Source organism: Sinohyriopsis cumingii, chromosome 3 (genome assembly GCF_028554795.1).
Source record: "Sinohyriopsis cumingii isolate HCF-2022 chromosome 3, ASM2855479v2, whole genome shotgun sequence".
In the NCBI taxonomy this organism is placed as follows: Eukaryota; Metazoa; Mollusca; class Bivalvia; order Unionida; family Unionidae; genus Sinohyriopsis; species Sinohyriopsis cumingii.
In genome coordinates, this window is record NC_142963.1 from 114,759,277 (window position 1) to 114,828,071 (window position 68,795).

Here is a 68,795-nt window from a genome sequence, read left to right on the forward strand (position 1 = left end):
TTTAAAGATAGTGGTTTTAGTGGGTTCAGCCAGATTAGTTGTGGTTTCACTGTGTTTGGAGTTCGAAGTCACTCGTGGTTTCCTCTGAGTGCTATGGTGTCTCTCTACTTTGATCTTTATTGGGCCTATAGTTTCAATTTGGATGAATTTTTCCACCTATTGAATTGTGCTGCATTGGACAATGAGGTAGTTTCGCGTTGGTCTTATCAGTTTGAATTGTCCAGTGTGAATTTTGGCCAGTGCTGTCATAATACTATTGGTACTTAGACTAGTAATTTTGTTGCACCTGCTGCTTATGTATATGGTGTGTTCGATGTAATGATAACTGTACATTTTGTTTTGGGGGTTATGTTGTTGTTTTATTTCCTGTTTTGAGTTAACCTTACTTGTGGGTTTTTTTGGGTTGTTTTGGGGTTTTAGCGGGCCCTTGCCATTACCTAGGTATGTGTTTGGGTTGTTTGGGGTCTTTGGGTTGCCATATTAGTGATGCTGCTGGGTCGTTTTGTAGTGTCTAATTCATTGGATTTGTTCCCATAGGTTGGTGGTTCCCTTGCTGTTTTTATCCCAGATGGTCCAGGAGTTTGACATGAGTGTCTAGTTTCTTTCCTAATGTTTTGATTTATTGTTGTTTGCTTGATTTCCTGTTGTTGATTTGTTTGTATGCTTCTAGAATTGGTTATTTCATTTTTGGTGAATTTTGGGGTGCTGTTTATGGTTATGTGGTCTAATTGTGGGAAGTTTAAGGTATGTAGGTTACTGTCTGTGAAGTGGCAAATTTTATGTCGATCTAACAAGAATACATTAGCTGAGACCAGACAACCATTAATTAGATTTATGGAGACAAGCGCGTATCATATCGCCATACTACCGTGTACGGTAATGTCCTTTAGAGGGAGAATTCTGTTCCTAATTAAACATTTGTTTATACAGCAGCCAGGCGGACAAATTTAGGACGAGGAAAACTTCATTTTCATGGTAAAGTTGTCACAATTGAGAGAATGCAGAAACTCTGTTACTCAAACTACCAGGGTCAAGTTGACCCTGACTTTGGCGCCTCTGGAAAAAGGGCGGCAGAGATATTTGATTCTGATTGGTACGTTAAATGAGAGGGCGTGTTCCAACACAAAATTTCATAGGTTTTAATATCGCCCGCATCGAATTTTAATCAGTCTAAGCTTTTCCTACAAGAGGAGATCCAAAGGTTATGACTCCGGAAATTTGCAAGAAATTTCCGTAAAACTGTTGTCCAAAAAGGGGACGATTGTCGAAAGGAACCGACGAACTAATCTACCGATTAGGGGGAGGAAAAAACGTTGACGGCAAAGGTAGTGTGACAATTCCATGTAATTTGTTGATGCCATATATAATGCTTTGCTGAAGTTATTTATTTGTATCTGCATGAATCTTTTTTTTCTACATTCGTGTAATAATTTGCTTTATGAAGTATAACTGTGTTGAGTTTATGCATAGGAAGTTGTACATTAATCTTCTTTAGATAAGTTTGACGAATTGTTTGAATTTGTCGTCTTGTTTGCATAAGAATGATGTTCTAAGAATTTAATGCATTACATTAGTTAATATGATTTCAAGAATCCGTGTGAATTCGCCGAATTTAGAAGATTTCACGTATGATTAAGAATAAGTGTGTATTGACGGAAATGATCTAGTAATTGATGGACGTGATGTATCCTATTTATTCGCTGTGTATGTGGTAATGTGTAAGGTCAAGGCGTAACGAATTAGCCATTTGACTAACTAGGGTCATTATAGGACATGTGGAGTCGATTGATAGCCTTAGCGTCTGTTTAGCACTGATAGTGAAATCTGATAACGAGGGAGAATAATGAAGAATTAACCGTTTCATAAATAACGGGAAATTTAGGTTGTCTCTATTTATATTTATTTAAAAGGGAGAAAATAGCTCCAGAGACGTATGAACGAATGAGTGATGTTATTCTGAGACCTATACGGAGAAGCATAGAGAAGAGGGCAGTGAGACATATAATCCTGTGACGCAACCCTGCGACGTGTTAATCTCTGAAGAAGTATTTTGAGAGTGTCCTGAGACGGGTGGTAGAAAGTATCATCCCGAGATCCAAGGGGTCTGAACAGCGACAGAGGAAGCAAAAACAGACAGAGGACGAGCAGGTTATGAAATCATACAAGACGTTGACTTCGATTGTTCACTCGATCTTATGATGAACTAAATCTATCAGTAACAGATTGACTATCTTATTTAGATCTATTTGCGTTTTCTTTGTATTTCGGTGAAAGTTAAATTTCTAAAAGCAGAGTACACTCCTGATGTAATGAATTTTCACAGTGTTTGTATGTAATTGATTAAATTGTTTGTTTATATGTACGGGGGCTCGTGTTGGTTTGTTCTATATACCTGCTCAGATCTCTATCTATTCCACCTATAAGTTTCACCACTTATATTTCTATTTACTCGAACCGGGCAATAACATCGAAGGCGGTCAACCCCTAGATAACGAAAACAAAATACGGAGGGACATTCACTCCCCCCGTGTAACACTGTCAAATTCATGTTAGGTTTGGAATAGTGGTGTCTATATCTTCATTTGTGTTTGGTTTTTCCTCTTCCTTGAAGAGGATTGGCGATAGTATTGGCATTGTATTTATATTGTTCCCTGGAGTGTAGTTTTGTATTTCTAGTAGTTTCTGATGGTGGGGTGGGGGTGTGTTACTTATGTCTGCTGGTTTGTGGTTTGTTTGGTCTGTGTTTGAGACCAGAATTTGGGGTCCCAGTGTGATGTTGGTTGAATTCGAGTTTGCTGTGGTTGGTACTACTTGCGTTAATCTTGCTTGTTTTACATGCTTTATTGGTGCTGTTTGGAGTTGTGATACATCCAATATTTTTACTGATTTATTGATAGGGTTGTTTGGTGGTTTGTGTGTTTGCGTGTTTGGATTGAATAGAGCCATTTGTTTGGACCTAGTTTGCATTTTTCTACTTAATTTGCGTATAGCATTGAATGATGACTTATCTTTTGTTTTTGTCCTAACCCAGTCTGCTCCTCAGCTAGAAGTCTCTCCTTTGTTTTCTGTTACGTGTTCCTATCGTTCCTTTGTTTGATAGTTCCTTTGTTCTGTTCAATTCCTTTGTTCACGGCTTGGCGGTTTGCTAATCGTTTCCTCTTCTTGGTATTATTTCTTTTCTCTTGTTTTCCTGTTCCTTTATTCTATTTTTAATTGGTGATGGTGGTGGCCACACTCAGTAGAACTTTTAAAATTATACACCAAGCCGGTTTTACACAGTGAAACACATTAACTTTGCGTCCGTGTCTAGCGAACACTGGTATATGACACAGCATAAACTGTATCTGCACGTGCATAGCGAGTTCCCATCTTCTAATAACGTAGAGCCGTAGCTGCAGTTGTGTTATGATTTGGCACATAAAATGTGTTTGCTATTCGTTCTACTAATAATTTCTCGTAAAAAAAACCTGGCCTGTGATCTTGGCTACTCAGTTGGAAACTGGGTGCATGTTAAAATATATAATTTGGTGCATTCGATAATAGTTCTAAAAGGTACTCCAAAGTAGTTGTATATGATCAGTGCTTTGCTATACTTTCCCAGTCTGTGCGTTATCTTTGTTTTCTTGATTAGTCTGGAGTAAGTAGATCCTCGATTCCTTCATGCAAACTTACACTCATGGTTACTCATCCGCTACAAAAAATATCAGCTTTAGTGAGGTTTGTCAAGCTACTGTTAATTTGTTTAATGCTATTTAATTCCAGCATATTTTTTGTTTGTATTTTGTTTGCATTATTTTAAAACTCAGCTTACAAGCAATAGTCATCGGTGACCGCTCCGGTGGCCTAGTGGTTAGAACGTCCGCCTCGGATGCGGGATGTCGTGGGTTCGATCCCCGGCTGAGTCATACCAAAGACTTACAAAAATGGTACTAACAGCTACATCGCTTGGCGCTCAGCATTAAGAGGTTAGTGTTAGGACTGGTCGGCCTGGTGTCAGGATAATGTGACTGGGTGGGACATCATGCTACATGTCTGGGGCATGATGCCCCACTGCTAGACATCACTATAAACTGCCACACTGCAGACATCGTAGCGATATGACTGAAAAATTGTTAAAGCTATACGTTCAAAATCCAAATCACACACACACACACACACACACACAATAGTTATCGGCACACATGGAGTGAAGACCTATTCGTTCACACCTTATATATTCATTAATTAGTCTAGTCAAACTGCGAACAACAAGCGAACAACAAAGATCCTTTTATTTGTTGCATCATGCGTCCGCAGATCAGGGCATATGTTATTTGTTCTGCTGATTACTCCTATCAAAACTGCAGTTTGCAGTTGGACTCGTCTTATCAGCGAGCATATACGGTTGTCTGTTAGGCTGAAATAGTACACAACTAATAAACCTTGTTACATCGTTAGGATTTTGCCGAGTTAGCATAATCGTGACGTAGAAAAAACATCCGTATAACTGCTTTGCATTTGAAATTTCGTGCGCATGTTATTTTTTAAAAACAATCTGCACTAAGTAACAGATATCCTACTTAACAAATGTAAAACTGTTGGCAAGATCTTTATTATTTTTCTTTTTATTTCTTTTAGCAATTAGCGTGAACAAAAGTCTATCAACTAACTAAAAACAGATTGCTTAAGTGGAGAAATAAGTGGAGATATGCAACTTTTTCTTATACAACAGGTCTTGTATCCTCCGAAAGTTTCTGATGTAGCAATCTCGTTAACCTTCTAAAGTTTTTGATACTCGAGCTCAAGCCCAAAGATTAATTGGTTGGACCTTTTGTAACTTTGATTTGAATAAAGTTAAAATTTTATAAGTTTCAGGACCTTCTTATTTTTTATTTTTGTACTTGATTGCTTACTTTAAATTACGTAGCTATACTCCAAGAATCATATCTGATTTGGGAACTTGAAAATTCAGTTTTCGTACTCAGCAAGTTACGGGTTCTTATCATTAGAACACATGAGAGAGAGAGAGAGAGAGAGAGAGAAGTAGTAAATGGGGGCACCCTAGCGTCAAGGGGAATTAGCATTACAAGACCCCTTGGGCAACTCTAGCGTCAAGGGAAAATTAACATGGAGAAAAATCGTGGGTCAGATTAGCGTCAAGGGAAATTAACATGGAGAAAAATCGTGGGTCACTCTAGCGACAAGGGGAATTTAACATGGAACTATAGTGTGGGTCTGTCTAGCGACAAGTTGAAATTAACATGGGAATAGAGTTTGGGTCTGTCTAGGGACAAGGGGAATTGAACATATGGAAATTGAACATGGTGGGTCTGTATAGCGTCAAGGGGAATTGAACATGGTGGGATTGTCTAGGGACAATGATGGTAGAGGGTCAATCACAACAGAGACAGAAACATACATACACTAGTACAAGCGTGAGATTTATATATAAAGCATTACCAAGACCTGAAATCTTGCTGGGGTGTTCAAAAATTTGCATAATTGTAATGATGCTATAAATAGCTATAATCAAGGAAATGCTCAACGACAAAATGGATGTGACTAAAAGTAACGCTAAAAGACGAAATTGTCCCAGAATTTAAAGGAAAATAAACATATCCCCGAAAATTAAGTTACAATGGTTTAGACTAAAATGGATAAAATTAGTAACTACTTACAATATCAACTTCTGTGACGATCGTGAATAAATACCTATGTATCTATAATCAGCTGAAATTCCTATGAAATCCCACTATCTATTTATAACTCCAACTTGTGGGTTTTTTCCTTTGGAAAATCCCACTATCTTTTTATAGCCTCAGCTTGAGTGACGTTCCTGTTTATGAATTCTAGTATATATGTATAGCTACAAAATGTGGAAATCCCCAAGTCGATATTTATAGTCTCAAAATTTCCACCGTCAGTGACGCCACTGTACTGAACACTAGGGGATAAATGTCAACAGTGTTGCAAGTGGCTGACCTGAATACACGCTACTGCAGGTAGGTAGGTAGAGTGTATCTGATAGGGATAAAGTGAGTTTTTATAGGGACATACAGAGACCAATACACACACACACACACAACGAACGCGCGCAGACATACGCACACACACACACACACACACACACACACACACACACACACACACACACACAGAGGGAAGAGGAAAAAACAAACCCCAAATATACTATCAATACAGAAGGGAGATAACACAAATCCCAAATAAACTATCAACACAAACGTACGCGAACGCATACAAACCCCAAATATACTATTCACACAACGTCGCTAACGCATACAAACCCCAAATATGCTATCCACACTCGGGAGGAAGAAGAAAAAACAACCAAATATACGATCTACACAACGTACGCGAACACACACACACACACACACACACACAGAGGGAAGAGGAAAAAACAAACCCCAAATATACTATCAACACAGAAGGGAGATAATACAAACCCCAAAAAAACTATCCACACAAACGTACGCGAACGCATACAAACCACAAATATACTATCAACACAGAAGGGAGATAATACAAACCCCAAATAAACTATCCACACAAACGTACGCGAACGCATACAAACCCCAAATATACTATCAACACAGAAGGGAGATAATACAAACCCCAAACAAACTATCCACACAAACGTACGCGAACGCATACAAACCCCAAATATGCTATCCACACTCGGGAGGAAGAAGAAAAAAACAACCAAATATACGATCTACACAACGTACGCGAACAAACACACACACACACATACACACACACACAGAGGGAAGAGTCAAAAACAAACCCCAAATATACTATCAACACAGAAGGGAGATAATACAAACCCCAAATAAACTATCCACACAAACGTACGCGAACGCATACAAACCCCAAATATACTATTCACACAACGTCGCTAACGCATACAAACCCCAAATATGCTATCCACACTCGGGAGGAAGAAGAAAAAAAACAACCAAATATACGATCTATACAACGTACGCGAACAAACACACACACACACATACACACACATAGAGGGAAGAGGCAAAAACAAACCCCAAATATACTATCAACACAGAAGGGAGATAATACAAACCCCAAATAAACTATCCACACAAACGTACGCGAACGCATACAAACCACAAATATACTATCAACACAGAGTGAAGAAGAAAAAGTTTTTTGAAAACACCTAAGCCCTCACCTGCAATGACCAACTCTGCCAAACACCTACACCCCACCCCCACTCCCAACACTACAAAACCCATTTAACCCGTTATTTTATGGCATCAGTGTGTGATTTAGGAAACATCAAGACACAAAATGATGGATGACTATTGTTTACCGACTTGCATGCCTAAAGAGCGTGCGTGAAGGAAAACATCCTTCCATTTCAATTCTAACTAAAACATGATCCAGAGGGATAGAGAGAGGTGAAAGAGCACAATTTCATAAAGTGTGAGTAAAAACAAAACACGCCATCCTTATTATACAATGTCAAGACCAAGAGACACTTACGTTTTCTTTCTGGTCTATTCTCTTTTAGAAGGTAGTGTGAAATTTCACATCAGGGCCAACGCATCGGCTCACATTGTCAATTTTTCCATTTCCATGTCTTTACTGGCACAAGTTCTTCATCATCTTCAATTTCTTCTTCTTCTGAATCCCTCTTCTCTGTTTCGTCTTGTTTTTGTTTCTTCTCTTTTCTCGTAGGGCACTCTGAATTCCAGTGTCCTTTCTCCTGACAACGATATTAGGTATCTTGACTTTTGTCTCTCTTTCTTAGACGAAGCAGGTATTCTGGAGACAAATACCCATTTGCCTTTGCAGATATAGCAAACTTCATTAGCACTTACACACTTTCGTATGACTCTCATCAAATCAACGATCAAAAGAGTAAGTTTTGTTGCCACTTTCGCATGTGAATTATGCTTTCGTATGACTTTTAGCAAATATTTGACCAGCAGGTCGATCTGTGCTGACTCTTCCATCTTCTTGATCGTTTGAGAGCGGAATGAATACTCTGACGCTAAGACACTCTCCTTATATACAGGGACCTGCTGCGTATGAAACCTAGTCAAATGTAATTTTGCAATAAGATGAAACGATTTCATTGAGGAAGTAAAAAGCAATGATGTACCGTATCGCCTCACACAAAACCTGAAGTGTTAGTTCAAATCCGTGTCAGCGATTTCGAAGACGACATAACTGAGCTTTAATCAATGCTCTCCAATTATGCCACAAAACCACGAGTCCTGATTCACGCCAAAAGAAATTTCGTTCGGTCCATAAAAAATAGTATCATATCTGAGAAACGCAAAAAGGAACTTCCAGAAAACTGAGAAAGACGGCTTACACCTACAACGTAAATGTATGAGTTCAAGTAGTGCGTAAAACTTAGTCAAATTAAATTTTTATAGTCAAGACGAAACGATCTCTTTTCGAACAAGAAAGCAGACACCAAGCGACAATGGCGATCCGTGTCACACAACACTTTTCAAAATGTATATTATCAGAGGTTTGTTCTAGCGATCTGCACGGTTAAATTAAATGTTGATGTATTTTGCAATAAGACGGACACAATTTCCATGGGATCGCCCATGGTACGAATGTTCGTGCATTAGTTTAATTTTTAAAAATATTTTTTTTTATATAAATCGCCTATAGGATAGACCCAGTAAAGCATGGCCATTCTCGTCACTGTCTGAATAGCTACTCAAGTCAATTCGAAGCGAACGCGGTAAGAAAATAAGTATAGCCAATGAAATGGCGTACAACGGGTGATGCATTGTTTTGTTCTAGGACTGTGTGGCATAATAATCCCTATGTTCTTGCGTTGTTACCATTACAGTGCAGACAGACTGAAATGTGAACTTACAAGCCCTCTTTGTGTGTGTTGTACCATTTCCTCTTACCACATCAAAATACTGAGCGTCACAGTATTGGTTCGCGTTTTCAAACTGACCATTTTTTTTATATCTCACTTAAACATTTCGACATAAACACTCACACTCACATCGGTAGAGTCAGAACAGACGTGTTACAGTATTGAGGGGCATGTTATCTTTTCGTTTTCAAACTAATAAATTTGGGGCTTGTATGAAGTAAAGAACCGAAAGTACAGTGAAACTCAAGGATGATGACCCAATCTGTCTGTCTATTGATGCGTGTATTTACTTAAGAAGAAATATGACCTCTAAAACACAAAGAGATACGGCAAGCATGATTAGATCAAACACAACGATGTTTTCCTTCACGCCCGTGTAATTTAGAGTTTCAATCGTCTTTGAAGACAAACTTGGTCTCCTTTTGTAGGGCTTGAAATAATAAAAGAAACTGAAAAAATCTTAAGCACTTTGCTATAGATAATTTCATCAACAGACTAAACAACATAAATACCGTTACAACAATAGAAACCCTTAAATCTTCTATCAAAAAGAAATGCATGAAAAAAATTAAAGATTAACGATAACTAACCAATGAAACCGAATTTAACAAAGGCAATGACATGTGAAGAAATGCCTCTCACTTTGGAAAGGTAGGCGAATGTACTCTGTCATGCACCATCAACTTGAAAAAAATTATAAACAGAGAGAAACCTGAATTCAAAATTCAGTTGTTTCTTTTTCTTCAAAATTGTTTCGTTTCTTTTTTCTTTTTTTTTGTGGAACAAATCTAAGCACTAATATAGAGTGGAAAAGGGAAAATGCACATACAAGCTTTGATATTTCTGAAAAAATGAGGGGATATTCCTAACGTTCATAACCACCTATATATGCTTGGACTTGTCTGTGACTTATCCACAAAACAAGATGTACATATTTCTGGTCAAGCTGCAAGTGTGTGCGTGTTTTTGAAAATGGTAAAAATGGGATATACAATTTTCTCGTGACACTTATAAAGTGAAGAGTCTGTGCAAGTGTCAAAAGCCAAAGTCATATAAGTTTTGTATTTTGTACGGCTTGTAAAGATTTCCACTTTAGAAAATGTGAAGTATCACAAGTTATTATCACAAACAGAAGTGGAACATAGGGGCTTGCAAGAAAGAAAATAACCCAGACAGTTGGTGTCATCAAGAGTGCTAGAGACGGTACCCGAACTTGCTTGCTTGCTTACTTGAATTAAAGTGATTTTCGCTCTAATGGAGCATGTATCACTGGTTTAATAACGCACCGCGTGATTTTTAATTACTCCTGGGGAAGGAAAGAGAGCCTCATCCCCCCAGGCTTTTATGTACTCACAGACTACTTTTAAATTTAGCCAATCAGGTGTAGGACTAACTAGTCCTTAACAACCTGACTGAAAGGCTTTAAACATGAGTGGGAATTGTCTCACCACACACTCATTTTTCTGTCCGAGCGTGGTAAAGGAGGAAAAAGGTGGCAATCGCTTCAAGTTCCCCAAAAATTTTTTAGGGCTACCCCATACTCTCGAAAAGAAATAACATTCCATTGCCTATGATATGTTAGTCAGTTAGAAGAAAAAATACAGAAGTGAGTCTATCAGCACATGATTTCTTTATCTTGGTTAGAAAGTGTGACTCTAAGTTGTTCGTTTCCGTCGCTTATCAAAATTTTGAAAATAGTAATGTTCTGTAAAAAGTGAGTGAGTGTTTCTTTTAGGTCTGTGCGTTTTTTTTTTTTTTTTTTTTGTTGGTGATAATATGGATAATGTAAGTTCGGGTACAACGAAATTTAAAGAATTAGGCCCAGAACTCGGTGTGGAGGGAAGAAATATACGCAACAGCAGCGGGAGCAAGAAATGCAGACCTAGCCAGTTAGCACTGAGGCATTCTGCGTTTGACAATGCCTTTGATGTCGTACACGTCGTCTTTTTTGGTGACACGACTTGATTTGAAATAAGTACGGGCTAGCGTTTTGGTGAGTACTTAACATCCATGGCTGTCTTGCTGAGCACCTTTTTCCTCCTTTACCACGCTCGGACAGAAAAATGAGTGTGTGGTGAGACAATTCCCACTCATGTTTAAAGCCTTTCAGTCAGGTTGTTAAGGACTAGTTAGTCCTACACCTGATTGGCTAAATTTAAAAGTAGTCTGTGAGTACATAAAAGCCTGGGGGGATGAGGCTCTCTTTCCTTCCCCAGGAGTAATTAAAAATCACGCGGTGCGTTATTAAACCAGTGATACATGCTCCATTAGAGCGAAAATCACTTTAATTCAAGTAAGCAAGCAAGCAAGTTCGGGTACCGTCTCTAGCACTCTTGATGACACCAACTGTCTGGGTTATTTTCTTTCTTGCAAGCCCCTATGTTCCACTTCTGTTTGTGATAATAACTTGTGATACTTCACATTTTCTAAAGTGGAAATCTTTACAAGCCGTACAAAATACAAAACTTATATGACTTTGGCTTTTGACACTTGCACAGACTCTTCACTTTATAAGTGTCACGAGAAAATTGTATATCCCATTTTTACCATTTTCAAAAACACGCACACACTTGCAGCTTGACCAGAAATATGTACATCTTGTTTTGTGGATAAGTCACAGACAAGTCCAAGCATATATAGGTGGTTATGAACGTTAGGAATATCCCCTCATTTTTTCAGAAATATCAAAGCTTGTATGTGCATTTTCCCTTTTCCACTCTATATTAGTGCTTAGATTTGTTCCAAAAAAAAAAAGAAAAAAGAAACGAAACAATTTTGAAGAAAAAGAAACAACTGAATTTTGAATTCAGGTTTCTCTCTGTTTATAATTTTTTTCAAGTTGATGGTGCATGACAGAGTACATTCGCCTACCTTTCCAAAGTGAGAGGCATTTCTTCACATGTCATTGCCTTTGTTAAATTCGGTTTCATTGGTTAGTTATCGTTAATCTTTAATTTTTTTCATGCATTTCTTTTTGATAGAAGATTTAAGGGTTTCTATTGTTGTAACGGTATTTATGTTGTTTAGTCTGTTGATGAAATTATCTATAGCAAAGTGCTTAAGATTTTTTCAGTTTCTTTTATTATTTCAAGCCCTACAAAAGGAGACCAAGTTTGTCTTCAAAGACGATTGAAACTCTAAATTACACGGGCGTGAAGGAAAACATCGTTGTGTTTGATCTAATCATGCTTGCCGTATCTCTTTGTGTTTTAGAGGTCATATTTCTTCTTAAGTAAATACACGCATCAATAGACAGACAGATTGGGTCATCATCCTTGAGTTTCACTGTACTTTCGGTTCTTTACTTCATACAAGCCCCAAATTTATTAGTTTGAAAACGAAAAGATAACATGCCCCTCAATACTGTAACACGTCTGTTCTGACTCTACCGATGTGAGTGTGAGTGTTTATGTCGAAATGTTTAAGTGAGATATAAAAAAAATGGTCAGTTTGAAAACGCGAACCAATACTGTGACGCTCAGTATTTTGATGTGGTAAGAGGAAATGGTACAACACACACAAAGAGGGCTTGTAAGTTCACATTTCAGTCTGTCTGCACTGTAATGGTAACAACGCAAGAACATAGGGATTATTATGCCACACAGTCCTAGAACAAAACAATGCATCACCCGTTGTACGCCATTTCATTGGCTATACTTATTTTCTTACCGCGTTCGCTTCGAATTGACTTGAGTAGCTATTCAGACAGTGACGAGAATGGCCATGCTTTACTGGGTCTATCCTATAGGCGATTTATATAAAAAAAAATATTTTTAAAAATTAAACTAATGCACGAACATTCGTACCATGGGCGATCCCATGGAAATTGTGTCCGTCTTATTGCAAAATACATCAACATTTAATTTAACCGTGCAGATCGCTAGAACAAACCTCTGATAATATACATTTTGAAAAGTGTTGTGTGACACGGATCGCCATTGTCGCTTGGTGTCTGCTTTCTTGTTCGAAAAGAGATCGTTTCGTCTTGACTATAAAAATTTAATTTGACTAAGTTTTACGCACTACTTGAACTCATACATTTACGTTGTAGGTGTAAGCCGTCTTTCTCAGTTTTCTGGAAGTTCCTTTTTGCGTTTCTCAGATATGATACTATTTTTTATGGACCGAACGAAATTTCTTTTGGCGTGAATCAGGACTCGTGGTTTTGTGGCATAATTGGAGAGCATTGATTAAAGCTCAGTTATGTCGTCTTCGAAATCGCTGACACGGATTTGAACTAACACTTCAGGTTTTGTGTGAGGCGATACGGTACATCATTGCTTTTTACTTCCTCAATGAAATCGTTTCATCTTATTGCAAAATTACATTTGACTAGGTTTCATACGCAGCAGGTCCCTGTATATAAGGAGAGTGTCTTAGCGTCAGAGTATTCATTCCGCTCTCAAACGATCAAGAAGATGGAAGAGTCAGCACAGATCGACCTGCTGGTCAAATATTTGCTAAAAGTCATACGAAAGCATAATTCACATGCGAAAGTGGCAACAAAACTTACTCTTTTGATCGTTGATTTGATGAGAGTCATACGAAAGTGTGTAAGTGCTAATGAAGTTTGCTATATCTGCAAAGGTAAATGGGTATTTGTCTCCAGAATACCTGCTTCGTCTAAGAAAGAGAGACAAAAGTCAAGATACCTAATATCGTTGTCAGGAGAAAGGACACTGGAATTCAGAGTGCCCTACGAGAAAAGAGAAGAAACAAAAACAAGACGAAACAGAGAAGAGGGATTCAGAAGAAGAAGAAATTGAAGATGATGAAGAACTTGTGCCAGTAAAGACATGGAAATGGAAAAATTGACAATGTGAGCCGATGCGTTGGCCCTGATGTGAAATTTCACACTACCTTCTAAAAGAGAATAGACCAGAAAGAAAACGTAAGTGTCTCTTGGTCTTGACATTGTATAATAAGGATGGCGTGTTTTGTTTTTACTCACACTTTATGAAATTGTGCTCTTTCACCTCTCTCTATCCCTCTGGATCATGTTTTAGTTAGAATTGAAATGGAAGGATGTTTTCCTTCACGCACGCTCTTTAGGCATGCAAGTCGGTAAACAATAGTCATCCATCATTTTGTGTCTTGATGTTTCCTAAATCACACACTGATGCCATAAAATAACGGGTTAAATGGGTTTTGTAGTGTTGGGAGTGGGGGTGGGGTGTAGGTGTTTGGCAGAGTTGGTCATTGCAGGTGAGGGCTTAGGTGTTTTCAAAAAACTTTTTCTTCTTCACTCTGTGTTGATAGTATATTTGTGGTTTGTATGCGTTCGCGTACGTTTGTGTGGATAGTTTATTTGGGGTTTGTATTATCTCCCTTCTGTGTTGATAGTATATTTGGGGTTTGTTTTTTCCTCTTCCCTCTGTGTGTGAGTGTGTGTGTGTGTGTGTGTGTGTGTGTGTGTGTGTGTTCGCGTACGTTGTGTAGATCGTATATTTGGTTGTTTTTTCTTCTTCCTCCCGAGTGTGGATAGCATATTTGGGGTTTGTATGCGTTAGCGACGTTGTGTGAATAGTATATTTGGGGTTTGTATGCGTTCGCGTACGTTTGTGTGGATAGTTTATTTGGGGTTTGTATTATCTCCCTTCTGTGTTGATAGTATATTTGGGGTTTGTTTTTGACTCTTCCCTCTGTGTGTGTGTATGTGTGTGTGTGTGTGTGTGTTTGTTCGCGTACGTTGTGTAGATCGTATATTTGGTCGCTTTTTCTTCTTCCTCCCGAGTGTGGATAGCATATTTGGGGTTTGTATGCGTTCGCGTACGTTTGTGTGGATAGTTTATTTGGGGTTTGTATTATCTCTCTTCTGTGTTGATAGTATATTTGTGGTTTGTATGCGTTCGCGTACGTTTGTGTGGATAGTTTATTTGGGGTTTGTATTATCTCCCTTCTGTGTTGATAGTATATTTGGGGTTTGTTTTTTCCTCTTCACTCTGTGTGTGAGTGTGTGTGTGTGTGTGTGTGTGTGTGTGTGTGTGTGTGTGTGTGTGTGTGTGTTCGCGTACGTTGTGTAGATCGTATATTTGTTTTTTTTTTCTTCTTCCTCCCGAGTGTGGATAGCATATTTGGGGTTTGTATGCGTTAGCGACGTTGTGTGAATAGTATATTTGGGGTTTGTATGCGTTCGCGTACGTTTGTGTTGATAGTTTATTTGGGATTTGTGTTATCTCCCTTCTGTATTGATAGTATATTTGGGGTTTGTTTTTTCCTCTTCCCTCTGTGTGTGTATGTGTGTGTGTGTGCGTATGTCTGCGCGCGTACGTTGTGTGTGTGTGTGTGTGTGTATTGGTCTCTGTTTGTCCCTATAAAAACTCACTTTATCCCTATCAGATACACTCTACCTACCTACCTGCAGTAGCGTGTATTCAGGTCAGCCACTTGCAACACTGTTGACATTTATCCCCTAGTGTTCAGTACAGTGACGTCACTGACGGTGGAAATTTTGAGACTATAAATATCGACTTGGGGATTTCCACATTTTGTAGCTATACATATATACTAGAATTCATAAACAGGAACGTCACTCAAGCTGAGGCTATAAAAAGATAGTGGGATTTTCCAAAGGAAAAAAACCCACAAGTTGGAGCTATAAATAGATAGTGGGATTTCATAGGAATTTCAGCTGATTATAGATACATAGGTATTTATTCACGATCGTCACAGAAGTTGATATTGTAAGTAGTTACTAATTTTATCCATTTTAGTCTAAACCATTGTAACTTAATTTTCGGGGATATGTTTATTTTCCTTTAAATTCTGGGACAATTTCGTCATTTTAGCGTTACTTTTAGTCACATCCATTTTGTCGTTGAGCATTTCCTTGATTATAGCTATTTATAGCATCATTACAATTATGCAAATGTTTGAACACCCCAGCAAGATTTCAGGTCTTGGTAATGCTTTATATATAAATCTCACGCTGGTACTAGTGTATGTATGTTTCTGTCTCTGTTGTGTTTGACCCTCTACCATCATTGTCCCTAGACAATCCCACCATGTTCAATTCCCCTTGACGCTATACAGACCCACCATGTTCAATTTCCATATGTTCAATTCCCCTTGTCCCTAGACAGACCCAAACTCTATTCCCATGTTAATTTCAACTTGTCGCTAGACAGACCCACACTATAGTTCCATGTTAAATTCCCCTTGTCGCTAGAGTGACCCACGATTTTTCTCCATGTTAATTTCCCTTGACGCTAATCTGACCCACGATTTTTCTCCATGTTAATTTTCCCTTGACGCTAGAGTTGCCCAAGGGGTCTTGTAATGCTAATTCCCTTTGACGCTAGGGTGCCCCCATTTACTACTGAGAGAGATTAATATTAGATGAACTTTCTGGCAAAATAAAAAGGTGAAGAATTAATTATGTTGGCACCAGGAGAGTGGCGTTTTCTTCTGCAAGCAACCAATGTACTGTTTATTTTTATTAAAAAAACTTTTACTTACGCCATTCACCACTCATCTTACAAATGATTCACATTCAAACATCAATAATGCAAAGTACTTATTTGGCAGCGTCGTTGCATCCATGATGTTTGCGTTCTCATTCAATATAGCTTTATCTTTAATCGCGAATTCCAGCTGCAGTTCTGTTTTATATTGACAGCGATACCCTTTCTATTTATCTCTCATTGTTTACTACTTTGTTTATAGTTGATTTGTTGGGACTATCTGCCTGATTTTAAGGTATACTTTGTTATAAATTATATCCCGATGTGACCACTTTCCAAATCAGCCGTGTGAAAAGGTGGGAGAAAATAAAACAGATGTTATTTTTTTCTCAGGGAAAAACTCGAGAGGATACTTTACCAAAATAACTCCTTTAATTGCCAGTAAATCATTACAACACGTCAACAAGTGGATAATAACGACATGCTTATCACACTTTCATCTTCCACTATTACATACGGCAAAATTTTATACTGTACTTGACCTACATAGAAAACAGGTACATGCCAATACAGTTTTATGCTTCTGTAACTCTATTATTTTAAAATTACATGAGAGCAAAAACAAACAATATTGATTTTCCAATAGTAAAAAAAACTTGCAAGGAAACATGTTTTATTTTTTTCTATGTATTCGTACATTTTTTTCATTTTCTGATTACAATGATGTACAAATTGTAGTATTATGATTCACGAATTGTCAATTAGTTCCTGACGGTAGAGTCCACATTTAACTTACGGGAGTACCAATTCAAAATTCCACGTTTAACTTATGGGAGTACCAATTCAAACAGGGAGCACGCATTAGCTTTCCAAATAGCTTAAAGACATTTCGATATTTTATTCATTGATTGGTTAGGAAAGAAAGAAACTTTGTATGGAAAATGTAAAAATAGTAGGTCAGGCAATCTGTGTATGGTAAGACTAATTCTTGGAATTGTTGAACAGTGGCGGCATTTTGCTTTATTAAGACCACTTCTTACTGTCAAGAGCAAGAGATTGTTGCCTATTTGCATGCTATAATTATCATAGGTATATTTGTATGGTGTACAGAAAGGGCAAAAACTGTCGGTACCGTTGCATCGGTATCGAATTTGCATCAACAAAAATTTAGCGTTGCAACGATCATTGGATGTCGTAGCAATGCTAAGTGATACGGTTTCTACGGCAGATTTCTTGTACTTGTTTCATTTGACAGACTTAGTTAAATAAGACGGCTTGACACATTAATACAATTGCAAGTTCTATTTTGATGTTTGTTGAATATGTATGCATGTCTAGTTGAAGTAAAACCTGTATGTATCATGCATTGTGGTTAATGTTAACAAAATATTTCTTTAATGCAAAATCCTATAAAGTTGGCTACGCTAAGAACCATCCTGTAAAAGACCCCTTTTTTTGTTAAAACAAACATTTTGAATGCAACCCAGACTGACATCAAATAGATTCTTAAGTATGCCTGCCTACATAGAAACCCTATTGATATGTAATAAAAATACACATCGTTAATTAATTTCTGCCCAGGTCTGGGATACATATTTTCTTAGCCAAGCTGCTGTAAATGAAATCCCGCATAACCGTCTACACCGACATGATTTTAGCACAATTAAATAAAGGTGGGTGTAGTACACTCCCCGCTTTGTCGAGGAGCAACTTTAGAAGTTTGTCTAAACGCTACGAGTCAAAGAGTTAACATTTCCTTCCTTGCCCCAAAGGCAAACCGTTCATGATGCTTGTTGAAAAGCTGTTGACTTCGAGCACAAGTTACTATGTAAAAATAAAAATAGTTTGTTCGTTGCTATCACCTAGACAGGTTAACTTTCGACTACAGTGTCCACAGTATCGACCGATATATGTTAGTGACCATAACCTTTTTAACCCTCAAGCTAAACTTGCCGTCCTTGCCCCGAGAACGAAACCATCTCAATACACATTATTAATGTTAACATTTTTTCACCTTCTGTTGGTCACTGTGACCATGCCCTGTAAGCTCTCAACTCCAAAATTTATTGCTTACAGCCTTGCTGGCAGCCAGTCTTCCGTAAAACTTGGCACGGATAAGTGGTTTATAATTAAGTCATTTCACAGAATCTATTTATATGTTCTGTGTCACAGTAACCTTGATGTAGGATTTTCTGACCCCCAAACTACTGGGTTTATGTTATGCCTTGAATGACAGCCATCCATAAAGTTTGGTCACGAGCCAAGACGTAGAAAAAAGAAAGATATTTTGATGAAAACGACCGATTGATGGACAGTACCCAGACTGATTAAATTCAGATATCCACTGTCCTACCATAATCGCTAATTTTATCAGCCAATCAGATAAAGTCTTTTATCTTCGCGTTTGGAGACTGAGTAGTGTGAATGAAGAGCAAGAATGTGTACCGAACGATTTGATTCACTTTCATATTTTTGAAAGCTTTATTTCCATTTGCTTAATTCAAAGGTCACCAAAAATATGAGCCTTAAGCGGTCGTTGTCAGATCTTCACGTAGGACAGCTGAGATTTGATTATAATCAGATTGAGGCAGTACCATAACTATGCTAATATCCGCCTCACGGTATGCATATGAAAGAAACATTTTTCAGATATCACTTATGGTCAGATTTATTATTACATGCATGAAACGAATTTGGAGAAAAGTGGTAGCGTGTCTAATAAAATAACAAAAGGGGTCCAAAAAGGATCGTTATTTGTTTTAATATAGAAATTTAAATGTATGAATCTGTTGCACTCAGGGAATTTTAATGACAAAATGGTGTGTGCTCAATTTCAGCATGGTTGCCAAATAATTTTACCCAATGTCAAATATTATTATCAAATTTTGTAACAGGTACATTATTTAATTGTGTAGTGAATATCAAATAAAAATGATCTAGATTGTTTCTTTGTTCAATTTATTATTATTATTCACTCGCGTTTTTCATAACCATTCCAATTTCATCAATAGCTCTCTTTGTTTCTTTTTCTCACTCCGAGCACGTGCATACTTTTACACACCACGAACACGCGTGTTTAAGGAGAAATTAACCTTTCAGATTATCATGTATAACTTCTTGCACCATGGTTCATGAAAATGGAAGTCCCTCAAATCAGTGTCTATTCTTAAATTTCACCATTCTAAACTTCAGACTGTGAAGGGGCAAATTTCTGACGATCTAACAAGAATAAATTAGTTGAGACCAGAGAACCATTAATTAGATTTATGGAGATAGGCACGTATCAAATCGCCGTACTACCATGTCCGGTAATGTCTTTTCGAGGGAGAATTTTGTTCCTAATTAAGCATTTGGTTATACAGCAGCCAGATGGACTATTCGGGACCCGGTAAACTTCATTTTCATGGTAAAGTTTTCACAATTGAAAGATTGCAGAAGCTCTGTAACTATCAAACTACCAGGCCAAGCTGACCCCGACTTTGGCGCCTCTGATATATTTAATTCTGATTGGTTACGTTAAATAAGGGACGTGTTTCCCACACAAAAATTTATTGGTTTTAAAATCGCCACATCGGAAATTTTAATCAGTCTAAGCTTTTCTGCGAGAGAAACCAGAGTAGGCGCCGGAGATTTGCAAGAAATTCCTCGTAAAAGAACTGTTGTCCAAAGGGGACTGTTGTCGAAAGAAACTGACAAACTAATTTGGCGATTAGAGGGAGGAACGTTGAAAGCAAAGGTAGTGTGACAAATCCATGTAATTTGTTGATGCCATATATAATGCTTTGCTGAATTTATTTACTTGTTATTGCATGAATCTTTTATCTACATTCGTATACTAATTTGCTTTATGAAGTATAACTGTGTTGAGTTTATGCATAGGAAGTCGTACAGTAGTCTTCTTTAGATACGTTTGACGAATCGTTTGAATTTGTCGTCTTCTTTGCATAAGAATTAGGTTCTAAGAATTTAATGCATTACATTAGTTAATATGATTACGATAATCCGTGTGAATTCACCGAATTTAGACGATTTTACGCATGATTAAGAGTAAGTGTGTATTGACTGAAATGATGTAGTAATTGATGTAATGTATCCCATTTATTCGCTGTGTAAATTGAAGCTGGCTCAGAACCCCAGGCTCGTGTGGTGTTAATGTGTGATGTCAATGCGTAACGAATTAGCCATTTGACTAACTATGGTCATTATAGGACATGTGGAGTCGATTGATAACCTTAGCATCGGTCTAACACCGATAGTAAAATCTGATAATGAGGGAGAATACTGCAAAATCCCCTGTATCATAAATAACAGGAAATTTAGGTTGTCTCTATTTATATTTATTTAAAAGGGAGAAAATAGCTCATGGAACGTATGATGTGACGTTACCCTGAGACGTATACTGAGAAGTATAGAGAGAAGTGCAGTGAGACGTATAATCCTGTGAGGCAATCCTGCGACGTATTAATTTCTTATAACGTATTCTGAGAGTATCCTGAGACGGATGGTGGAAAGTATCATCCTGAGATCCAAGGGACTGAACAGCTACAGTGGAAACAGAACACACTGAGGACGAGCAGGTTATGCAATCGTACAAGACGTTGACTTCCACTGTTCACTCGATCCTATGATGAATTAAATCTATCAGTAACTAGATTTGTTTAAATCTATTTGCGTTTTCTTAGGAATTCGGTGAAAGTTTAAATTTTTAAAAGCAGAGTATATTCCTGATATAATGAATTTTTACAGTTGTTTTATGTACTTGATTAAATTGTTTGTTTACATGTACGGGGGCTCGTGTTGGTTTGTTCTATATATCTGCTCAGAGCTCTATCTATTTCACCTATAAGTTTCACCATTTATATTTATATTTACTCGAACCGGGCAATAACATCGAGGGCGGTCAACCCCTAGATAACGAAAATCAAAATTAAGCGGGACACCCAGCAAAAGTCACCACCAGAAAACATCCCCGCCTTACACAAACAATGTCAGATTTACATTTCAACTCCTCAGACCACAGTATCACCAATATGTCTATTAAAACTACGTCTAAAAGATAATTGTTCCGGTAATTGTTGTTGTTTTTGTTCTAGGGTTTAATGCCATTTTTCTCCGGTAATTGTAAGTCCGTGTCAAGTTGTGGTGGCTGATATGACAAATCTACCCCCCTCCTTACGGTTTTTGTTTATCGTTATCCAGTAGATCGACCATGATGTTGTTGCCCGGATCGAATAATTAATAACATTAAATATGAAATTCAGTAATGGAGTAACAGAGAACTGAGCAGAAATATAGAATAGAATAACACGAGCCCCCGTATGTAAAATACAACAATTTAATCAATTGCATAAACAAAAATGAAAATGAACAGAACATGTGAATGATTTGCTTTCCCTCAGAAATAGTTACACCATTATGCCAGAGCCATTTAGCCGTTCTGTTACTTATAGAACAAATCTCATCATATGATCGAGTGAGTGATCGAACTCAGATTGCCTGGCACGACAACATCATCTGTGCTTCCGGTTATTTCCCAATCGCTGCTGCTGGTGATCGGTCAGCGTTTCCTTTTATTTCCTTCTCTCTCTCTCTTTCTCTGTCTCTCTGTATCTGTCTCTGTCTTTCTGTCTCAGTCTCTCTATATCTCTCTCTCTCTCTCTTTATCTTGAGCCTCTTCAGGTCATCAACCTCTCGGTTATAGTCTGCACTATCCTTTCCTCTGTGCAGTGCGTATGGAGCTATCTTGTTTGCCTTTCAAAAAAATACCAACCTAAATTCTGTCAGGTTTGTTTCTTCTCATGGGATCAGTAAATATTTCCGCTCTTTTCGTCAGATGTCGTCTATCGAAATCATCGGAACTAGCTATGGTCTATCACACTAATACACGAACAACCTATTATCATAAATCGATGTATTATTAGCGGTTACTGCTTTCTTAACTGACAATCATGACATATTTAGCCCTCTCTGATACTATCATTGCCCCGCTGTGACCATGCATTTACCAGTTGACCTATCAATTGACACATGTTTCCAATGTTGCACCATCAGTTCAGTTGGAAAGAATTCCCAACTTAATTACACACAAATTAATGGACTTCACTCTTTGTCCTAATTACGTTACTTCCCTGATTAGCAATTCATTGACATTTCCAGACATAGATAAAACCGTCCTCAGCATAAATGACACAAATCATTTAAGAAAGATAATTTACAGTCACACAATTTACGCCAGATGAAATGGATGCGGTATTACTACATATTTCTTTTACATACAACAGCTAAATCCGAAATCATTCATTAAAAGAAACATTGTATGACATTCATACAACACATGACTCATAAACACGCACGATTGTTTCTAAACTCAAGGAAAGATTGAAGTATGAATTGAAACCAATAAATTCAACAATAATGACAGACTTATATCCATGAATACCCATTCCACACTAACCCTGCTCTTTAGTCGAGCCCTCGCCTCTTTAGTCGATCCCTCGCTTGCCTATCATTAGAGAATTTCCTCTGTCCTTCTCTAGATACCAGTTTATAAAAGTCCCCCCCCCCCCATTGTTCTTTCGACACTTTGTTTAACGAAAGAAATTACTTATTAATTTTCTTTTCTCTTAATCCCTCAGACTTTCCTCCCTGGCAGAAAAAAACTTGGACTGATTAATTTATGCGAGGGGAACTATTCAGAAACTTTGAATTCCGTCTAGGAGCCCCCCCCCCACCGTTTTGCTTAGCCAGTCAGGATTACTACTTTAACCGCCAACAATCTTTATCACTTCCATCGTAAATTTTCCCCAGTCCGTCTTTGTTAATTACTATTCTGGAAAATATTATTCTATGACGTCTGTTTCAAATGGATCACAACTTCCAAAAATTTTCTCTGGTTTGTTTCCGTTCTCATTACTTTTTCCTCTGTGACCTCACGTTAATATTTCATTATTTTCTGACCCAAATCGTTAGCCAAGCGGGCCTTACTTAAAACTCAATTCACGCCCAAAACAGAACAGACTCTATCCCTCGCAGCCAACAATTTATTCCGAGATTAGCCAATATATCAGTCGTAACGGTACGTGTTATGCTGACCACAAACGAATGTGCTGTGAAATTATCTACATAACTATTCTACAAAATTTTGCACAGTTTCAGTCAGAGATAAATTTCAACCAATCAGGTTACTGCATTCCAGATTTAAGATAGGAATATATTGGAGCTTGGTGGGGAGTGGGTAAATCAAGACCAGATTACTGAATTCTAGCCCTAAATTAGTCCAATTTCCAATTTTATTGATGGACTTGAGACTGTAATTTTGTCCCGGATGCATACTCCAGTCACAACAAATGATCCTGGCAGTTGAATTTTAGGTATGTGTCTGTATGATATTTAACTGCACGTCTGCACAAGCGTGGCTAAATAGTGACGATTAAGATTTCATTCTAAACAGATTAAAAGACAAATTGTGACAAACTTCAAGAAGATAAACCATTCCAATTAGAAGTACATATATAGTCCTTCAAAATGAAAGGCAAAGATCTTGAGAACAAAATCTTGCAAATAAAAGTAAATATTTTGTCTTTTTGTATTTTTAGAAAATAAAACGATTAAAGGCCAAAGTTCTTTAAAGAAAGAAAAAGGATAAAGTCCTTCAAATTTATGATCAAAATTTGAGAGATAAAACCTATTTTTGGGGAAAGTCAAAGATTTTATTCTTTATCTGAAAGAACATAATTAAAGAAAACACTGCTTGTTTGAGTTCATATCATAAAAAGTCCCTGTCAGCTACTTTCGTGAATAAAATCGTTGTTTGTCAAACACTGGATTAAATTCCTGACTTCACGCAAATCAGGCGTTAAGTTCATTTATTTCATCAGTTGCAAAAGTAACGAGATGGTTTTGTCGCATTACTTTTATTTATTAAACGTTTTACGTTGAAAGAATGTACAAACCGAAATAAAATATGTTTACGAATTCAGTAAATGTTGACTAAATTTCCATCATGTTGCCTTTTCAGAAGTAAAGCGTCTGATATATTTTCCCTATACCATAATTTCCCTATATCATAATCTGTTGCCTTGGCCTTTTAAGTTTTGAAATTACTTTTCAAAATCAAATATTCTGTAAGCAGTGACGCGTTAGAATTTGAAAAAGATCACTTGCGTATTTATAAAGAAATACACTTAAACCTATATCAGAAGTCACCTGTATTAAGCTATCACCTGTCTAAAACAGATAATTTATCAAGGTCTCTTGCTTAAAAGTAAAGTAGAAATAAACCCCAGGAAACAGGTACCTGCCACAAAAGACCAACATTCCCTCTTCTCAGAGGTGACTGCCCAAGATAGGATTCTGCTTTATATAGAAGTATGATCTTCTCCAAAAGGTTAAACAGTAATCTTTAAAAAGTGACTGGTTACACTGGTCAACAGTGAAATCATTACTGACTTGAAAAGGCCCTAATCTGTAGTATTTTGGTGTGCCGAACACGAATATAACCGTGAAAAATTTGTATTGGCTCTCGTTTTGAAGATATTCATATACCTCATTTTCTATGTTTCACTGTGTAAATTCCTCCAGTAGGACTGCAGCAACATCCGGAATAATGATGTAACATTGCATAATACCATCATGCTCACATCATCCACAGTTGATTGCATCATTTTCTGATGCACTGCAATACTAATGCCATGCGGCTGCTGAAGTAAGTTGACGTCAGCAGTGTACTATACATGTGTAGGCCTATTATACTAATGCCAGGCGGCTGCTGAAGCTGACGTAAGCAGTGTACTATATAAAGCCCAATCAGATAGGTTCAGCATTTAAAATATTTTAGACGTTGTGCTAGACAGTTCAAGCTACTGTTACATAAAACTTATTATTTTATCCATTTACGTACAATAAAGAACAGTAATGCCTCGAAAGTGTGTTAATACCGCGGACAATTTTTGCTATATTTGTGGGGAAGTGACATTTGCCAACCAGAAGAAAAGTATCAATTCTCAAGTGAAGAAGGCATATCATCTTTACTTCGGATGCAAGGTTGGTGACCAAGACAAGCCTTGGGCTCCGCATATATGCTGTGCTACATGTACAACACAGCTTTCACAGTGGTTGAATTGCAAAAGGTCATCAATGCCGTTTGCAGTCCCAATGGTGTGGAGAGAGCCAAGCAACCACCTAAATGACTGTTACTTCTGCTTGGTTCCTCCTCTTTCCGGCGGAATAACGAAGCGAAAGAAGTCGAGAATAGTCTACCCAAACATTCCGTCTGCATTGAGACCAGTTCCACATGGTGAGGGACTTCCTATTCCAGAACCTCCAGCAGAATATTCTCTGGATTCATCTGACGAAGACAAAGGTGAGTCGACCTGTTCTTCTCCTGGTCCATCAGCATGCAGTGATCCAGATTTTCACTGTGGTGCATCATCAACCCCACACAGAATAACACAGGAAGAACTAAATGACCTGATTCGTGATTTGGACTTATCAAAGAACAAGGCAGAATTGCTAGGATCAAGACTCCAACAATGGAATCTTCTAGAAGATGATGTCACAATTACTGCATATCGAAAGCGCCACCAGCAATTGGAGCCTTTCTTCAGAAAGGAAAGTAATCTGATATTCTGTTCCGATATTGAGGGCCTCATGAATGCTTTAAAAATCACTCATGACCCACAAGAATGGAGACTATTTGTGGACTCTTCGAAACTGAGTCTCAAGGCTGTGCTTTTGCACAATGGAAACATTCTTCCATCTATTCCAGTAGCGTATGCTGTCCACATGAAAGAGACATACGATAACGTAAGGCAGCTACTGAATTCCATTGAGTATAACAAGTACAGCTGGCACCTCTGTGGTGATTTGAAGGTAGTTGCCCTTTTAATGGGACTGCAGCAAGGATATACAAAATACATGTGTTTCTTATGCGAGTGGGATAGCCGAGCAAGGGAAATGCACTACATGAGGAAGGAATGGACTCACAGGCAGAATGTAGCCATTGGAGAGAAGAATATCCAACACCCAGCTCTGGTTGAGGCTCAGAAAATCTTGCTACCACCCCTTCACATCAAACTAGGTTTGATGAAGAACTTCGTGAAAGCCATTGACCGGACTTTGCCAGCATTCCGATACCTGCATGAAAAATTCCCTCGACTCAGCGAAGCAAAGATTAAAGAGGGAGTTTTTGTGGGTCCTCAGATTCGAGAGCTTTTCAAAGATGATCGGTTCAACAACTTGCTGGAAGGTGACGCGAAACAAGCATGGAATGCTTTTCGCCTAGTTTCTACAAACTTCCTCGGAAATATTAGGGCAGAAAACTATAAGGAACTAGTAGAAGACATGTTGATGAAGTATAAGAAACTTGGCTGCAATATGTCTCTAAAGATTCACTTCCTTCATTCCCATTTGGATTTCTTTCCTAGCAACTGTGGTATTGTTAGTGATGAACACGGCGAACGTTTTCATCAAGATATCGCAACAATGGAACAAAGATACCAGGGAAAATGGTCCACTACAATGCTGGCTGACTACTGCTGGACACTCCTCAGAGATGCTCCCGAACAGCTGTACAAGAGACAGGCGAAGAAATCTAAGATGTAGTCAATGACTTGATTTTTTATAGGTAGGCTATTACAGTTGACCTTTTACTATTGGAATGCATTTCGTTATGTAAACATTAATTTCTTGCAGATTACAAAAAAACTAGAGCCAATTTTGCAATTTGACTGTCATATTCGTGTTCAGCACATAAAAATTGATAAGAATTGACTAATTTTATTTCAGTAACATGACTTTTGTAAAAATTTGTTGTCCAGTGTTACTTTCTTAACACTTTACTTTTGCTTCGTGTGAGATGAACAACCATAGTTGCAGAGTATGGTTTGTAAATTGTAGAATATGATTTGTAAATTGACAGATTAATAATAATAATAATAATAATAATAAACTATCTTTAACGAGGATAACACACTTGGTCATGACTGACCCATCTGCCATGTGGTCCTCAGTTTTTGTAATAAAATAATAAAAATAGAAGTTCATGTACATAACCATATATCGTCGCACACTCATTCGTACATAATTGACATGAATGACTATGTGTGACTATACTGGGAAACATACAAATATATATCAATTATGGATATGATTTTAAAGTTTTCTATTCAGAGCTTTTAATATATCATTCCAGCTGGTCTAGAAAGAATTTCTTTAATGATAATTTAAAAGAAGCAAGGGATGTTGAATTACGTATCTTCATTGGTAAGGAATTCCATACAGTAGGTGCTGATACAGAAAATGAGCCTTTGTAATGATTGGTTTTCGACCAAGGAATCTGGAGATCGTTGTTTGTCGTCGATCGGAGATTACGCTCAGTATTTGATGATCTTAGTTCAATTATGTTAGAGATATAATCTGGAGAAAGACCGTTTAAAGACTTGTATGTCATGATTCCTTTAAAATAAAGAATACGTTTTTGTATAGGTAGCCATTTCAGACGTGAAAACAAAACATTTGAGGGAGTCATAACAGGAAGTTTCAGTATTATTCGGGCTGCCCTTTTCTGGAGTCTATCAATTCTGGACAGATTATAATTTGAGAGTTGAGGTCAATATTAAAGTCTCCCATGATAATTACTTCATTATTGGAAGATAAAGCAGCCTCTAACTCGTGTTCAAATTGGTCAGTCCGTGAGGAGAGGGAGTTTGGGGGTCGGTATGCTGAGCAGATATAGAGTGATTTGCTATTGAGGAAACTTAACTCGATCCATATTGATTCGATAGTAGAATTTTCAAAATCTGTTTTTCTCTTGTATGTTAAGTTATTTGAAACGTACATGACTATCCCTCCTCCTATGCCTTGTGGTCGATCTCGTCTTTCCAAAGAAAAGTTGCTAATAGAGATAGCTCTGTTAGGTACATTACAATCTAGAAACGTTTCGCATAGTCCAATTACTGCAAGGTTGGGTTCATTTTGTATCGTTAGTCTTAGTTCATCGATCTTTGGTAAGATGTGTCTTATATTGATATTGATAAGTTGCAAACCTTTCTTTTTCAGACCAAAGGATGTACAGTTTAAATTTTTCTTAGTTGTTGTAGGAATGAAGACAGATTTATTAGTTATTCCAGAATCCGTAGGAGAGACCTCATAACCTTGGCATGTACAATTAGAATTTGCACTTTGAACAGAGATGCCGTCGGAACAAATATCTCCAAAAACATGATACTTATTATTGGTTGAGGTGTATATATAATAATCATTGTATCTAGATGGACATACCTAATGGTTATAATTATAGTTTGGTATGCCACGTCTGTCATGTGCGTACTGTTGTATGATCGAAGTGTCACTTTTCCAAGGCCTTGTGTAACGTTCGAGTCTGCCTCGATAACCATGCCATGTATTCTGTGTATTATGTTGATGAGTCTGTTCCCACCCATTTCGGATGTAGAATGATTTGTAAATTGACAGATTAATACATGTGAGATGAACAACCATGGATGTAAAGTGATTTGTAAATTGACAGATTGATGCATGTGAGATGAACAAACTTGGCTGTAGAATATGAATTATAAATTCACTTATTGCTACTTGCACGTGTTTTAAGAGAGAGAGAGAGAGAGAGAGAGATGAAAACCCCCTGAAAGTTTGGTAAATTAAGTTAAAACCTGAAAAGTTGGTACATTTCTTGTTTGTTTTCTTTCATTGATAACTGTCCCGTTTGGCAGTCATTAGAAATTGTGGATCATTATTGGTCTTTTCGTCTTGAATTCTCCTAATAAATTTTGTCTTCTTCTATTCTAGAGTTTTAGAACATCGGTAAAAACAACTTCTAATCTCTTATTCATGTTTAAAAAAACTGGAATGTCAGCAGTGTTAAAGTTATGAATTTTAGTTTTGTATTAAAGTATATACAAGTCAGGTGTGGGCTGGGAGTAGAGCCGGGACATACATCTTGCTCTACAAAACACTGATTGTTGTTGTTTCTGTTGTTGCTGTCGTATTCAGCGTTTTTTTCTTCTTTCTTTCTTCTTCAACATTTGACTGATATTTCAATACTGCCAACGGTTTGACGTTAGGATGATTATGTTCACAGTTAAATTAAGTGGATTTGATCATCGGAAAATAACTGCGGTATCATGTATGCGAAATTAAACATTAGAAGGTGGTGGTGGTGGTGGTGGTGGGAGCATTCCAGTTATTGGCCCTAGATATAGAGGGTAAAAAAAGATGCAGAACAAGAAAATCACGTAAAACGTTGTCAATTTGGCTGGATTTTTTTACTCGCCCTGCACAACTTTAGAACAAAAAACAATAGAGAAATAATCGGAATACTTTTGCAATTTTTTATTTAAAGATGCTTCACATGTACGTGAGTGTGTATGTACGAGCTTTTCTCAAAATGTGTCAAGAGAGGGAAAATATAGAATAAGTATTTAACAGTAGCATGCGAAGAAATTCTTTCCGCCCCGGCAAAACCTAATTACGGAGACCTCTCCCAATAAAAAATTGTGTAATGGGAATCTTGCCTTCCCCCATCCCCCATACCGACACCCGCAGGAGTTGATTGGGCGTTTGGTACGCCATTGCAAGCCTTCAGTAAAATAACATAGCATTTACTTTAATTTATTCTTATAAGGTTTTTAAAATGACATTTCGATCAATACTTACTTGAAAATCAAATGATTGTGAAAGAAGATATCTCTTCGTTAATAAAATAATAAAAACCAAAGGAATATACGAAATCGTCAAAGTCTAAAAATGCAACAAATTAATAAAGCAGACTCATATAAGGCTCCTTTAAATTTTTTCATGTATTGTTTCATAGCAAGCAAGTGCGCATTAAAAGCAAAGCTTAACAATTTGCAAACATTGCTATCAATCAAATGCCGTATTGTCATATTCATTTATTTTTTAAGAAGGGGAAATAAAACATTTAAGACACAAAATAAATTTCTGTTACTAAATTGCAGTAGATGAAAACTGCTGACTTAGACATAGAGATTTAATACGGAATTGGGTGCATTACCGTATGTTCTCGCTTATAAGTCGAATCAAACTGCAAACGGCAACTATTCTGATCTGACACAGCATAATGCGCACGCAAATCAAGGTCCATGCTGTTTGTTCTAGTGATTACTCCTAGTAAACTGCACAGAACCAGACCTGCTGGCGCATTATGCAACAGGAGGTCTGGGTTTGTGCAGTTTGCAACTGGATTCCACTTATAAGCGAGTATATACTGTTCTTCATGATCTAAACCAGGTCAACTATATCTGTAATCTATCCACTACTTTAGCATACGGGCAGACTTTTGTTGCTGTTAGCTAATACACTCTGACCTTATACTCAGTTCCATGACGAAACTCTATCTAATTCCTATTAATATTCCGTTTGAAAAATATAAAGCCCATACAATCTGGAGGACGGATTTTTATGCTAAATATTGTGACACATAAAAAAAAACAAACACGTAGCTGAATGATTACATATACTAACAAAGTTAATAACCTAGACGAATGAACGAGTAACGACAACCAGGACGACGATATTGATCTATGCTATGGATATGTAGTTTGGTTTGGTGTTTTATTGCACATCAAAGCAAACATGTTATTTAGTGACGAGGCATTTGGAGTAAAGAGCCATGACCGAAAAAAAAAACGAACTAGGCTAGGACATGAGCCCATACCATTTAAGTCGCGAGTCTTGCACGCTAACTTTTGAGCAACTGTATGCATGCATGTATGTATGTATGTATGTATGTATGTATGTATGTATGTATGTATCCTAGCAGACACCTTCAAAAGAATGATACTTGCTAAAGATTGACTCCGGTTTTTTATTAGTTCCACTTCCATGATGTATAGAAAACCTGCTCACAAAGTCTTAGGCCCCGCAGTCGTAAAACTGTATGAAAACAAGAGACCCAAGATTCCAGAATTAGACGCAACAGAGCGAGTCGTTTCATTTTAGTAACATTATGCACATTTCTACAGCAAACAAATTGTAGGCTACTTCTGGAGTGTTAGTAATTCTATCCATATTCTGGCTAGAGTTATTAAAAATATAATTTTTTAAATTTAATATGAGTTAAATATTTTTAATGAATCATTTTGTTTTTTCTTTGAAAATTTCTTTTCTTCTTCTTTCTCGCAACTAATCTCCTACGACATACCCGTGCTCTAGAATACGACACTTGTTCCTTCTTACACTTTTTGCCATCCCCACCCCCAACTCTCCTGCATGAGGTACAAGGCAACTAGTGGAGGCATCCTTTTTTGACTTACGATGCGTCCCGTGATGATGTTCACGCTGGGGAGGTCTTGGAAATTTTGTCATAATTGAATGGATGTATTGTATTTTAAAGATTTTACCCTTCTTGCTATCGTCTTTGTTTTGTGCGTCTCTTTTGGGATGCCTAAAATTACTCGGCACTATTTAATCAGATTTATGCAGATGCGCATATGTGCAGGTGAAGTCTAAACATACCTACATGCAGTCCTAGTTAACTAGCTACCTACCTATCTAACTACCTACCTACCCACATACATACATACATACATACATACATACATACATACATGCATACATACATACATACATACATACATACATGCATACACACATCTAATTAAGTTTTTTCTGGTTATATAATCATATATATTATTTTAAAAATTTAGGTGATTTAATAAGAGAAAATAGAGAATGTTCAAGACAGTTCAAACAAACACCAGTAAACCACAAATACCTCCAACTTATACTGGGGTTTATTAGGCAGCAGTTTTACGGCTCCAACGACCCTTTCTCAAATAATCTGTTTGAATTATCGATATCGTCACTGAGAAGATTACTACTGCACGTGGAAAAACACAAATTTAGTTAAGTAATAGCTACCGCTGGCGTTTTTGATTAAATTTTGTGTTCTTGTCCAGAAAAAACTTGCCCATGAACATATAAACTAAGCACCTGGTAAAGTTTACTTAATAGTTTAATGTAATGTCGTTTTTAGCCAAATTCGTAAACATAACTTTCAATAACTGATTCTTAAGTGTGTGTCTTTGTTTTTGTTAACGTAGCTTTAACAATCTGAGTCATATCGCTACGATGTTGCGGTGTGGCAGATTTTAGTGATGTCTAGCACTGGTGCATACAAAAAGGCCACATACATGTAGAATTATGTTCCATCCAGTCACATTATCCTGACATCAGGCCGACAAGTCCTAGCACTAACCTCTTTATGCTGAGCGTCAAGCGAGGCGGCTGCTAGTAAATTTATATAAGTCTTTGGTCAGACTGGGCCGGAGTTCGAACCCGTGACCTCCCGCGTCCGAGGTGGACGCTCTAACCATTTAGGCAACCGACGCGGTCCAGATTGGTACAAATCATTCTCAAAAGTACATGATTTTATAAAAGAGTTTAAACTCAGTTCAGTACTTCTTTTTATTTTCTCAGTTTGCTTGAAGTGTCGATATCTATACATTGACCAGAAGATAACTGCAAATGGGAAAAACACAATTCATTCAACTACCGCTGTTGGCATTCGGATGGCGTTTTTGTTATAAATTAAATTCCTTTAGAACGAATGAATTATACACGGTACAGATTTAATGTTTTATCCATATGCTATCTGATTAGGAACCTTAGACATTTTCACAGTATACATCTCACTAAGGATTGACTTTTCTATGATCTTAAGCAGGTGTCTTTGAAAACACTGCTATACAGTTGAAAGAACATTTTACTTGTAATCTTGAAGTCGTAGAATCGATACCTGCCCAAGACAGCCCGGGTGGGAAACCATGCGTACTTAACGAAAGTAAGTTTGCTTTAAATTCCTCGGCATGAGATTGACAATAATGCCCTTAATGTGCCATTGAAGCCAATAACAACAGAGATATAATGAACGTCATGTTTGTTACATACCATTCAGAAATCGATAATTTTAAATTCACTAGGGAAATGGAAACAACGTGGAAAATACTACTATCGATTTGACGTCCGTTTCTGCAATCTAGAGCAAGGGAGGTAATACAAATGCAATAGTCCAAACGACCAAATGCATTTACTTCCCATGAAAGTGCCATTATAGTGTATTTTTAGTACAAGGCTACGAAGGAGAGATGCTTTTGGGGGATGTAGGGTCGGGTCAGGTTGAATTTTTTTAAAATAATGTTCAGTTGTATGTGTACAAGAATTTTCTGATTATGCAGAGCGAACAACTGACTGACAAATCGTACCTTTTAAGAAAAAAAATATCCGGACTCGTCCCTGCCGGGCTAAGTTCTTTGCTGATATTAATGTTTGTGTTGATTTTGGAACAATTTAGGCAGATCGATATAAGGCGCACGTTCTTTTAATGAAGGATTTTATTCAGTGATATCGTCAATCTAAAGGTGGAACTTTTCAATATACATTAGACGAATATGGTCACCCTGATATTTTTCTGCAACTTGAGTGAACACAGGGGGCATTTTTGCGCCCCCAATTTCCCAATGTACCCCTAAATTTAGCAAGTCACTATATATCTAGATCATTATAAGTGAAAGATGCACAAACAATGTCTCCTGACAGCTCAGACAAGTTGCAACACTAATGATTTCAGGAGCAATCTACATAACTGAGATGACAAAAAGTGTTTAGATTTTGTTGTTGTTGTTGTTATTGTTGTGTGTGTGTGTCTGTGTGTACGTGTCTGAGAGAGAGAGAGAGAGAGAGAGAGAGGTTCATTCCTAGATACATAGATCAAAACTTTGTGTACTCCATAATTTTACGACTTTCACCTAGAGAGAGAGTTACAAATATACACCAAACAGAACGGATGGTGCTATCCCTGGATTCCGCAGGAGAATGCATGATGATACAAGGCAGAATTAATATTTATCCGCTGACCTGGGTTCAATTCTCCATAGAGTACGAATTAAAAACCTCTAACCTGTATGATAGCATTAAATTACATATATACAACAAACATAACAGAAAGTACTATCCCTTGATTCTAAAGGTGAATGCTTTATAATAGTAAGCCATATTAATATTTCATACAAATAAAACTATTAAATGGGTTGGATAATCTCTAATTCGTACTCTTCGGGGATTTGAACCCAGGTCAGCGGGTAAATGTCACCTATCGCATTGCCTGCACACACAACTCCATATTCCATGATGATTAAGCACAAAAATCACCCAAAAATCAATGTTGTATGTATATATGCGTGTAGGCAATGCGATGGGTGCCGTTTACCCGCAGACCTCGGTTCGAAGCTCCGTAGAGTACGGGAGTACGGATTAAAAATTATATAACGTGCATGATTGTATTATATATATATATATATATATATATATATATATATATATATATATATATATATATATATATATATATATATATATAGACACACACACACAATGCTTGCATGCCAGGATATCTATTAACAATCGAGCGCGCCAAATCAGAATTTCGACAAAATGTGTCTGAATTAGAGACAGAAAAATCATTAGTATTATAAATATACCATTTGTGACTTTAGCGCAATAATGGCAGCATATAGCCGCACACACAACGATGAAGTACCATTTCTCATAGCCTGGAATATAGAAGTCGTCTGCTGCATGGTAAAAAAAATAAACGTTCGACGCCATCTTTCGGACGTTGGTGTCTCTCTGTCTCTATTACAGTGAACCCAATATATGTTTCTGGTCTTCTGGCGTTTTTATTCGACAGCATGGCCACCTGATTACTGTAAATGTCTTAGCAGATGCCTACGAAGTAGATGCCATTAAACAAGAAATCCAGAGGCAGATTACAATCCTGAAAGGGGACGGCACAATAATTAGCATCGTTGCCAATAAGCCAACCCTTTCGGCAGCGAATAGAAGTCAGCTCAGTCGTCTATCACCAGTTGTTGGGATGACCGGTCTTACATAGACTCGATAACCAGTGATGAGGTTAGTTCTCCCTGCGTGCTCTGTAGAGTTAGTCTTGATTAGATTTCATGGTGGCTCTTGGCATTGCACCAGTCTTGCCTGTAATCAAGCATTAGGAAAATCCCCACATCTTTATACTGACCGACTAGAATGACAACCTGTTCGACTTCCGGTCACCATTGGCCTCTATTTCTAAGACTGTCCTTCGTTTTAAGTACGTTAAAGGCTTTCAGTCCTCCTTGACAGCGGGAACATTACCTGACAATGAAAACCATACAGCGCATATTATCAACAGGAGTCTTTGGCGCCCATTGGCCAGTTTTTTCGTGTACACTGTGGTAACACACTGGGTGATTTCATCGAAGTCACAGCAAACGATGTGGCCCGGCATGCCATGGACTCTATCCAGACCATTGTTGTAAGTCAAGCAAAGAATGTGCTGCAAGCCCTCGGTTCAATTGGAGGCCACAAAACCCCGTAGAAACCCGTATTCGATTGGAAACGTCAGAAACGCGACCAGAGGTCGCTGTAACTGGCACCAATTAAAATGCGATCTTGTTGTGGTTTATGAGCTCAGTCTGCCACAATCGTTTTACCCACTTACCGCAGACGTTTATGAAGGCAACGTTCAGCAACTGTCATGGCAAATAACTACCTAACAAGGTATCAGCGCACCAAGACATTTGTTCAGGCGTTTCAAACTGTAGCTCGAACTCAGTGGACATACTCTTAATATATTGATATTCGACCAGCATTCACTGTTGATTATGTTAAAACTACATTGACTCAACCAAGAAGTGAAATATTTCGGATGCACTTGTCCGTGATGCTGTTCTTTGGCGAAGACGAGTACAGTCATTTCAGACACAAGAGGCTTGGGTGTAAGCAATATGATTTTAAGTGAATGTGGTGTCCCAGGATGCATAGTTGCCGGAGACTTTAATATTCTCCAAGCACATATTTCCTATGATCGTATGATTGCTGTACAAGTGAAAATGGGCAATTGGTTAGAAGTGCATGTGCATGAGTCACCTAATCAAAGCCATCCTGTCATTCAGTTATGCTTAGCGATAACATTATTAACGAAAGAACTATAAAACACTTCAATGTTACCGATCTGAGAAAACAGTCGAAGCGAAACAATAACAACAACTGCAAGATGACGCCACCAAGATAACCATGCGCCTCGTGATATACAATCATATGTGTAACATTATAATGCTATTTATGGACATGCGGCCGCGACCACTTACGGCCTTGCTGTTTCTGGAATTGAAATTAGTATCAGAGTAGCACTAATCGAATTTGTTCTCTGAGGTGTATTAATATATCCGGTGCGGCTGACATTGATGCTGGTACAATAATTTCAATTCGATTAATTTTTGGAATGCGTGTTTATTCAAATAATCTCGCGGAAGCACAAAGTTGTTATTGTAGGGCTATACCTCAGACGCAACTGATTAAGTTGGCTTTTTTAAGTGGATAAGTGGCAGAAATATGCAACCAGAGATGGCGTTAGTGGGCACTGCTATGGTCGTGGTTATTGGTCAAATTATCCTCTTATTAAGTCGACATAAATAAGTGGATATGTCGACTTAGATTTTACAATGGCTGATTTAGTTCTCGTCTTAAGACGACTTATTTATATTTATGTTAACATATTTGAATGAATCTATCGTCCTTTTTAAGTGGACAAGTGGCAAATGGTTGGCAGAAATCTGTCAACATAGAAATCTTCAAAGATATAATGACAATAATTGATGCTCCTTACCCCGGTGTACGTGTGAAAAAATAGGATCTGCAAGCGCTGCACGAGAACGCTGTAAAAACCATCTTTATTACGCCACTGTGCTGGTATTTTGATAGCAATTGCTTTTGCTTAGACCTCGATGCTAACGCTTTGTGAAATAAATATGCTATCCTACTTTAGCATGCGTGTAATACACTGTCATAGAGAACAATGATATATTGTCAATTTGCTAAGGACAGAACCATGTGCTCCATTCCATTTAAGAGAGATAACTCTGCTGGAACTAAACTGGTAATGTTATCCAGGCACAAAATATGATCTAGATAGGAATTAAGATAATCTTAGACGTTGCTAAGAGACTAAAGTTTTGTGAGCCTGACAGAAACTGTAACTCTTACACAACGTACCAATCACAGCTTGTTTTATTTTCTGAATACAATAATTCAGTTGAGTTCGATTAAAGAGTACAGTTAGTGATGTTAAACTAAATCGTGATCGAACTTACTCTAGTTAAACCAGAAGAGGACAATTTCGTTAAAATTCCGATAATAGAAAGGGCGGTTGGGGACATCATCGAACTACAAATTGTCAAGGACAAGACGGATGCTTCGGATTTGGTGCGTCTTTTGAACTTTTACAACTTGTGTATATTTATTGTAGATATAAGGTTATTTCGTGCTGTCACAAATTTGTATTCTTTTTTATTGATAAAATGTCAGACTAATGTTTACAGAGTTATGGGTTATGGGTACAAAAACATTATGCCATAAGTCAGTGGAGTGACCATTTTGGGGTAGGGGTTCATTGTAATGTTGGATCTATTTTTCCAGAAGGAGTGATGTCAGTATAGTTCGTTCACTACAGACGCGATAATTATATCCGCGTCTCTTCTCCCTGAATGTTTTACGTCATCGTCTTAATCTGGAACTAAAATTACAAAATTCGTTTTGTGCATGAATGATTTCAGCATAATTCATATTGACACGCAGCGCATCACCATCACATTGGATACATGTTGAAAAAGACTGGTCTGTGCAAATATAATCCGCCATGTTCGTCCTGAGTTCTGGAAGTGTCCATTTGTTATTCTGCAAAGAAATCATGGCGGCATCGAAAGCTGTTGATGTAAACAGACCACCCTAGCTTCGTATGTATTTAATGAGATACATTACTCTCTATGTCGATTCGAATGGTGTTGAAATACTTGTGCGAAACGAACTAGTTACTTTTAGCTACATTTAATAATGCTACACTGAGCTACAGACGTGGATATAATTCGCGATGCTGTGCAAAACGAACTTTAGTTGTTCTTAGTTACGATGTAGTAGCCTCAACAAAGTCTTAATTTCATACAAAATTTATCGTTGGAATGGATCTTAGATAAGTTTTGGAATTGACTTGTCTTAAATGATATGGGTATAAAGTATGTACGCTAAGAATGGATTATTACTAGACCTGTGTGATGCTTTATGCCAATGAAGTGTTAGTTAGTAACAGAGTAATTAAGCTAAATAGGGAATTTTGTTTGAGCTATTTGTTTAAATAAGACGTGAATTTTTTTAACCGATGATTTTGGTATATTAACATTTGAGCAGCGTTGTGGAGCTATGCAGTTATTTATTGATCATCCGTATGTGGTCACGTATCCAACATTTAGTTCAAGATATTGACTAATCGCTCACATTGCAGAGGCTTAATTGCTATTAAGCTAGAGCAGAGTCCGCTATCTATCCTTTAGTAATAATAACTAGTTCTATATACATTATATACATTAATTTGCTATGCCATTTTAATTGTGGACCTGTCCGGTGGCCTAGTGGTTAGAGCTCCCGCATCGGATGCGGGAGGTCGTGGGTTCGAACCCCGGCCGAGTCATACCAAGTACTTATAAAAACGGTACTAGCAGCTGCCTCGCTAGGCGCTCAGCATTAAGAGGTTAGTGCTAGGACTGGTCGGCCTGGTGTCAGGATAACTTGAGTGGGTGGGACATCATGCTACATGTCTGCGGTATGATTCTTAACAATAAACTGTCATACTGCAGTAATCGTAGCGGTAATGCTGATTATTTTAAAAAGCTACCTTATAAACCCAAAATGATGAACAAATATATTTTTAAAAACTTTTCTGAATATGTGAATGTGTGATGTGGATTTTTGACGTAGATTTAACAATTATTCAGTCATATATCTACTATGTCTGCAATGTGGCAGGTTATAGTGATGCCTAGCACTGGGGCATCATGTCGCAGACATGTAGCATCATGACTCACCCAGTCACATTATCCTGACACCAGTCCGACCAGTCTTAACACTAACCTCTTAATACTGAGCGCCTAGCGAGGCAGCTGCTAGTGCCATTTTTATGAGTCTTTTTTATTACTCGGCCGGGGTTCTAACCCGCATCCTCCCGTATTCACGGCGGACGCTCTAACCACATAGGCCACCAGAGCGGTCTCTTTTCTGAATTATTTAAAACGTTTTGTTGACGTTTCTTAAAACAATTTTTTGCAACCTGAATTTTATTTTTAATTAAAAAAAATCATACAGTTACTGGTATTAATTTATTTCTGTCCATAACACTGTACACACCAAGGATTGACACTCGATTAGTTCTGATTGTCCTATTGAGATTTGTGAGACCCACTCAAATCCAAGATGAAAGAGACCTTCACGTTAGCTTCAATCATGGATAAATGTGAAGCACATACTATATATATACATCACTATAGGTAGAATACCATAGGGAGACAAAGATCTATTTATTTTTGGCATCTAAATGTTAAGGTCACCACGACCCCGTATGCGAAAATGCATTCTGTAGGACAAATGTCCTCATATTTAAGGACAGTGTGCAAAATGTTCATAAGCTGATTTAAACTTACTTTTACACACGGGACATGCTGCTAATATTTTCTTTCAATTGTTGAAAGATGTTTGAGGATTTTGCCTCAGCCAAAGGAAGAATGTCTTGATCAACTTCATTTTTAAGAGCTTTTTTGCAATACCTCTAGTAACCTCACAAGCAGGGTATAAATCAGGGATTTCATTTTCAATATGATCGACCTTTTGATCTAAACAAGGCTTGTCAGTTACAAGTAGATTGACCACAACCTTATATTCAGCTAAGTCATTTCCTAGCAATAAATGAACACTCTCAATGGGCAAAGAATTCATAGCACCGATAGCTACTGGTCCAGAAACTAAAGCTGATGTTAAATTAAGATTAATAAGTGAAATTTGAATCAAACCGCAGTCTACTTCCTAAATAAGAACACGTTCAAATGAAGAAGACAGTTTAGACATAGGCAAAGTGCATAATAATTAAAGACTCTGAGAAGCTCCTGTATCCCTTAGTATTTTAATCGGAATATGATTGGACGAATCATCAGTAAGTTATATAGAACCTTTCGACATGAATGGTTCATAATTTTCCATAATAAAACTAGACTGGTGTTTGTTTAACCCAAAATTTATTGTTTCCAATATATGACCATGATCTGGCTTCTGAGAACAGTAGCATTTGGAACAGCTCTGTCTTTATCCTGTTGCTTATTTTTATAACTTAAAGCAACATAAATACCGTGCCATAGTTTCTTGCAATAAGTGCATGATGGAAGAGATAAGTATTTCTAGTCAGTCTTATCAGACATTTGATTCTTATAAGTTGAACCAGAATGATATTTGTAAGTACTCGCTGACAAATGAAATTTTTTGAGTCAAGGAATGGTCATCAAATGTACGAACAGCGTTTTGCAAAGTGTCTACATGCTGTTCATCAAGGTAAGTCGTGACTTCACTATCTACGCAGGTCTTGAACTCTTCGACAAATATGAGTTGTCTAAGTTTGTCTTAACTCATATCAATCGTTGCAGATGCACATCACCTGTCTAATAGTTGTTCCTTTTCCCTCGAAAACTCGACATAGGTTTGGCTATTTTCTTTCTTGAATTTCCGAAACCTCTATCGATATACTTCAGGTACCAACTCATAACCTTTCAAGATACAATATTTGACCAAATCATAAACAGCGCTTGCTTCTTCTTAAGTGAAGTATAAACTTCACGAGCTTTGCCAGTAAGTACGCTCTGTAATAACAAGCACCAATGCTCATTGGTCATTTGAAATTCTCGGCTACATTTTAAAAAATATGAAAAATATTGATGAGCATCTTTTTCTCTAAAAGTCTACAAATCTAATATTTTTTGTAACATAAAAAACTGAATTTTCGTGAGTGGAATGCATTTTGCTTGCCAGTTCTAATTCTTTTCATTTCAATTGCAATTCCACTTCTCTTTCTTCTTTTTGCATTTGCAATTTCATCTGCATCTCTCTTTTTTCTTTCTGCATTTGCATTTTCATTTCTTTTTCTTCTTTTTGAAGCTGAAGATTTCTTATTCCTATTTCTGCCTGGCTTTCAATTTCAATTTTTAAATTTCATTTCAGAGCTAGGAAAAGACTACTAATTAATACTACAGATTTTTTAAACAAATTGTCATTTCCTACCAGGTACTTAACCAAAATAATTTTAATTTCATGTTTTAACAAAGATAATTTTATGTCCGAAAGAGAAAAGTAGGCGGTAATCTCTAGCAATTCATCTTTCCTTAATCACTGAAACCCTCCTCGGGTCGGATTAGAAAGAAAACTCTCCACCCTAGCTAACAATGTGAAAACTTCTTGGTTTCACTATTTAAATCAAAAGACCAGGAATAAAAATGTCCGAAATAAAATCAATTTATATTTCCAAATAATTGTAATATCTTTGAAATAGTTCTAAACTTCGCATCCCAGATACGTCCCCAATCTTGATTGCGACTGTGTGGACATAAAAGTAACTGAAAGAAGCAAAACCAACACGATTCGTGAAACTTAAACTATTTAATTATCAATGTTTTAAAATGAAACTTAACAAGAACGCATAGTATTATGAATTGAATGGAAAATAAGCCTGAAAATCTTCTATCAAAGTCCACAAGAATGAAACGCTCCATATAAATTTGAGATCCGGAAATGTAATTGTCCGCCAACAGTCCTGACATGTTAAAATAGCTTTGTCCAGGACTACTTTGAATAATTAAATTACCATAGTTCCAAAATTATATTATAGTCCAATGAGAACTTTCTATTTCCAATGAATAATAGAAACAAATGTTTTTCCTCTAAAATAATTTCTGAATACAACATAATATACGCCTGCAGACTTGATGTTACAACAAGAATACAAGAAATAAGACAAAAAAATCCAGCCCAGTCTGAGGCAATCATATACAAACGTAAAGACACGTATATCAAAACTACTTCAACGTGACTAATTGCTAATTTCCAGCATCGTAAAAGAACACACATGATTTAACCCATCCATTGGGAATCAATTTAATTCTCCTAAGATACCACCAGCCTGACTTCTTCAATGGGAAAAAACCCGGAAAAAGTAAACATATTTACTAATAATTTTATTATCAGTAACACACACACACACACACACACACGCACACACACACACACACACACACACACACACACACACACACACACATATATATATATATATATATATATATATATATATATATATATATATATATATATATATATATATATATATATATATATATATATATATATATATATATATATGTATAGTTTTCCGTGATATGGATTGAATATCTAATGTTTGTCTTGATACCTGCCTATAATAAGGTGCAGTTGTAATGCTAGTATTATGCCATCTTTATGTTTTCTCTGTGGAAGTGAAATATTTTGCTATATATTTTATGATTTATTTGTGTGTTCTTTGTCCATGTTTTTCTTACCCTATCTTTCCTTTTCTCGATCCTTGGTATGTTCCTTCCTTCCAGGATGAAAGATTGCGATTTAACTGGTGTTCAGATATTATTGATTCCAGAGGAAGACGATTGTTCCATTTCGATTCCAAGAATATATAATTATGCAGAATTATGAATTCAGAAGGAGGTAAAAAGGAACTTTGATACAGAAACTCTGACTGGTACATATCTAGTAATTTCTTTGGTGATACTTAACTAAGAACCACCCTATTGTGAGGCCTTCTTTCGAAGAGTTCTTCTTGTGTAACTGAAAACTCACTTTAAAGAACGTTTAGTCAATTTATCATTTAAATAAAGATACTATAAAAAGGAAAAGATCATGATCACGAATAGGAAGCGCTACATCAGTTTTCCTCTCGGAAAACACAACTACCTGCAATCCAATCAGATGATAAGAACTTCTAATGGTCACTTTTGTGTCCATTTGATTTTCAAGACAAATTTACCCTGACAGTTTGCAATGTAGTATATTTCATCAGATGAAAACATTGATATTCCAAAGTGTTTTTCTTCTTTCTTTGGTTTCTTATCTAAACAATGTCCTAGACTGACAATAATTTGTACTTAAAGTTGTTAACGTCTCAACAGAGCAAATTTAATTTGTACCTATCAATGTGTATTAATCGGTACATAGTTGTCTTAGTTTTAGCAAGATTCACCACGCAGCTTTCTGGCACCTTATATGTATTTCTTTCTGTACCTATTGTGTGACGTTCAAATTAAATTGTGAAGCATAAAACCAAGTCATCGTTTATTTATATAGAAAACAAGCCGTGTTGTAGACGGTGATACTTACTGTAGTGAAAATGAAGTTTACGATAGGTTAAAGAGCTGGTAGGTATGGATTGTTTAATGTTCAGTATTGATAGTCTACCAATAGAAACGAAGGCAACTCATGTGACTCGGGAAGGTTTGACGTCAAAGTCTACATTCCAAGATATAAATTGGCCACGTTCGTAGATAGATATTACAATAAATTTTGAAGCGAGCGGATCACATCCTGCTTTCAAAGATGTCGCCAGTGCCTGTATTTTTCCTGTTGGTTTTCCTCGTTGGTGCTAAGGCCGAAACTTTATGGTAAGGCATACCTTCCTTCAAAGTTGTTAGCAGTACAGCAAAAACAAAGTTATGATATAGTTCTTATATACTCACTGAACAAAAGATGTCTATATGCATGGGTTTTGCCCTGGCGAACACGCTATCAAATGTTAATGTTAAATCTCCTATCTGTCTATAAACATATACAATTACGTTTTACTGTGTACCACCTGGTGGCGTCACAATCTGTTCAGTAATATAGCGAATTAAAAACTTTTGTTCTGTCGGGGATAGAAGCACAGTTTTATAAGATAGATTGCCGATATCAAGCAATAAGTTCTAAGTAGTCATACCTTCCCAAGATTCAATATTTTCTTCTTTATCTTACTTGCTGTTTATCTTTGAAAAACGTTGATTTGTGGATCTGATTGTTTTTTCTTAAAATCAATTTAATACCAGTCCGGACATTGATTTTTGATATTTCAACCGTTAATATTTAAAACACTTATAAACACTAGCATTGCGTTCGCTAGTTTTCTAAGTTAATGTGTAAAGGTAGCTGTCCGTTTGAAAGTGCAGTTCGACCTCATCCATTTGCGCAGTGAAATGAACTTGAATATTGCTTGTGTCAAAGTGTGTGTGATCGTGTGTGCGTGTGTGTATGTTAACACATCTGGAAATCAACTGTGAATTGCTCATAGAGTTTGATGTCGACAAAAATACTCTTAAATACGAATTACTCAGGGCTCTTCAGTCATTCCTACTCCCTTAGACGCAATACAGCAACGTTTAATGGGCCGAAAAGGTCCTAATACATATGAACTATGGATGAAAATAAAATACAGGAAAGTTTGCCTATATTTGTCACTGTTAGAACATAAGCATTTGGTAGTTCAGTAAAAGTAGCACGTTTACAGATTTCGATTATCATAAGAACGGTTTTATTGGTAATAAAATATTGACCAATCTGCAGAGGATTCCAGGTTGTAAAGGGGCAGGTTTAATGATGTTTCGCCGTCTGCAGAAAAGTAATTCCACCTGAAGCTTATGACAATCCCGTCTCGTAGACGCTCATAGCAATGACAAAAATGGATAAGGTGAATGAAGAAAAGAGAGAATACGAACGGTTGAAAAAGAGTCAAAACACATGAAATGTTTTAGCTGATACGATACTATATTGTAATCAAATGCATGAGATGCTTGGCAATGATCCAAATATGCATAATATACATAGGATCATGGTCTAAAGACAGGTGGTCTCTCATGAAAGTTCGAAGTAAAATATGATTAATAACACTGTTCTAAGTTTCAACCAGGAAGACAACAACACGTCAAGTATTATCAATCTTTATATGTTATGACGTGTCATTGTAGACATCTCCAATCGAATCCGTTTGGTATATGATATACATAGCATGGAAGAGTTATTGTTTTAATTGAATCAAGATTATGGCTGTGTACTCAGCCGTATACAACTTTAAAATTGTCGATAAGGTCATTTTAAGTTTAGGTAAAATAAAAAGTATTTGTCTCCAATTAATGCAAACTTAATAGCAAAACATGATTAATTTAATCCCAAGTAATGTGACTTATACGGTACTGATACCATTACCTGAGTAATCTGTTAATCATTATGGTTACAAAACGTACGTAAACGATGTTTTTTAAGACATTTTACGGCCATGAAAACCATCCTCTCTCGCGTTGAAATAAGAACTAGAATTGCTCAGTCTCATCCACGGATCCTGACATGAAGTGACAACAGTAATGGACCAGCGGAAGCAGAGCATGCCATTCACCCTGCGTTGACATGCTGCAGACCTCAGCTATACACACATTGTCTAATATATGTTCAAACGTATTACAACAAAGTGCACTGTTTGAGTCCATTTCAGGAAGAAAAAAATATGAATGAAGCTTTTGTGAGGCTGAAAATTATGTTCGAGTCTACCTTAGATGAAAATAATGTGCATCTAGGCGTATTTATCTCCCTTGCAGTGTAATAATATGACGTGTGATTGAAAATTAATATTTTTTTAAATAGCTATTGCTATGAGTTTGTATGAAGCCAGTTTTCTGGAATGTCATTGAAGGATTTCCTGGAAAGTCGTCGAAATTCCTGGAATGTCATCAAGTTCCTGGAATGTCATTGAAGGATTATCTAGAGCATCGTTGGTTGGAGTGTGCATTATCAATGCAAATACTTTTCTGCTCCTTGTAATCCTTTTATGTAACTCGTCGGAAACGATTAATGTTCGATTATTAAATGATAGAATTTCGATTATTTCTTGATATATCTCAACAGATAATCGATAAAGATTTGGGGTCCGATTAACCAGCCCTAGTGTTTCGCCTCGGTCAAACAAAACTCGATCATCATATTAAATAATAATAATAATAATAATAATAATAATAATTTTATTATTATTATTATTATTATTATTATTATTATTGTTCAGGATAAACCATTATTCAAGTGATATGTTAAAGAAATTATCCACTTCATTAACCTTTGCGATGGGCATAATTTCAAAGGCTATTTTAAGCACATCTACGAAGCACCAATCCAAATCTTTGCGATCGCTTGCACAAGTTTTTCACAAATAACGTTTTGTATCCCACTCTGCACAATCATCAACGTTTCGGTTTACCCCCTAATTAACCATCACAATCAGTATTCAAACAAAAACTCAACACATTCCAAACGAAACCCCACCTAAATGGAGGTACCAACAGGCAGACTGGGACCAATTCCAATTATTACTAGCTAGAGTAAATCCAGAAAACTTAGAAAGCCCAAGTATTGACATGTATTATGATAACATAACATACACAATTATAGAAGCAGCTAACCGATGCATCCCAAAGACAACTAATATCCAAAATAAAAACCCTGTACCATGGTGGACTAAACAGTGCACTATAGCACATAAAGACAAAAAAGGGCCTTAAATAAATATAAACGCACCAAAAATTCTATCTACTTCCAGCAATATAAAGATAAAGAAAAAGCACTAAAACAAACTATAAAAACTGCTAAAATTAATCTATGGAAATCTTTTTGCTCTAAACTGAGTCTAAAATCAAACTCAAAACAAATATGGGACAAGATAAAAGCCATAAAAGGGAAAGCAACTACCTCAGCCCCAAAAATTAAAAATGTCATAACAAATAAAGATAAGGCAGACCTCCTAGCGAAGCATTTTTCGAACATGAGTAGCAACAATAATCACACCAGAAACTTTCAAGAACACAAAAAACTAATGGAGGGAACCCAACCTCAAATGTTTCAAGACCAAGGAACAAAAGAATCTCACCTAAATAGCGACATCACAGTACATGAATGGAAGATAGCCCTACGATCCAAAAACGAGACATACCCTGGTAAGGATCAGTTAGGTTACATTATCTACAAAAAACTACCTATCAATATAACAATAACCATAATCAAACTCTTTAACAGGATATGGGATAAAGGCCAACTACCCACCAAATGGAAAAAGGCCATAGTAATACCAATCCCCAAGCTAGGTAAAGATCCCAACAACATAAATTCGTACCGACCCATCTCCCTTACAAACAATATTTGCAAAATAATGGAGACAATAATAGCAAATAGGTTAAAACACCACCTAGAAACCAATAACCTACTCTCCATAAATCAATGTGGCTTTCGGAACAAACAGTCCACCACTGACCAACTTCTCAGATTGGAAACAGACATCAAACACGCTTTTAACGCACATAGGAAACCGATCGCAACCTCATAGCAGTTTTTATTAGACCTAGAAAAAGCGTTCGACCTAGTATGGATCAGTGGACTAATGGCCAAATTAAACCAATTTGGAATAACTGGACGCTTATTCAACTGGATTGGCGATTTTCTCACAGGCCGGAAAATTACCACAAGAATAGGCAACACCCATTCGGAAAAAATTTCACTTGAAAATGGAACACCGCAAGGCAGTGTAATAAGTCCCTTACTATTTAACCTAATGGTAAACGACCTTGACCTCAATGCAGCCTCCGCAAAAATAAACTTGTTACAATTTGCAGATGATAGTGGCCTATGGAGGAATGGAAATCCTGCCAATAACACAGTAGTTAAAGAAATCCAGCAGAGCCTAGGCAATATAGGAAGATGGGCGGACAAATGGGGTTTCAAAATATCTCATGAAAAAACTGTGGCAATCATATTCACCCCCAAACGAAATAACAACCTAGTCTATCCAAACTTCTATATATAAAATCAATTAATCAAATACGTAACAGTAGTAAAACTCCTAGGAATGTTCTTTGACAACCACCTCACATGGAAACAGCACATTGAACAACTCACCCAGAATTGTAACAAAGATCTCAATTTACTCAGGAACATCACAGGGACTGACTGGGGATCCAACCAGGAAACCCTCCTCACGATATATAAAAGCCTAATTAGATCAAAACTGGATTACGGTTGCCAAGCATATAACTCAGCTAAGCAGCCGGTACTGCAAAAACTTGACACTATCCAGAGAAAAGCCTTACTATTATGCACAGGAACACTCCCCTCAACATCATTAGAAGAACTACAAACACTAACAGGAGAACTACCCATAAAATTATGTAGGCAAGAACTGCTCCTCCGATACTCCATTCGATTAGATACCCACCCAGACAACCGTCCCAACAAAATAGCTATAAATAAGTGTAAAGTTGTCTTCAAACCCAAAATCATACCCACCACACCAATTGTCAAAGTAATCGTTGAACTAAGAGAAAAGATACCTCTACTAAAAAAAACAGGTAACAAACAATACAGACCAGAACAAATCACCGTAGTTACAAAAACCACCAAGGATTAACATTGAAGCTACCAAATTAGGCAATAAAGAAGGACAAGAAAACTTACTAAAACCTGTACTCGTAAACGAAATCAACCAAAAATACCTGGACTATGTTAAAATATATACCGATGGATCAAAAACAAACAACCTACCAAGAACTACAGCAGCAATAGTCATCCCTGAATTCAAAATACAAACGGGATCCAGATTACCTGACTATTGCTCCATTTACACCACTGAATTCTGGGCTATACTTGAATCACTACAATGGATCAAAGACAACCAAATACCTAAAGCAGTCATTGTAAGCGATTCCCTAAGCGTTATCAAATCGATCCAAAATCGCAATACACACTCTGGGGAACAATTCCGGGAGAGAGCATGCCAATTAATCGACGATATCACCACAGCACATCAATTAGTCGAGCTCATGTGGATACCGTCGCACATTGGAATCTCTGGCAACGAAACAGCAGACAAAGTTGCAAAAACCAAACTAGGAGATCAAAACTCTATCAAGCTTAACTATAGCTCTACAGAAACAATAAGCTTCGCACAAACATATATAGACCAAACATGGCAAGATTTTTGGAACTCCTCCACAAAAGGTAAAAAGCACCATGAAACCAAAAAAAAAAAAAACGTAGATAGGACAATACAGCTACCTAAGGGTAACTATTTAGAACAGAAAACCATAAACAGGATAATAACTGGAAAAACTAAACTAGCAAGCAGTTTTGGAAGGTTTACAGGACCCAAACCAGCAACCATTAACTGCTTTAACTGCCACACCACGGAAGGTCTACACCACGTATTCAATATATGCCCAAAATATCAACCCGCTCGGAAAATATTTATCAAAAATCAAAAAGAGATTGGATCACCACACACAAACCCAGAGTTACTTATAGACCCTAATAAAAAAATAAACAATCAGCATATAAAAATATAAATCAATTCATAGACTCAGCAGGACTTAGGAACAAAATATAATTACTATCCCCACAAAACCAAAAGACCCAGTAACTAGCTAAATAAATTTAGAAGCCACCACATAAAATCCATTAACATATCATTCAATTTTATAAAAGTATTACTAAATAATTCACTTACGAAGCACCTATAAAAAACTAAGGAAACCACAAAATCGGATGTCCTAGATGTCCTTAACGAACCGTGTAATTGGCTAGGACTCCGGTCTCTTGCTAAATAAAGTATAAATAACATTCAATCTCTAAAAACATTAATTAATAAATAACTTAAAGAGGCAATATCTAAAAACTTATAAATAACATAACGTAGGAAGCACACCCTAAACACCTCGACTAGTAATACCATAATAACCTAATAAATCTCTCTTCATACATGATTTCTACTAAGAACCTCTATAAACAGCATAGAACATCCACCCACCCTTTTAGAACATTTTGAAGAAGAAAAAAAAATCGAAAAAAGAAATCGCAAGAAACACCAGGCAAATGCAACAAGAAACCAGCTATGTAAAGCAAACAGGACCGTTCCCGAGCTCTCCTTCCCACTAATGACAGCCAACCATTCAACTGTAAGGGACCTTTATGGACCCACAGATTGAGACCAAACTATCAGGGTTCCTTGAATTCATAAAAGCCTGGGGGAGGTGGCACAATTCCCTTCCCCAGGAACAACTAGCAGGCTGCGGTGGAGTCAGAAAAAAGTGGCACATGCACAATTGTGCGCACGCCACTATAATTAAATTTAACAACAACAACCCTAATTAACCTGACGAAGGAGCACAGATAACCACGCCAATTCGTTATCATAGCACATTATATAAGATAAGAGTATTTTATGTTGACACTTATGTGGATTAGTGTTCAGTTTTAGTGCATACTGAAAATTTCATCAAAACTATTTTTAAACTGTTCAGCCATGACGACGAGAATTTGTATATGACATACAGTGCCAGTCGAATGTTGATGAACATTAGGCCTAAATGTTCGACAAGCTGCCAGTGCCACTGTTAATCACACAATGTCACAAACCTTTGCCAGCGAAAGTATTGGCTGGGTATTGGCCTGTGTTGGAATTTTGTTGATAAGCTGCGATAGTTAATTACTGCGATACACTGGGATATTTGCTTATACAGTATGTTTGTATTATTGAGAATGGCAGTGATGTGAAAGTGCATTAATGGTATTGCAGCCTTCTGAATGTTGATTTTTATTTTTTTTCAGCACGGATGCAAACATCGAACTTGTGGCTCGAATTGTATTTGGCGATGCGAGAGGCGAGCCAGCCCAGGGACAACTTGCTGTTGCATACTCAGTGGTTAATCGCGTAGCTTCCCCTCTGTACCCTAATACTGTAAGCTCTGTTGTGTACCAAAAATACGGTAGTCACTACAAGTACAAGACACTAGATGACGTGCAGGATAAAGCAGCATGGAAAGCTGCTAAATCCAAAAATACCGCTGAATACCAAAATGCTAAGAAAGCCTCTGGCGATGCACTGTGCAGAAGACAACCTGATCCAACATGATCCTTGTTCGGCAACAAACACCAATAAATACTACGAAGCTTACAACAAAATACAAACTGGAAAAAATTATTTTGTTTGCAGACGTGCAGTGTCAGGTTAAATTAAAACCATGAAGATATTTACATAATTAAAGAAGTAGATTATACCGATTTCTCTTTTTTATTGTGTCGAGGCTTGCATTAGAAATCAGTATATTGCAAGGTCCATAGCATCACATAGACAAGGTGATGTAAGAAAATGAAAATGGTATTTTTTATTGAACAATACTCCCCATAATTCTATAATAATAATAATAATAATAATAACAGCAGTATATTACTTGTAATTGTAGTCGTTTAATAACTATGTTGGCGTCATACTCATGCTAAACATCTTTCTTATAAAGTTTTTACATTGATTAGGGACGTTCTCCGATATTTCAGGAAAATGTATGTATTGGTCCCTTGATCAATCGATCAATCTTTATCCTATCTTCAGTCTATCGGACACACACACACACACACACACACACACACATATATATATATATATATATATATATATATATATATATATATATATATATCTCACATTGGCCGAGTCCTAGATTTTAACCACGCGGAGAGATGAGATGGCAGTGATAGGTAAAGGCGAGGGCTTTATATATCAATTTTAGTGATAGTTATCAATAGAGATATATGTATTTGTATGATCCAGTTTAATATATTTTTATGTATTAAAATATCACCAATCTGTGCTATATATGAATATCTCCATGTCAATTACTCGTTACAGAATAGGAAAATTAGGTTAAAAATGTAAGCTATGACGTCATCTTGTTTATGTCATATTGTTTATATTATTGATCACTTAGAAACAGAATAAATTTAATGACGTAAGCAATTTTATTAAATTCATTTTCCATTCATTCTGATGATGCAGTAGTGCGAAACCGGTCATACATTCTACGTGTATGTGTTGTTTATACTTTCCAAAAAGTATCTCCTCTTACACAGCTTGAATCTTTACAATATAAAATCAAAAGTAGAAATGAAGATATCGTTCCTTTTGTTATTGAATATAATCCAAGTTTGCCTAATATAGGTAAGATTATCAATAAATATTGGGATTTATTAAACTTATCATGTAAAGCAAGTGTTAAATCGCTACACGAAAGCAAACCTACACTTGCTTATAAAAGGACTAAAAATCTTAAAGATTTCCTAACTAATTCTAAATTAGAAAAACCATCATATAAAATAGGATCATCAACTAAATGTAATAGACCTAGATGTTCACACTGTTCATTTATTAATGCAAATGCTTCTTTCAATAGTAATAATACGAAAGAAACTTTTAATATGCGTTGTGATATTAATTGTGCAACATCAAATGTTATTTATTTGATAACATGCAAAAAATGTGGCATCCAATATGTTGGACAAACCAGTCAACAAATATCTAAACGTATGAACCAACGCAGATCAGATATAAAAAATTATATCGATCAATCATTTTCATCTCATGTTGCCGCACATTTTAACAAAAATTCCCATACATTGCAAGATTTCTCCTTCCAACCTATTGTTAAAACTGATCCTGAAATGGAACGTCTACTAAAGGAAACCTATTGGATTCACCGTCTTAATACGGTATATCCAAAAGGTCTAAATTCAGAAACGCTATATGACATTAAGTGAAAAAGTTTTTAATATTTTTTCTTCTGAATTATGTCCCTTGTGTACAATTAGATAAGATTATTCTACTTTGCAAAAAATTTTAATTGGTAAAAGTATAATCTAATAACATAAAAATAAGTTTACTAATTGTATAAAAACGAAATTGCAGCTGTAGATCAATTTTCGATAAAATATAATTAATTATTTATAAAATACTTCATAGCAAGCATTGTGCACACCATATTTTTTATTATATAAATTGAGTTCTAATAGCCTATATCTGTGCAAATTATATTAGTACATATATTTTATATATTTATCTAATTTGTTTTATTGTATTAATATTTTTTCGTTGTTTCTTTATTTTCTTCTTTTCTTTCTCTTTTCTATTTATTTATTTTCTATATTTCTAAAAAGTGTGCATAATACAAATGGTTCTAAAACTGTTTATCTCTATTTATTAATAAATTTTTATGTTGTTTATACATGCATATATACTTACACATCTAATTAAGCTTTTTCTGGTTATAAAATCATATATATTATTTTAAAAATTTAGGTGATTTAATAAGAGAAAATAGAGAATGTTCAAGACAGTTCAAACAAACATCAGTAAACCACAAATACCTCCAACTTATACTGGGGTTTATTAGGCAGCAGTTTTACGGCTCCAACGACCCTTTCTCAAATAACCTGTTTGAATTATCGATATCGTCACTGAGAAGATTACTACTGCACGTGGAAAAACACAAATTTAGTTAAGTAATAGCTACCGCTGGTGTTTTTGATTATATTTTGTGTTCTTGTCCAGAAAAAACTTGCCCATGAACATATAAACTTCGCACCTGGTAGAGTTTACTTAATAGTTTAATGTAATGTCGTTTTTAGCCAAAGTCGTAAACATAACTTTCAATAACTGATTCTTAAGTGTGTCTTTGTTTTTGTTAACGTAGCTTTAACAATCTGAGTCATATCGTTGCGATGTCTGCAGTGTGGCAGATTTTAGTGATGTCTAGCACTGGTGCATAAAAAAGGCCACATACATGTAGAATGATGTACCATCCAGTCACATTATCCTGACATCAGGCCGACAAGTCCTAGCACTACCCTCTTTATGCTGAGCGTCAAGCGAGGCGGCTGCTAGTAAATTTCTTTAAGTCTTTGGTAAGACTCGGCCGAGGTTCGAACCCGTGACCTACCGCCTCCGAGGTGGACGCTCTAATCATTTAGGCAACCGACGCGATCCAGATTCGTACAAATCATTTACCCGCGGACTTGGGCACACACACACACACACACTGCTCGCAGGCCAGGATATCTAATAACAATCGAGCGCGCCAAATCAGAATTTCGACAAATTGTGTCCTGATATTAGAGACAGAAAAATCATTAGTGATATAAATGTATCATTTTGACTTTAGCGGAATAATGGCAGCATACAACTGCACACACATTGATGAAGTAACATTTCTCATAGCCTGGAATATAGAAGACGTTTGCTGCATCTTTCGGACAACGTGGGGTGCGATATTGAGATTTTGTTGGTGTCTCTCCGAGTCTATTACAGTTAAACCAATATCTGTTTCTGGTCTTCTGGCGTTTTCCTCCGACATAATGGCCACCCAAATATTGCACAAGTGCTAGCAGATGCCTACGAAGTAGAAGCCATTAAACAGGAAATCCAGAGGCAGATTGCAATCCTGAAAGGGGACGGCACAATAATTAGCATCGTTGCCAACGAGCCACCCCTTTCGGCAGCAAGTAGAAGTCAGCTGAGCCTCCTATCGCGTTGGCATAGCAAACTCAAACCAGTACCAGCTGTTGGGATGGCCAGTCTTACATAGACTCGATAACTAGTGATGAGGTTAGTTCTCCCTGCGTGCTCTGTAGAGTTAATCTTGATCAGAGTCCATGCTGGCTCTTGGCATTTGCACCAGTCTTGCCTGTAATCAAGCCGTACGAAAATCCCCACATCTGCTCTTTATGCTGACCGACTAGAATGACAACCTGTTCGACTTCCTTTCACAATTGGCCTCTGTTTCTAAGATTGTCCTTCGTTTTAAGTACGTTAAAGGCTTTCAAACCTCCTTTGCATGGGGAACATTATTTGGCAATGATAACTATACAACGCATATTATCAGTAGGAGTCGTTGGCACCCATTGGCCAGTTTTTCGTGTACACTGTGGTAAGACACTGGGAGATTTCATCGAAGTCACATCAAACAATTTGACCCCGCATGCCATGGACTCTATCAAGACCACTGTTGCAAGTCAAGCAAAGAATGTGTTGCAAGCCCTCGCTTCAATTCGTGACCACAAAACCCCCGTAGAAACCCGTATTCGATTGGAAACATCAGAAACGCGCTTGGATTCGCACATCACCGAGGACAACTTCACAAAAGTTCATTGTTGTTTTCATGTAACTTTCGGAGCAAGACACATTTACATTGTAACGAACTCCCACCGACAGTACTGCAATTTGTCGTCATGGAGGTTTTGATGGCAAGTTTGTATTGTTGAAATTAGCATTGTAGTTGTCCGTGATAATCCCTTCTGTGGCTGTAGAAACACATTCGTTGTCGTTTATGAATTCTTTGGGTATATTGCCACAGTCATTTTACCCACTTACCGCAGACGTTTATGAAGGCAACGTTCAGCAGCTATCATTGCAAATAACTACCCAACAAGGTATCAGCGCAACAAGACATTTGTTCAAGGCATTTCAGACTGTAGCTAGGACTCAGTGGACAGACTGTTAATAAATTGATATTCGACCACCATTCACTGTTGACTATGTTAAAACCACATTCACTCAACCAAGAAGTGAAAGATTTCGGATGCACTTGTCCGTGATGCTGTTCTTTGGCGAAGACGAGTAGAGTCGTTTCAGCCATGAAAGCCTTGGATGTAAGCAATATGATTTTAAGTGAATGTGGTGTCCCAGAACGCATAGTTGCCGGAGACTTAAATATTCTCCAAGTACATATTTTCTATGACTGTATGATGTATGACTGTTGTACAAGTAAAAATGGGCAATTGGTTAGAAGTGCATGTGCATGCGTCACCTGATCAAAGCCAACCTGTCAATCAATTATGCTTAGCGATAACATTATTAACGGAAGAACTATAAAAGATCTCAATGTTACCGATCTGAGAAAACAGTCGAAGCGAAACAATACCTGCAAGATGACGCCATCAAGAAAACCATACGCCTCGTGAAATACAAGCATATGAGTAACATTGTAGATACTATTAATGGACATGCGACCGCGGCCACTATGGGCTTGGTGTTTCTGGAATTGAACTATTATTACAGGTGCACCAATAGGATTTGTTGTCTGAGGTTTATTAATATATCCAGTGCGGTTGGCATTAATGCTGGTAAAATAATTTCAATTTGATTATATTATGGAATGCGCGTCTATTCAAATGCTCTCGCGGGAGCACAAATTTATTGTTTTTATGGGGTTTAGCGCCATTTTTCGGCAGAAGATAGGCTATACATGGCAGGCAGTATAAATGGGGTGGAGTAAGAAGCCGGGAAAACCCCAGAAATAACCACCGATCCACGAGAAGCTAATGACAAGCTTTCTCACGTAATAACATTGGCCGAACCAGAGACTCGAACCCACGCAGACAGAGGTGAGACGGCAGTAATCCGTAACGGTGAGTGCTTTAGACCACTCGGCAACTCGGGGACCCCGGCAGCACACAGTAGTTTTAGTACAAATAATAAACAACTCGATGGCTATTGTCGATAAAATAATTAGCATTGCCATGTTGGCGGGAAAGGAAGACCATCGACGTCTCATCGAACAGGTATGAAGCCAAGGCTTCAGTGACCCAAAACAGGTAACTGCTTTACATACATTAAAAGTCGAGTAATTGTTAGCCAGCAAATATTGCTGTGCAAAATCGTATACATGGCCAGTGGGTAAAATCAACACGCTAGCAGATTGTTACTGCGTAGGAACCATGAACGTGAGCGAATGGTATCCAGTGTGTTTGCAAAGCGTATGTTTTTACAAATATAAACGGCGACAACAACGACACCGTATATACAATGACGAAATTGTATTATTGTATTTGTGTGAAGGGCGAGCCGCACCCCAGTAGTATCATAAAAAAGCGTTTTAGAATGAGAATACGCGTGTCGGAAGAGGAGCGTAAGTTTATAGATGGAGTCTACACATGGGTGAAGTCAGATAGGTATATTGGACTGGAACCATTCAATTAAATGTAGCATAAGGTTCGACAAGTTAATTATTGTGTTTCCAACATATTCATAACAGTTACATAGTTTTATGCTAGCCGACTTTTGCTACGCAAACATATTTCACGATTGCGTTAGAACTAGTTTGTATTGCCCCATAGCGCATACACTCCTGCGTGACGATCGGGGTGAAAGTCGTAAAATTATGGGGATACAAAGTTTTGATCTGTGTCAGCTAAACGCTTATTGTGATACCACTAGATCCTCGAAACTAACACCGTGGCGGCGTTACCAAGCGTGCTGTTCGCACCTCAGACACAAATTATTATGTTGGCTTTTTAAAGTGGATAAGTGACAAATATATGCAACCAGAGATGGCATAAGTGGGCATTGTCATGGTCGTGGTCATTGGTCAAATTATGCACTTATCAAGTCGACATAAAGAAGTGGATATGTCGACTTAGATTATACAAAGGCTGATTTAGTTCTCGTCTTAAGACGAATTATTTATAGTTATGTTAACATATTTGAATGAATATATCGTCGTTTTTAAGGGGATAAGTGGCAAATGGTTGGCAGAAATCTGCCATCATAGAAATCTTCAAAGATAAAATGACAGTAATTGATGCTCCTTACCCCGTTGCTCGGGTGAAAAAATAGGCTCTACAAGTGCTGCACGAGCACGTTGTAGAAGCCATCTTGATTACGTCACTGTTCTGGTATTTTAGTACCAATTGCTTTTGCATAGACCTCGATGCCAACGCTTTGTGAAATAAATATTCTATCCTACTTTAGCATGCGCGTCATACACTGTCATAGGGAAAAATGATAGATTGTCAATTTGCTAAGGACAGAACCAGGTACTCCATTTCATTTAAGATAGATATCTCTGCTGGAACTAAACAGGGCTAAGAGTTATCCAGGCACAACAGATGCAATTGCAGTGATGTGGATCACATTAAAAAAAAGTAAAATGCAAAATATGATCTAGATAGGAATTAACATAACTGTAACTCTTACACAATGCACCAATCACAGCTTGTTTTATTTTCTGAATACAATAATTCAGTGAGATCGATTAATGACTATAGTTAGTAATGTTAAACTAAATAGTGATCGAAGTTACTTTAGTTGAACCACAGTGACGTAATCACCGTTCTACATTTTGACGCGACTTAATCGATACGTTCGTGTAGTTACAATTTGGCAAAAGAGATAAGGTGAGAAATGTCAAAAGCTGATTTTTACAAAACTAGTGCTAATTAACACACGATTTGTTTCTAATTGTCCATCTCTATATAAATAATGACTGCCTCGGATTTAAAGGGGCATAGTAATGCTTATCTTTATTCGCAAGGTAAGAACATATGAAGTCTCAGGACGATGCAGAAATGTGGTGGCATGTGCTCGTACAGAGCACATGAGTCGGCCGTTTTATCAATAAAATACGAAGATAGTTTGTGACAACACGAAAAACCGTATCTGTACACAATGAGTACAAGCGAGCCCCCGTCACTACTCAATTCGACTCTCGTCTCGTGTGTCTTTTTCTCGCCTCAGAATTGCAAAAAGATTGAAAAATCTACACATTTCCATTCAATGGCACAAACTTATCTACGCATAGCTCTCTGGCGAACATCACATGAATACTAATATGGCGAATCAACCTTTCAGCATTACACATCATAATGTCTTTCTACAGGACTCGATCAGGTGAAAGTAGCCAATTTTACTACGGGCCGAATAACCCTTGAAAGTAATATTACAAAATAAAATATTTACCTTGCTTTTTATTTCAGATTTTATCATATAAGACTTTTTAAAAAATTTCCAGAAGAGGAAAATTTCGTTAAAATTCTGATAATAGAAAGGGCGATTGGGGACACCATCGAACTACAAATTATCAAGGACAAGACGGATGCTGCGGTGTGGTGTCTCGTTTGAACGTGTACAACTTGTTGTACATTTATTGTACATATAAAGTTATTTCGTGTTGTCACAAATGTTTGTTCATATTTTATTGATAAGGCGTTAGACTAATGTGTACAGAGTTATGGGTTATGGGTACAAAAACATTATGCCATGAGTCAGTGAAGTGAACATTTGGGTATGGGTTCATTGTAATGTCGGATCTATAGTTTTTCAGAAGGAATGATGTCAGTATAGTTCGTTCCATACAGACTGGAGAATTATATCCGCGTCTCTTCTCCTTGAATTTGTATGTCATCGTCTCAATCTGCAACTAAAATTACCAAATTCGTTTCGTGCATGAATGATTTCAGTATAATTCATATTGACACGCAGCGCATCACCATCACATTGGATACATGTTGAAAAAGACTGGTCTGTGCAAATGTAATCCGCCATGTTCGTTCTGAGTTCTGGAAGTGTCCATTTGTTATTCTGCAAAGAAATCATGGCGGCATCGAAAGCTGTTGATGTAAACAGACCACCCTGGCTTCGTATGTATTTAGTGAGATACATTACTCTCTATGTCGATTCGAATGGTGTTGAAATACTTGTGCGAAACAAACTAGTTACGTTTAGCTACATTTAATGACGCTAACCTGCAAAGACACTGAGCTACAGACGTGGATATAATTCGCGATGCTGTGCAAAGCGAACTTTAGTAGTTTCTTAGTTACGATGACGTAGCCTCAATAAAGTTAACCTACACCTTGCACTGGAACAAATACAAATATTTTCAAAGACAAAAATATGGCTGTAGTTAACCGACACTTATGATTTTAAGGCAGTTAAGCTAATAATAAAGATTTTAAGTTTTTATTGGTACGTTTATGCAAACCGTACTTTGTCCGCCACCCCAGATAACACAGAATTCGTTTTTCGAATAAGATATGTAATGCCATATGTGCATATTCTACAAACGTTATTCAATGCATATCATATTTACTACGATCTGTTTACGTTTCTGAATAAAAATGCAATATCCTTCTATGGCACAAAAAACAACGAGGCTGTAAAAGGAAATAGCTTTCAGTTGAACCAATATGGCAGACGATCCAAAAGAAAATATCCGATAAAGATTGTAAACGATATGCAGCAAGTCTGGAATAAAAAAAGAGGACTGCAACAGAGTGACTTTTGCAAATTCATTGTAATATATAGCAATCTTAAATTGATGTATGCGAATTGAAACTGGGTTAAATCTGTGGCATGTTTAAAGACGCTAGTACTTTAGAGCATCTGAATGAGACATGATTGATTATTAATGAGGTTCCGTTCAGGTAACTATGTCAGGCAGAACTGGACAAGGGGTGAAGATTGGGTTTTATTTATCAAAATGCCAAGGGTTGAAATGTTGCAGAAGCAGCGTTCGTACTTATTGAAATATTTAGAATATGTTGAAACTTTGCAGAAATCGGTACATTAAGGGAAGGGGGAGGGGCTGTAAAATTTTCCAAACGAGGAGGGGCGTGCGTTAACAATGACGGTTAGATAAATCTGAGTTCTGATTGGCCAAGTTAGCGGTTTGGGTGTGTATTTCTCAGGCAAAGTATCGTGTTTTAAAAATGTCTTACGCAGGCAGTCGAAAGCCCTTGATTCCGTGGGGAGGCGAAACCATCATAAAGTCTGCCCAATCGACGTGTGGTTGAAGTGTAGTTGAGAGTCTATGAGAGACACGTAACCCGGGGTGTAAGGAGACGGTTATGCTAAATGGAAAAAAGGCCGAAACTCAAAGAAAAATAAAAGGTACTGTGTCTTAATTTCATACATAATTAATCGTTGGAATGAATCTAAGATAAGTGTTGGAATTGATTTGTCTTAAATGATATAGGTATAAAGTATGTACGCTAAGAATGGATTATTATTAGGCCTGTGTGATGCTTTATGCCAATGAAGTGTTAGTTAGTAACAGAGTAATTAAGCTAAAAAGGGAATTTTGTTCGATCTATTTGTTTAAGTAAGATGTGAATTCTTTTAACCTATGATTTGGTATATTAACATTTGAGCAGCGTTGTGGGACTATGCAGTTATTTATTGATCAGCCGTTATGTGGGCATGTGTCCAACATTTAGTTCAAGCTAGTGACCATAGTTCACACAGTAGAGGCTTACATGTTATTAAGCGAGAGCTGAGTCCGCTATCAGTTAGTAATGATAACTAGTTCTGTTGGAGAAATACATTAATTTGCTATGCTATGTTAATTGTGGACCTCTCCGTTGACTTAGAGGTTAGAGCGCCCGCCTCGGATGCGGGAGGTTGTGGGTTCGAACCCCGGCCGACTTATAAAAATGGTAATAGCAGCTGCCTTGCTAGGTTCTCAGCATTAAGAGGTTAGTGTCAGGACTGGTCGGCCTGATGTCAGGATAATGTGACTGGGCATGATGCCCCGTGCTAGACATCACTATAAAGTGCTACATTGCAGACATCGTAGCGAAATGACTGAAGAATTGTTAAAGTTAAGTTATAAACCCAAATCACACACACACACACACACACACACACACACACACACACACACACTATATTAATTGTCACTGGAACGAGAGAGTGGAATGTATAGTCAGCTCAGGGTGTGAGAAAACAATCAAAGGATTAGGCCGCATTTATTTTATTTTATTTTCTCATGAAAAATAGCTTCCATGTATGGACGTAAAAGGGGACGACCAGTAAAATAGACTGGACGACCGAGAAAGGCCACTAATGGCGGTGACACACGCGTAGGGCAGAGGAAACACGAGTGTTCCTGAGCAAGTCGACCCCAACCGATAAGCTATGCTTTTTCTTGAGAGGGACCAGCAACCAGTCATCAAAGTGTGTGTGTGTGTGTGTGTGTGTGTGTGTGATTTGGATTTTTAACGTAGCTTTAACGTTTTTTGGTCATATCGCTACTATGTCTGTGGTGTGGCAGTTTATAGTGATTTCTAGCACTGGAGCATCATGCCGCAGACATGTAGCATATTACTGCAGACATGTAGCATGATGTCCCACCAAGTCACATTATTCTGACACCAGACCGAACAGTCCTAACACTAACCCCTTAATGCTGGGAGCCTAGCGAGGCACCTGATAGTGCCATTTTTTTTAATTTTCGTATGACTCGGCCTGGGTTTGAACCCACGATCTCTCGCATCCGATGGACGCTCTAACCACTAGGCCACCGGAGCGGTAAAGTTATTAAATTATGAAGAAATGCCGGACAATTAAAGTTCGAAGCACTTGATTTCGTGATGAAATTTGCTGTATCTATGTAAAACGGAACTGCTAATTGTCTCAGTTTGCCTGAAATAGTGCAAACACAATGGCAGATCCGGACGTTTTGCACGGGGGACCCAGCCCCCCAACGAACCCCCCCCCCCCAAAAAAAAAACGTGAAGAACTTAAAGTATGCTCTGCAAGATATTCTTCAAGTCTTTTAAAATAAAGAGAATTTTTATATTTTCTTTGAATTTAAGTTACATGTACATTTTTTGAATGTGTGTTCTAAATTATCAGATTACTTTTAACATGTTTACTATCTATTGTTATCAGCTGGTTACCAGTTAAAACTATATTCGCAATATCTTGAAGGTGGATGTTCACATTAGAAGAATAAAATTGACCTGTTATATCTGTCATGAACAACCACCACCATATTCACTGAATTCTCTGGAAGCTCAAAAAAATTAAAAGAAAATACCCCAGAAATTTTCATTGATGGAATAAATAGCAGAAAAGCACAGAAATAAATTTTTAAAAAATTCATCCTTCCACAATGATGAAAATATATCTATTTCAAACTTTTCGGAATGTGTGAATTTTTTATTTGGATTTTTAATGTAGCTTCAACAATTTTTCAGTCATATAGCTACTACAACGTCTGCAATGTGGCAGTTTATAGTCATGTCTAGCACTGGGGCATCATGATGCAGACATGTAGCATGATGTCCCACCCAGTCATATTATCCTGACACCAGGCCGACCAGTCCTAACTCTAACCTCTTAATGCTGAGCTTAAGCGAGGCAGCTGCTATGCCATTTTTATGAGTCTTTGGTATGACTTGGCTGGGGTTTTGAACCCGCGACCTCCCTTATTCGCGGCGGACGCTTCAACCACATAGGCCACCGGAGCGATCCCTTTTCTGAATGATTTAAAACGTTTTGTTGACCTTTCCTAAAACAATAATGTTTTGAACCGGAGAAACGTTTTTTTTATTATAAAAAAATCATATATTTACTGGTATTAGTTTATTTCTGTCCATAATACTGTACACAGCAAGGATTGACACTCGACCAGTTATGTTTGTCCTGGTGTTACGTGTTTAGGCTCGAATAAACAGTAACACAGAAACAGTGAAAGCAACAAGCTTTCTAAAATTTAACAAATAATTTATTTTCCTGGAAAAAATCTGTAAAATAAAAAAAGAAAGAAGAACTTACGGTTTCAAGAATCAAATCCAAAAATAATCCAAAAATAATCTAAGAATAATCCACGAATTAAATTGCATAAGTCCTAGTAATAAATGTTCTAATAATTTCAAGTTCGAATCCTGATGGAAAATCCAAGATGGATGACGATGACGTATGCTGTAGTCTGTAATGTGTTGTCTTTTACGGTTCCTTGTAAAAATAAAAATAATGACACTCCGGTACTGGAAATCCATATTAAATTTGTAAGCAATGTCTTTCCAAAATTTCTGTGTGAACACTCCTCAAAATTAATCCTTTTGAAATCCAACTGATATGAAGAAAATTATAACTCAGAATCTGGCTACAACAAAAAAGTAACTTGACAACTGTGTAAAAAAAACCAAAACTGAGAAATCTCTCTCTACGCATCTCTATTAAAACTAACAAATGCGTAGCAATGGAAAAACCGGAATTGCGAAATCAAAGGGAGGGGGGTCACGTGATCCTGTTTATGTCACGTACACCAAAAATGACCCTGACGAAAACCAATCATTTTTACTCCAAGAAACAAAAAAAAAAATTGTTTACATCTTAAATGTAAGCCCATCATGACGTATGAAACAACCAATAATTTTAAAACAAAATAGAACTTGTTTACGAATGTTGCTACTAATTTTGAATCAAGGTCAGGATCTAGGTCAACACCTGGTGTTTACAAAAAGAATGATTCAGGTCAACCGATTTTCTGGAAAAATATCATCTCCAGTGAATACATTTACATTATAATAGCATATAATATAATAAATTTTTTAAAACTGACAAACAATTAAATTAAAATAAATATGAACTAAATCAGATATACGTAACACCTGCTGAGATTTGTGAGGCCCACTCAAATCCAAAATGAAAGAGACCATCACGTTAGCTTCAATCATGGAATAAAGTTAAGCACACCACATACATATACATCCCTATAGGTAGAATACCATAGGGAGACAAAGATCTATTTATTTTGGCATCTAAATGTTAAGGTGACCATGACCCCGTATGCGAAAATGCATTCTGTACCGTTAATGGAGTAGCTTTCCACTGCAGGCTGTATCACCCTATGGCTTCAGGTTCAGGTTTATGCATGCGCAGTTGAGATAGTCTTTGAGCGGCCCTTTTTCAGCTTTTATTAGGTGATCCTTCCTGTCATAGAAGATGGTGACTATACAACCTGTGAATGGTAATGTAGTTTGAGGTCAACTTATAACCTGTGACAATGATATTTTTAACTTCGTTCCACAAATGGAAATTTAAAGTGATCCAGTGTTGTTAGTGTTTGTAGTTATGAGAAGTAAAAAGATCACCACAGTCAATTATTCACAAGAGACATATTTTTTTTTACTTATTGTCTTGAATGACTGATCAACTTTTAAGCTGACGGAAATGTGTCTTGCAGTCTTGCTATCCACTCACATATGAAACAGACACGTCATCACATTCTGTGTGATGTGATTTGGATTTTTAACGTAGCTTTAACAATTTTTCAGTCATATCGCTACGATGTCTGCAGTGTGGCAGTTTATAGTGATGTCTAGCACTGGGGCATCATGCCGCAGACATGTAGCACGATGTCCCACCCAATCACATTATCCTGACACCGGGCCGACCAGTCCTAACACTAACCTCTTAATGCTGAGCGCCAAGCGAGGGAGCTGATAGTACCATTTTTGTAAGTCTTTGATATGACTTGGCCGGGGATCGAATCCACGACCTTACGCATCCGAGGCGGACGCTCTAACCACTAGGCCACCGGAGCGGTCATCATCATCACATTCTTTTTTGTTTTATCCCTTGAAAAAGGTTTCATTTCTTATTGTTTTGTAAGCATTTTCATAAGGTTACACTTGGAAATATTTATTATCCTGGTTCTTCAATAAACAGCTTAACTGGACAATGATGGATAATGTATTTTATAAGCCATCTTGCACTGATCTTGGGTTCTTTGATAACAAACTGTAGCATTTTATAAATTCAGTTGCTTTTATATTTGAAATATTGTAATGAAACTTCAACAAAAAAAAATGTAGAGGAACAATAATTTTGGATTGTTTGAAGTAAATAGTGTAACATTTTGCAATACCTTCTTTATTCAGTTGATCATTTCATGCAGGTATTTTTTTTTTAAGCTAAACATGTTAAATGGACGCTTCCATAGTTCTCATCTAAAAATTTCTTGTAGATCGTCTGTGAAAGAACTTGCTATCAGTGGGCTTTTGGAGTCACAATATCCAAATGCAAATAACCAGTCAACTGTGCTACAGAGTCTAATAGTGATGAAAATATTTATACCGTATGTACTCGCTTATTACTCGAGTCAAACTACCAAAGTGATTCTGATCTGCTGTAGCATAATGTGTCTGCAGATCAAGGTCTATGTTGTTTGTTCTTCTGATTATTTCTAACAAATTGCACAGACCCAGATCTGCCGGAGCATTATGCGACGGCAGATCTGGGTCTGTGTGGTTTACAGTTGGACTATTCTTATAAGCGGATATAGACGGTAACCATGAAATAGCATTGAAAGACTATGATGGACCTTTCAAAACAAAAGGAGAACTAAAGGTAAATCCTGGAAGCAAAATAGGCACTGATGATGAGAGAACAGCTGAACCTGACGACCTGAATGTTTCACAGGCAATGACGAAGATATGTTGGTAACACCTAAGACATGATAAACGTAAAAACTTTGCAATGAAAGCAGTCATTCACAGCTGTGGGCCGAAATAGCTTCTGAAATCAACGAACATTTCAATGTTAAACATTACAGGAATCCAGGCACAACACAATTATAACAATTTTAAGAAAATACGGAAAGAAAAAAATAATAGATTCAGTACCAACAACTGGCAAAGTGGGCCCAAAGTATTTTTAAAACGAGAGAAGGAGAGGCATTTGATGAATTTTATGGAACAGAAACTTCACTTTACTGTAGAAACTAGTAAAACAATTGAGGATACACACTATTTCTGATGATGAGGAACTCACAATTGAAGAACAGGACGAATCTCTCCTAAAATCAAGCAAAAAGAAAAAAAATAGAAGAAAACAAATTGAGTACGATTATAGAACATATTGAAAAGCACAATGTGGAATTTACAGAGTGTTTTCACGATGACAAAATAAAGAGAGAGGACATAATAATAATTTATATGAGAGAGGCTATAAAAAAATAATAACACTTTGGACCAACCTTTGTCAAAGAGGCAGCTTTAATGGATGCTTGTTAAATTTGTACAAGTGACATTATAACAAGTGGAGAACTACATCTTTAATAATTGTTTTCAAACCTTTTTCTAAAAAAACGACAATTTTGCATGATAAGATCTAGAAGTTTAAATATCAATATTTTCCGTCAAGATGTGTTATACCCCTTAAACATTGTAATCGTTTAGTTGAAAAGAATTTTACTAAGTGAATGCTTTGTCACGCATCAATGGATTTAAATTAAACTAGGTATTTTTTTTTTATCCATATTCAGATGCTGACGCAGTAGGCTGAACTTTGAGATTTCAATCCAGATGAATGGGCTTATGCTCATTAAAAAAAGCTCAAACTGTAATCTTAAAACCCCACTCACTTAATTGAAGGTTATTATATTTTTACATGTCAGGCTAGGTTGATATGATATAGGAAGAGTTTGAATACCAGACATTTTAATCAAAATTAATAATAGGGTTATGGCCTTTGAAATTCTTGGTAACTGAAGGCATAGCAATGCAACTTGGAAGAAGGCAAGAGACAATTCAACTACAGTTCATATTCTATAGAGACACAAAGGAATGCATTTTGTTGTCTGTTTTCATGTGTCTGTTCATAATTGGTTTCTGTGCTGTACTTTATTTTCAATCTACCAAAATAATTCCTCGGAGCCCCGGGTGGCCAAGTGTTCTAAAGTATCGCCTTTATTGATCACTGGCATTTCACATCTGTTAGCATGGGTTCGTGTCTCGGGCTCAACCAGTTTGGGTATGTCAGTATGTCCACAAGTAGCTTCCCATTGATCTGTGGGTTCTTTCTCAGCTAGTTAAAATGTCCGCCATGTATAACCTATCACGCGCTGAAAAATGGCGTTAAACCCACAAAACAACAACCAAATTTTTAGGAATGTTAAGAAAATATATATCTAAAAAAATTTGTCCAACTTTGTAAATGGAAGAGATAACAGTTACAAAGTTCTATAAATGAACGGATTCTACAGAACACATCAAATGATAAAAAAAAGGTTATTTAAAAAGATTGATTTTTCAGCTCAGTTGTCGCGTTAAATGTTTTGGGTGGATGAGGACAAGAAAAACCAAGAACCTTCAGCAGATAACTTATTAACTTTCTAACAAAATGCATGCATGTGTCTGAAGGATGCCATGAACTCGCAACCTTAGTGACAAGATCTTGCAACTTACGGATTAAAGTGACGAAGGCTTTGACCAACTTGACGTCAATGCCTGCTACCCAACAGGAACTTTTCAGATGAACAAAGACTTTTTACAGACTGTTGATCTGGTTAAATCAATTCTCTTTGCCCCACCTGACCAATAATCTGCATTGTTTTCTTTTTATCATATTTAACTCTCTGGAAACAAAGGGCCAACTACTGTGACACTGAGAACAGTGTTCACATTTGTTTGGTGCTTTGGGGAATTCGCTAATCACCAATTTGGGATACCACCTTTACTTCAATATTCTGTTAAAAACAACAGCTTGTGCAGTATTAAAGAATAACTACAGGAGGTTAGAATATGTATTATTATATCAAGGTAAATTAATCAGTTGTAAACATCGCACAGCACCATCATTTCTATTTTGGAAAACATTTTGATCATGGTTGGGGTATATGTTTTCGTCACCTTGAATATACTCTTCCACATCCTCTCTATGAACTATAAACGAGTTCTACAGGATGCATGCTGCATGAATGAGTTTGCATATTTCTTCTGCATTGTGCAGGGTCACATCATGAAGCCTGCTAAAACTTCCTTTCAGGTACCCAAAAGCTCTTTCTACTGTTACCCTAAAACTAGACATCCTTTTATTTATTATTGTTTGCTGAGGAGTGAGATGTCCAAAGTTCCTAAATGGTGTAATAAGCTATTTTCTAAGAGGGAATGCATCATTCCCAAAAAATATGAAGCTTTATGTAAGAATTATTTTTCCTGCCTCGGGTTATTTGATAATGGCTTGAATTTTGTATCTCCTGGCCAGCCTGTTTATACGTTTGTCGTCAGTTTGTAATCAACTACAATGTACAAAATTAAAATGAATAAGCTAAAAATGAATAAGAATTAGCATGCATTTTCTTTTTATATCCAACCAAAAGCATTTATGTTTAATGAAAGATTTCATG

General features: G+C 37.0%; 1 protein-coding gene and 1 long non-coding RNA gene across 2 annotated transcripts; both read left to right on the forward strand.

Moving 5' to 3' along the window:
- Nucleotides 1–1,331: 1,331 nt before the first annotated feature.
- LOC149803626 (uncharacterized) lies at nt 1,332–19,219 on the forward strand. The gene is made up of 2 exons (XR_016420238.1): nt 1,332–5,022; nt 16,198–19,219. It is a non-coding gene; the product is annotated as an uncharacterized LOC149803626 (long non-coding RNA).
- A 24,481-nt stretch (nt 19,220–43,700) lies between these two features.
- LOC149803627 (uncharacterized) lies at nt 43,701–51,326 on the forward strand. Its single transcript, XM_089951427.1, has 2 exons — nt 43,701–43,874; nt 50,878–51,326. The coding sequence occupies exons 1-2, from the start codon at nt 43,810–43,812 to the stop codon at nt 51,179–51,181; spliced, it is 369 nt and encodes a 122-aa protein (XP_089807553.1). The 5' UTR covers nt 43,701–43,809; the 3' UTR covers nt 51,182–51,326.
- Nucleotides 51,327–68,795: the final 17,469 nt, after the last annotated feature.

What these genes read in the sequence shown, in the direction of transcription:
- LOC149803627 (XM_089951427.1), top strand. Translation starts at nt 43,810, where the DNA reads ATGTCGCCAGTGCCTGTATTTTTCCTGTTGGTTTTCCTCGTTGGTGCT. An exon ending in GCTAAGGCCGAAACTTTATG is followed by an intron (nt 43,875 to 50,877) that starts GTAAGGCATACC and finishes ATTTTTTTTCAG; the next exon opens with CACGGATGCAAACATCGAAC.